Source organism: Neovison vison, chromosome 9, assembly GCF_020171115.1.
Source record: "Neovison vison isolate M4711 chromosome 9, ASM_NN_V1, whole genome shotgun sequence".
In the NCBI taxonomy this organism is placed as follows: Eukaryota; Metazoa; Chordata; class Mammalia; order Carnivora; family Mustelidae; genus Neogale; species Neogale vison.
Window position 1 is genome coordinate 69231357 of NC_058099.1, and position 70634 is coordinate 69301990.

The window sequence follows — 70634 nt, forward strand, 5'->3', positions numbered from 1 at the left end:
ATAGTCTCCACAGTCTGGAGGGTGAAACCCGCATACAGCGAAACCCTCTTTACCCAGACTTTCCTTCTGCTCGAGAGATAAGCATGGTTGTGCTTATGGAAAGAGCAATAAGGAGAGGGACTCACCCGTTCACACGCTCCCAAGGAGAAGGTATGGGGAAGGCGCAATACCCGCTTCGGGAGTAGAGAGAGACGGTGGCTTTGGTGTTGGCAAACAGAAGTGATGCTGGAACGTATGCGCTCTGAGGAACACCCCTTCTGGAAGACTAGTGTCAACGACTCACTCTGAGGTGACACAGAACCCTGGCTTCTAAAGGGTACAGGAGGGGACAACTAGGACAAGGGAGCTGCTCCACTCTGAGAAAGGTGTCTTGGCACAAGGCTCTTGTGTTCTGTGTACACCTGAACGCCAGAGCAAAAGGACAGACCCTGGTTATGCCAGGTGTTGGTAGTCTACACAGAGAGCATTCTTGTGCGACGCATGCTGCTACAGGGTCGTGGCTGTGTCTGCTGTCATTTGAAAGGCACTGTGAACCCAGGACGCGAGTCTTGTGCCCCGGAATGCAAGGCCCAAGAGGCAGCAACTCTCTTGCAAGTCTTCTTCCCTCATGCAGGAGAGCAAACTTCTAAAGCTTTGCTGTGGATGCAGCAGCAAAGTGCTGTTCGCCCCAAGCAGAAAACCTCTGGAAAAGCTCAGCATTCACTGGGAAATCAATGTCAGTTCTGTGGCCAAGCCAGGCTTGTCTCAGCATAGTCTCCACAGTCTGGAGGGTGAAACTCGCATACAGCGAAACCCTCTTTACCCAGACTTTCCTTCTGCTCGAGAGATAAGCATGGTTGTGCTTATGGAAAGAGCAATAAGGAGAGGGACTCACCCGTTCACACGCTCCCAAGGAGAAGGTATGGGGAAGGCGCAATACCCGCTTCGGAAGTAGAGAGAGACGGTGGCTTTGGTGTTGGCAAACAGAAGTGATGCTGGAAAGTATGCGCTCTGAGGAACACCCCTTGTGGAAGACTAGTGTCAACGACTCCCTCTGAGGTGACACAGAACCCTGGCTTCTAAAGGGTACAGGAGGGGACAACTAGGACAAGGGAGCTGCTCCACTCTGAGAAAGGTGTCTTGGCACAAGGCTCTTGTGTTCTGTGTACACCTGAAAGCCAGAGCAAAAGGACAGACCCTGGTTATGCCAGGTGTTGGTAGTCTACACAGAGAGCATTCTTGTGCGACGCACGCTGCTACAGGGTCGTGGCTGTGTCTGCTGTCATTTGAAAGGCACTGTGAACCCAGGACGCGAGTCTTGTGCCCCGGAATGCAAGGCCCAAGAGGCAGCAACTCTCTTGCAAGTCTTCTTCCCTCATGCAGGAGAGCAAACTTCTAAAGCATGCTGTGGATGCAGCAGCAAAGTGCTGTTCGCCCCAAGCAGAAAACCTCTGGAAAAGCTCAGCATTCACTGGGAAATCAATGTCAGTTCTGTGGCCAAGCCAGGCTTGTCTCAGCATAGTCTCCACAGTCTGGAGGGTAAAACCCGCATACAGCGAAACCCTCTTTACCCAGACTTTCCTTCTGCTCGAGAGATAAGCATGGTTGTGATTATGGAAAGAGCAATAAGGAGAGGGACTCACCCGTTCACACGCTCCCAAGGAGAAGGTATGGGGAAGGCACAATACACGCTTCGGGAGTAGAGAGGAGACTTTGGCTTTGGTGTTGGCAAACAGAAGTGATGCTGGAAAGTATGCGCTCTGAGGAACACCCCTTGTGGAAGACTAGTGTCAACGACTCCCTCTGAGGTGACACAGAACCCTGGCTTCTAAAGGGTACAGGAGGGGACAACTAGGACAAGGGTGCTGCTCCACTCTGAGAAAGGAGTCTTGGCAGAAGGCTCTTGTGTTCTGTGTACACCTGAACGCCAGAGCAAAAGGACAGACCCTGGTTATGCCAGGTGTTGGTAGTCTACACAGAGTGCATTCCTGTTCGACGCATGCTGCTACAGGGTGGTGGCTGTGTCTGCTGTCATTTGAAAGGCACTGTGAGCCCAGGACGCGAGTCTTGTGCCCCGGAATGCAAGGCCCAAGAGGCAGCAACTCTCTTGCAAGTCTTCTTCCCTCATGCAGGAGAGCAAACTTCTAAAGCTTTGCTGTGGATGCAGCAGCAAAGTGCTGTTCGCCCCAAGCAGAAAACCTCTGGAAAAGCTCAGCATTCACTTTGAAATCAATGTCAGTTCTGTGGCCAAGCCAGGCTTGTCTCAGCATAGTCTCCACAGTCTGGAGGGTGAAACCCGCATACAGCGAAACCCTCTTTACCCAGACTTTCCTTCTGCTCGAGAGATAAGCATGGTTGTGCTTATGGAAAGAGCAATAAGGAGAGGGACTCACCCGTTCACACGCTCCCAAGGAGAAGGTATGGGGAAGGCGCAATACCCGCTTCGGGAGTAGAGAGAAACGGTAGCTTTGGTGTTGGCAAACAAGTGATGCTGGAAAGTATGCGCTCTGAGGAAGACCCCTTGTGGAAGACTAGTGTCAACGACTCCCTCTGAGGTGACACAGAACCCTGGCTTCTAAAGGGTACAGGAGGGGACAACTAGGACAAGGGAGCTGCTCCACTCTGAGAAAGGTGTCTTGGCACATGGCTCTTGTGTTCTGTGTACACCTGAACGCCAGAGCAAAAGGACAGACCCTGGTTATGCCAGGTGTTGTTATTCTACACAGAGAGCATTCTTGTGCGACGCACGCTGCTACAGGGTCGTGGCTGTGTCTGCTGTCATTTGAAAGGCACTGTGAACCCAGGACGCGAGTCTTGTGCCCCGGAATGCAAGGCCCAAGAGGCAGCAACTCTCTTGCAAGTCTTCTTCCCTCATGCAGGAGAGCAAACTTCTAAAGCATGCTGTGGATGCAGCAGCAAAGTGCTGTTCGCCCCAAGCAGAAAACCTCTGGAAAAGCTCAGCATTCACTGGGAAATCAATGTCAGTTCTGTGGCCAAGCCAGGCTTGTCTCAGCATAGTCTCCACAGTCTTGAGGGTAAAACCCGCATACAGCGAAACCCTCTTTACCCAGACTTTCCTTCTGCTCGAGAGATAAGCATCGTTGTGCTTATGGAAAGAGCAATAAGGAGAGGGACTCACCCGTTCACACGCTCCCAAGGAGAAGGTATGGGGAAGGCGCAATACCCGCTTCGGGAGTAGAGAGGAGACTTTGGCTTTGGTGTTGGCAAACAGAAGTGATGCTGGAAAGTATGCGCTCTGAGGAACACCCCTTGTGGAAGACTAGTGTCAACGACTCCCTCTGAGGTGACACAGAACCCTGGCTTCTAAAGGGTACAGGAGGGGACAACTAGGACAAGGGTGCTGCTCCACTCTGAGAAAGGAGTCTTGGCAGAAGGCTCTTGTGTTCTGTGTACACCTGAACGCCAGAGCAAAAGGACAGACCCTGGTTATGCCAGGTGTTGGTAGTCTACACAGAATGCATTCCTGTGCGACGCATGCTGCTACAGGGTGGTGGCTGTGTCTGCTGTCATTTGAAAGGCACTGTGAACCCAGGACGCGAGTCTTGTGCCCCGGAATGCAAGGCCCAAGAGGCAGCAACTCTCTTGCAAGTCTTCTTCCCTCATGCAGGAGAGCAAACTTCTAAAGCTTTGCTGTGGATGCAGCAGCAAAGGGCTGTTCGCCCCAAGCAGAAAACCTCTGGAAAAGCTCAGCATTCACAGGGAAATCAATGTCAGTTCTGTGACCAAGCCAGGCTTGTCTCAGCATAGTCTCCACAGTCTGGAGGGTGACACCCGCATACAGCGAAACCCTCTTTACCCAGACTTTCCTTCTGCTCGAGAGATAAGCATGGTTGTGCTTATTGAAAGAGCAATAAGGAGAGGGACACACCCGTACACACGCTCCCAAGGAGAAGGTATCAGGAAGGCGCAATACCCGCTTCGGGATTAGAGAGGAGACGTTGGCTTTGGTGTTGGCAAACAGAAGTAATGCTGGAAAGTATGCGCTCTGAGGAACATCCCTTGTGGAAGACTAGTGTCATCGACTCCCTCTGAGGTGACACAGAACCCTGGCTTCTAAAGGGTACAGGAGGGGACAACTAGGACAAGGGTGCTGCTCCACTCTGAGAAAGGAGACTTGGCACAAGGCTCGTGTTCTGTGTACACCTGAACGCCAGAGCAAAAGGACAGATCCTGGTTATGCCAGGTGTTGGTAGTCTACACAGAGTGCATTCCTGTGCGACGCACGCTGCTACAGGGTCGTGGCTGTGTCTGCTGTCATTTGAAAGGCACTGTGAACCCAGGACGCGAGTCTTGTGCCCCGGAATGCAAGGCCCAAGAGGCAGCAACTCTCTTGCAAGTCTTCTTCCCTCATGCAGGAGAGCAAACTTCTAAAGCTTTGCTGTGGATGCAGCAGCAAAGTGCTCTTCGCCCCAAGCAGAAAACCTCTGGAAAAGCTCAGCATTCACAGGGAAATCAATGTCAGTTCTGTGACCAAGCCAGGCTTGTCTCAGCATAGTCTCCACAGTCTAGAGGGTGAAACCCGCATACAGCGAAACCCTCTTTACCCAGAATTTCCTTCTGCTCGAGAGATAAGCATGGTTGTGCTTATGGAAAGAGCAATAAGGAGAGGGACTCACCCGTTCACACGCTCCCAAGGAGAAGGTATGGGGAAGGCGCAATACCCGCTTCGGGAGTAGAGAGGAGACTTTGGCTTTGGTGTTGGCAAACAGAAGTGATGCTGGAAAATATGCGCTCTGAGGAACACCCCTTGTGGAAGACTAGTGTCAAGGACTCCCTCTGAGGTGACACAGAACCCTGGCTTCTAAAGGGTACAGGAGGGGACAACTAGGACAAGGGTGCTGCTCCACTCTGAGAAAGGAGTCTTGGCAGAAGGCTCTTGTGTTCTGTGTACACCTGAACGCCAGAGCAAAAGGACAGACCCTGGTTATGCCAGGTGTTGGTAGTCTACACAGAGTGCATTCTTGTGCGACGCACGCTGCTACAGGGTCGTGGCTGTGTCTGCTGTCATTTGAAAGGCACTGTGAACCCAGGACGCGAGTCTTGTGCCCCGGAATGCAAGGCCCAAGAGGCAGCAACTCTCTTGCAAGTCTTCTTCCCTCATGCAGGAGAGCAAACTTCTAAAGCATGCTGTGGATGCAGCAGCAAAGTGCTGTTCGCCCCAAGCAGAAAACCTCTGGAAAAGCTCAGCATTCACTGGGAAATCAATGTCAGTTCTGTGGCCAAGCCAGGCTTGTCTCAGCATAGTCTCCACAGTCTGGAGGGTAAAACCCGCATACAGCGAAACCTTCTTTACCCAGACTTTCCTTCTGCTCGAGAGATAAGCATGGTTGTGCTTATGGAAAGAGCAATAAGGAGAGGGACTCACCCGTACACACGCTCCCAAGGAGAAGGTATGGGGAAGGCACAATACACGCTTCGGGAGTAGAGAGGAGACTTTGGCTTTGGTGTTGGCAAACAGAAGTGATGCTGGAAAGTATGCGCTCTGAGGAACACCCCTTGTGGAAGACTAGTGTCAACGACTCCCTCTGAGGTGACACAGAACCCTGGCTTCTAAAGGGTACAGGAGGGGACAACTAGGACAAGGGTGCTGCTCCACTCTGAGAAAGGAGTCTTGGCAGAAGGCTCTTGTGTTCTGTGTACACCTGAACGCCAGAGCAAAAGGACAGACCCTGGTTATGCCAGGTGTTGGTAGTCTACACAGAGTGCATTCCTGTTCGACGCATGCTGCTACAGGGTGGTGGCTGTGTCTGCTGTCATTTGAAAGGCACTGTGAACCCAGGACGCGAGTCTTGTGCCCCGGAATGCAAGGCCCAAGAGGCAGCAACTCTCTTGCAAGTCTTCTTCCCTCATGCAGGAGAGCAAACTTCTAAAGCTTTGCTGTGGATGCAGCAGCAAAGTGCTGTTCGCCCGAAGCAGAAAACCTCTGGAAAAGCTCAGCATTCACTGGGAAATCAATGTCAGTTCTGTGACCAAGCCAGGCTTGTCTCAGCATAGTCTCCACAGTCTGGAGGGTGAAACCCGCATACAGCGAAACCCTCTTTACCCAGACTTTCCTTCTGCTCGAGAGATAAGCATGGTTGTGCTTATGGAAAGAGCAATAAGGAGAGGGACTCACCCGTTCACACGCTCCCAAGGAGAAGGTATGGGGAAGGCGCAATACCCGCTTCAGGAGTAGAGAGAGACGGTGGCTTTGGTGTTGGCAAACAGAAGTGATGCTGGAAAGTATGCGCTCTGAGGAACACCCTTTGTGGAAGACTAGTGTCAACGACTCCCTCTGAGGTGACACAGAACCCTGGCTTCTAAAGGGTACAGGAGGGGACAACTAGGACAAGGGAGCTGCTCCACTCTGAGAAAGGTGTCTTGGCACAAGGCTCTTGTGTTCAGTGTACACCTGAACGCCAGAGCACAAGGACAGACCCTGGTTATGTCAGGTGTTGTTAGTCTACACAGAGAGCATTCTTGTGCGACGCACGCTGCTACAGGGTCGTGGCTGTGTCTGCTGTCATTTGAAAGGCACTGTGAACCCAGGACGCGAGTCTTGTGCCCCGGAATGCAAGGCCCAAGAGGCAGCAACTCTCTTGCAAGTCTTCTTCCCTCATGCAGGAGAGCAAACTTCTAAAGCTTTGCTGTGGATGCAGCAGCAAAGTGCTGTTCGCCCCAAGCAGAAAACCTCTGGAAAAGCTCAGCATTCACTTTGAAATCAATGTCAGTTCTGTGGCCAAGCCAGGCTTGTCTCAGCATAGTCTCCACAGTCTGGAGGGTGAAACCCGCATACAGCGAAACCCTCTTTACCCAGACTTTCCTTCTGCTCGAGAGATAAGCATGGTTGTGCTTATGGAAAGAGCAATAAGGAGAGGGACTCACCCGTTCACACGCTCCCAAGGAGAAGGTATGGGGAAGGCGCAATACCCGCTTCGGGAGTAGAGAGATACGGTAGCTTTGGTGTTGGCAAACAAGTGATGCTGGAAAGTATGCGCTCTGAGGAAGACCCCTTGTGGAAGACTAGTGTCAACGACTCCCTCTGAGGTGACACAGAACCCTGGCTTCTAAAGGGTACAGGAGGGGACAACTAGGACAAGGGAGCTGCTCCACTCTGAGAAAGGTGTCTTGGCACATGGCTCTTGTGTTCTGTGTACACCTGAACGCCAGAGCAAAAGGACAGACCCTGGTTATGCCAGGTGTTGTTATTCTACACAGAGAGCATTCTTGTGCGACGCACGCTGCTACAGGGTCGTGGCTGTGTCTGCTGTCATTTGAAAGGCACTGTGATCCCAGGACGCGAGTCTTGTGCCCCGGAATGCAAGGCCCAAGAGGCAGCAACTCTCTTGCAAGTCTTCTTCCCTCATGCAGGAGAGCAAACTTCTAAAGCATGCTGTGGATGCAGCAGCAAAGTGCTGTTCGCCCCAAGCAGGAAACCTCTGGAAAAGCTCAGCATTCACTGGGAAATCAATGTCAGTTCTGTGGCCAAGCCAGGCTTGTCTCAGCATAGTCTCCACAGTCTTGAGGGTAAAACCCGCATACAGCGAAACCCTCTTTACCCAGACTTTCCTTCTGCTCGAGAGATAAGCATGGTTGTGCTTATGGAAAGAGCAATAAGGAGAGGGACTCACCCGTTCACACGCTCCCAAGGAGAAGGTATGGGGAAGGCGCAATACCCGCTTCGGGAGTAGAGAGGAGACTTTGGCTTTGGTGTTGGCAAACAGAAGTGATGCTGGAAAGTATGCTCTCTGAGGAACACCCCTTGTGGAAGACTAGTGTCAACGACTCCCTCTGAGGTGACACAGAACCCTGGCTTCTAAAGGGTACAGGAGGGGACAACTAGGACAAGGGAGCTGCTCCACTCTGAGAAAGGAGTCTTGGCAGAAGGCTCTTGTGTTCTGTGTACACCTGAACGCCAGAGCAAAAGGACAGACCCTGGTTATGCCAGGTGTTGGTAGTCTACACAGAATGCATTCCTGTGCGACGCATGCTGCTACAGGGTGGTGGCTGTGTCTGCTGTCATTTGAAAGGCACTGTGAACCCAGGACGCGAGTCTTGTGCCCCGGAATGCAAGGCCCAAGAGGCAGCAACTCTCTTGCAAGTCTTCTTCCCTCATGCAGGAGAGCAAACTTCTAAAGCTTTGCTGTGGATGCAGCAGCAAAGGGCTGTTCGCCCCAAGCAGAAAACCTCTGGAAAAGCTCAGCATTCACAGGGAAATCAATGTCAGTTCTGTGACCAAGCCAGGCTTGTCTCAGCATAGTCTCCACAGTCTGGAGGGTGACACCCGCATACAGCGAAACCCTCTTTACCCAGACTTTCCTTCTGCTCGAGAGATAAGCATGGTTTTGCTTATTGAAAGAGCAATAAGGAGAGGGACTCACCCGTACACACGCTCCCAAGGAGAAGGTATCAGGAAGGCGCAATACCCGCTTCGGGATTAGAGAGGAGACGGTGGCTTTGGTGTTGGCAAACAGAAGTAATGCTGGAAAGTATGCGCTCTGAGGAACATCCCTTGTGGAAGACTAGTGTCATCGACTCCCTCTGAGGTGACACAGAACCCTGGCTTCTAAAGGGTACAGGAGGGGACAACTAGGACAAGGGTGCTGCTCCACTCTGAGAAAGGAGACTTGGCACAAGGCTCGTGTTCTGTGTACACCTGAACGCCAGAGCAAAAGGACAGATCCTGGTTATGCCAGGTGTTGGTAGTCTACACAGAGTGCATTCCTGTGCGACGCACGCTGCTACAGGGTCGTGGCTGTGTCTGCTGTCATTTGAAAGGCACTGTGAACCCAGGACGCGAGTCTTGTGCCCCGGAATGCAAGGCCCAAGAGGCAGCAACTCTCTTGCAAGTCTTCTTCCCTCATGCATGAGAGCAAACTTCTAAAGCTTTGCTGTGGATGCAGCAGCAAAGTGCTCTTCGCCCCAAGCAGAAAACCTCTGGAAAAGCTCAGCATTCACAGGGAAATCAATGTCAGTTCTGTGACCAAGCCAGGCTTGTCTCAGCATAGTCTCCACAGTCTAGAGGGTGAAACCCGCATACAGCGAAACCCTCTTTACCCAGACTTTCCTTCTGCTCGAGAGATAAGCATGGTTGTGCTTATGGAAAGAGCAATAAGGAGAGGGACTCACCCGTTCACACGCTCCCAAGGAGAAGGTATGGGGAAGGCGCAATACCCGCTTCGGTAGTAGAGAGGAGACGGTGGCTTTGGTGTTGGCAAACAGAAGTGAAGCTGGAAAGTATGCGCTCTGAGGAACACCCCTTGTGGAAGACTAGTGTCATCGACTCCCTCTGAGGTGACACAGAACCCTGGCTTCTAAAGGGTACAGGAGGGGACAACTAGGACAAGGGTGCTGCTCCACTCTGAGAAAGGAGTCTTGGCAGAAGGCTCTTGTGTTCTGTGTACACCTGAACGCCAGAGCAAAAGGACAGACCCTGGTTATGCCAGGTGTTGGTAGTCTACACAGAGTGCATTCTTGTGCGACGCACGCTGCTACAGGGTCGTGGCTGTGTCTGCTGTCATTTGAAAGGCACTGTGAACCCAGGACGCGAGTCTTGTGCCCCGGAATGCAAGGCCCAAGAGGCAGCAACTCTCTTGCAAGTCTTCTTCCCTCATGCAGGAGAGCAAACTTCTAAAGCTTTGCTGTGGATGCATCAGCAAAGTGCTGTTCGCCCCAAGCAGAAAACCTCTGGAAAAGCTCAGCATTCACTGGGAAATCAATGTCAGTTCTGTGGCCAAGCCAGGCTTGTCTCAGCATAGTCTCCACAGTCTGGAGGGTAAAACCCGCATACAGCGAAACCTTCTTTACCCAGACTTTCCTTCTGCTCGAGAGATAAGCATGGTTGTGCTTATGGAAAGAGCAATAAGGAGAGGGACTCACCCGTACACACGCTCCCAAGGAGAAGGTATGGGGAAGGCGCAATACACGCTTCGGGAGTAGAGAGGAGACTTTGGCTTTGGTGTTGGCAAACAGAAGTGATGCTGGAAAGTATGCGCTCTGAGGAACACCCCTTGTGGAAGACTAGTGTCAACGACTCCCTCTGAGGTGACACAGAACCCTGGCTTCTAAAGGGTACAGGAGGGCACAACTAGGACAAGGGTGCTGCTCCACTCTGAGAAAGGAGTCTTGGCAGAAGGCTCTTGTGTTCTGTGTACACCTGAACGCCAGAGCAAAAGGACAGACCCTGGTTATGCCAGGTGTTGGTAGTCTACACAAAATGCATTCCTGTGCGACGCATGCTGCTACAGGGTGGTGGCTGTGTCTGCTGTCATTTGAAAGGCACTGTGAACCCAGGACGCGAGTCTTGTGCCCCGGAATGCAAGGCCCAAGAGGCAGCAACTCTCTTGCAAGTCTTCTTCCCTCATGCAGGAGAGCAAACTTCTAAAGCTTTGCTGTGGATGCAGCAGCAAAGGGCTGTTCGCCCCAAGCAGAAAACCTCTGGAAAAGCTCAGCATTCACAGGGAAATCAATGTCAGTTCTGTGACCAAGCCAGGCTTGTCTCAGCATAGTCTCCACAGTCTGGAGGGTGAAACCCGCATACAGCGAAACCCTCTTTACCCAGACTTTCCTTCTGCTCGAGAGATAAGCATGGTTGTGCTTATTGAAAGAGCAATAAGGAGAGGGACTCACCCGTACACACGCTCCCAAGGAGAAGGTATCAGGAAGGCGCAATACCCGCTTCGGGATTAGAGAGGAGACGGTGGCTTTGGTGTTGGCAAACAGAAGTAATGCTGGAAAGTATGCGCTCTGAGGAACATCCCTTGTGGAAGACTAGTGTCATCGACTCCCTCTGAGGTGACACAGAACCCTGGCTTCTAAAGGGTACAGGAGGGGACAACTAGGACAAGGGTGCTGCTCCACTCTGAGAAAGGAGACTTGGCACAAGGCTCTTGTGTTCTGTGTACACCTGAACGCCAGAGCAAAAGGACAGATCCTGGTTATGCCAGGTGTTGGTAGTCTACACAGAGTGCATTCCTGTGCGACGCACGCTGCTACAGGGTGGTGGCTGTGTCTGCTGTCATTTGAAAGGCACTGTGAACCCAGGACGCGAGTCCTGTGCCCCGGAATGCAAGGCCCAAGAGGCAGCAACTCTCTTGCAAGTCTTCTTCCCTCATGCAGGAGAGCAAACTTCTAAAGCTTTGCTGTGGATGCAGCAGCAAAGTGCTGTTCGCCCCAAGCAGAAAACCTCTGGAAAAGCTCAGCATTCACTTTGAAATCAATGTCAGTTCTGTGGCCAAGCCAGGCTTGTCTCAGCATAGTCTCCACAGTCTGGAGGGTGAAACCCGCATACAGCGAAACCCTCTTTACCCAGACTTTCCTTCTGCTCGAGAGATAAGCATGTTTGTGCTTATGGAAAGAGCAATAAGGAGAGGGACTCACCCGTTCACACGCTCCCAAGGAGAAGGTATGGGGAAGGCACAATACCCGCTTCGGGAGTAGAGAGGAGACTTTGGCTTTGGTGTTGGCAAACAGAAGTATGCTGGAAAGTATGCGCTCTGAGGAACACCCCTTGTGGAAGACTAGTGTCAACGACTCCCTCTGAGGTGACACAGAACCCTGGCTTCTAAAGGGTACAGGAGGGGACAACTAGGACATGGGTGCTGCTCCACTCTGAGAAAGGAGTCTTGGCAGAAGGCTCTTGTGTTCTGTGTACACCTGAACGCCAGAGCAAAAGGACAGACCCTGGTTATGCCAGGTGTTGGTAGTCTACACAGAGTGCATTCTTGTGCGACGCACGCTGCTACAGGGTGGTGGCTGTGTCTGCTGTCATTTGAAAGGCACTGTGAACCCAGGACGCGAGTCTTGTGCCCCGGAATGCAAGGCCCAAGAGGCAGCAACTCTCTTGCAAGTCTTCTTCCCTCATGCAGGAGAGCAAACTTCTAAAGCATGCTGTGGATGCAGCAGCAAAGTGCTGTTCGCCCCAAGCAGAAAACCTCTGGAAAAGCTCAGCATTCACTGGGAAATCAATGTCAGTTCTGTGGCCAAGCCAGGCTTGTCTCAGCATAGTCTCCACAGTCTGGAGGGTAAAACCCGCATACAGCGAAACCCTCTTTACCCAGACTTTCCTTCTGCTCGAGAGATAAGCATGGTTGTGCTTATGGAAAGAGCAATAAGGAGAGGGACTCACCCGTTCACACGCTCCCAAGGAGAAGGTATGGGGAAGGCACAATACACGCTTCGGGAGTAGAGAGGAGACTTTGGCTTTGGTGTTGGCAAACAGAAGTGATGCTGGAAAGTATGCGCTCTGAGGAACACCCCTTGTGGAAGACTAGTGTCAACGACTCCCTCTGAGGTGACACAGAACCCTGGCTTCTAAAGGGTACAGGAGGGGACAACTAGGACAAGGGTGCTGCTCCACTCTGAGAAAGGAGTCTTGGCAGAAGGCTCTTGTGTTCTGTGTACACCTGAACGCCAGAGCAAAAGGATAGACCCTGGTTATGCCAGGTGTTGGTAGTCTACACAGAGTGCATTCCTGTTCGACGCATGCTGCTACAGGGTGGTGGCTGTGTCTGCTGTCATTTGAAAGGCACTGTGAACCCAGGACGCGAGTCTTGTGCCCCGGAATGCAAGGCCCAAGAGGCAGCAACTCTCTTGCAAGTCTTCTTCCCTCATGCAGGAGAGCAAACTTCTAAAGCTTTGCTGTGGATGCAGCAGCAAAGTGCTGTTCGCCCCAAGCAGAAAACCTCTGGAAAAGCTCAGCATTCACTGGGAAATCAATGTCAGTTCTGTGACCAAGCCAGGCTTGTCTCAGCATAGTCTCCACAGTCTGGAGGGTGAAACCCGCATACAGCGAAACCCTCTTTACCCAGACTTTCCTTCTGCTCGAGAGATAAGCATGGTTGTGCTTATGGAAAGAGCAATAAGGAGAGGGACTCACCCGTTCACACGCTCCCAAGGAGAAGGTATGGGGAAGGCGCAATACCCGCTTCAGGAGTAGAGAGAGACGGTGGCTTTGGTGTTGGCAAACAGAAGTGATGCTGAAAAGTATGCGCTCTGAGGAACACCCTTTGTGGAAGACTAGTGTCAACGACTCCCTCTGAGGTGACACAGAACCCTGGATTCTAAAGGGTACAGGGGGGACAACTAGGACAAGGGAGCTGCTCCACTCTGAGAAAGGTGTCTTGGCACAAGGCTCTTGTGTTCTGTGTACACCTGGACGCCAGAGCAAAAGGACAGACCCTGGTTATGCTAGGTGTTGGTAGTCTACACAGAGAGCATTCTTGTGCGACGCACGCTGCTACAGGGTCGTGGCTGTGTCTGCTGTCATTTGAAAGGCACTGTGAACCCAGTACGCGAGTCTTGTGCCCCGGAATGCAAGGCCCAAGAGGCAACAACTCTCTTGCAAGTCTTCTTCCCTCATGCAGGAGAGCAAACTTCTAAAGCATGCTGTGGATGCAGCAGCAAAGTGCTGTTCGCCCCAAGCAGAAAACCTCTGGAAAAGCTCAGCATTCACTGGGAAATCAAAGTCAGGTCGGTGGCCAAGCCAGGATTGTCTCAACATAGTCTCCACAGTCTGGAGGGTGAAACCCGCATACAGCGAAACCCTCTTTACCCAGACTTTCCTTCTACTCCTGAGATAAGCATGATTGTGCTTATGGAAAGAGCAATAAGGAGAGGGACTCACCCGTTCACATGCTCCCAAGGAGAAGGTACGGGGAAGGCGCAATACCCGCTTCGGGAGTAGAGAGGAGACGGTGGCTTTGGTGTTGGCAAACAGAAGTGATGCTGGAAAGTATGCGCTCTGAGGAACACCCCTTGTGGAAGACTAGTGTCAACGACTCCCTCTGAGGTGACACAGAACCCTGGCTTCTAAAGGGTACAGGAGGGGACAACTAGGACAAGGGAGCTGCTCCACTCTGAGAAAGGTGTCTTGGCACAAGGCTCTTGTGTTCTGTGTACACCTGAACGCCGGAGCAAAAGGACAGACCCTGGTTATGCCAGGTGTTGTTAGTCTACACAGAGAGCATTCTTGTGCGACGCACGCTGCTACAGGGTCGTGGCTGTGTCTGCTGTCATTTGAAAGGCACTGTGAACCCAGGACGCGAGTCTTGTGCCCCGGAATGCAAGGCCCAAGAGGCAACAACTCTCTTGCAAGTCTTCTTCCCTCAAGCAGGAGAGCAAACTTCTAAAGCTTTGCTGTGGATGCAGCAGCAAAGTGCTGTTCGCCCCAAGCAGAAAACCTCTGGAAAAGCTCAGCATTCACTGGGAAATCAATGTCAGTTCTGTGGCCAAGCCAGGCTTGTCTCAGCATAGTCTCCACAGTCTGGAGGGTGAAACCCGCATACAGCGAAACCCTCTTTACCCAGACTTTCCTTCTGCTCGAGAGATAAGCATGGTTGTGCTTATGGAAAGAGCAATAAGGAGAGGGACTCACCCGTTCACACGCTCCCAAGGAGAAGGTATGGGGAAGGCGCAATACCCGCTTCGGGAGTAGAGAGAGACGGTGGCTTTGGTGTTGGCAACCAGAAGTGATGCTGGAAAGTATGCGCTCTGAGGAACACCCCTTGTGGAAGACTAGTGTCAACGACTCCCTCTGAGGTGACACAGAACCCTGGCTTCTAAAGGGTACAGGAGGGGACAACTAGGACAAGGGAGCTGCTCCACTCTGAGAAAGGTGTCTTGGCACAAGGCTCTTGTGTTCTGTGTACACCTGAACGCCAGAGCACAAGGACAGACCCTGGTTATGCCAGGTGTTGTTAGTCTACACAGAGAGCATTCTTGTGCGACGCACGCTGCTACAGGGTCGTGGCTGTGTCGGCTGTCATTTGAAAGGCACTGTGAACCCAGGACGCGAGTCTTGTGCCCCGGAATGCAAGGCCCAAGAGGCAGCAACTCTCTTGCAAGTCTTCTTCCCTCATGCAGGAGAGCAAACTTCTAAAGCATGCTGTGGATGCAGCAGCAAAGTGCTGTTCGCCCCAAGCAGAAAACCTCTGGAAAAGCTCAGCATTCACTGGGAAATCAATGTCAGTTCTGTGGCCAAGCCAGGCTTGTCTCAGCATAGTCTCCACAGTCTTGAGGGTAAAACCCGCATACAGCGAAACCCTCTTTACCCAGACTTTCCTTCTGCTCGAGAGATAAGCATCGTTGTGCTTATGGAAAGAGCAATAAGGAGAGGGACTCACCCGTTCACACGCTCCCAAGGAGAAGGTATGGGGAAGGCGCAATACCCGCTTCGGGAGTAGAGAGGAGACTTTGGCTTTGGTGTTGGCAAACAGAAGTGATGCTGGAAAGTATGCGCTCTGAGGAACACCCCTTGTGGAAGACTAGTGTCAACGACTCCCTCTGAGGTGACACAGAACCCTGGCTTCTAAAGGGTACAGGAGGGGACAACTAGGACAAGGGTGCTGCTCCACTCTGAGAAAGGAGTCTTGGCAGAAGGCTCTTGTGTTCTGTGTACACCTGAACGCCAGAGCAAAAGGACAGACCCTGGTTATGCCAGGTGTTGGTAGTCTACACAAAATGCATTCCTGTGTGACGCATGCTGCTACAGGGTGGTGGCTGTGTCTGCTGTCATTTGAAAGGCACTGTGAACACAGGACGCGAGTCTTGTGCCCCGGAATGCAAGGCCCGAGAGGCAGCAACTCTCTTGCAAGTCTTCTTCCCTCATGCAGGAGAGCAAACTTCTAAAGCTTTGCTGTGGATGCAGCAGCAAAGGGCTGTTCGCCCCAAGCAGAAAACCTCTGGAAAAGCTCAGCATTCACAGGGAAATCAATGTCAGTTCTGTGACCAAGCCAGGCTTGTCTCAGCATAGTCTCCACAGTCTGGAGGGTGAAACCCGCATACAGCGAAACCCTCTTTACCCAGACTTTCCTTCTGCTCGAGAGATAAGCATGGTTGTGCTTATTGAAAGAGCAATAAGGAGAGGGACTCACCCGTACACACGCTCCCAAGGAGAAGGTATCAGGAAGGCGCAATACCCGCTTCGGGATTAGAGAGGAGACGGTGGCTTTGGTGTTGGCAAACAGAAGTAATGCTGGAAAGTATGCGCTCTGAGGAACATCCCTTGTGGAAGACTAGTGTCATCGACTCCCTCTGAGGTGACACAGAACCCTGGCTTCTAAAGGGTACAGGAGGGGACAACTAGGACAAGGGTGCTGCTCCACTCTGAGAAAGGAGACTTGGCACAAGGCTCTTGTGTTCTGTGTACACCTGAACGCCAGAGCAAAAGGACAGATCCTGGTTATGCCAGGTGTTGGTAGTCTACACAGAGTGCATTCCTGTGCGACGCACGCTGCTACAGGGTGGTGGCTGTGTCTGCTGTCATTTGAAAGGCACTGTGAACCCAGGACGCGAGTCCTGTGCCCCGGAATGCAAGGCCCAAGAGGCAGCAACTCTCTTGCAAGTCTTCTTCCCTCATGCAGGAGAGCAAACTTCTAAAGCTTTGCTGTGGATGCAGCAGCAAAGTGCTGTTCGCCCCAAGCAGAAAACCTCTGGAAAAGCTCAGCATTCACTTTGAAATCAATGTCAGTTCTGTGGCCAAGCCAGGCTTGTCTCAGCATAGTCTCCACAGTCTGGAGGGTGAAACCCGCATACAGCGAAACCCTCTTTACCCAGACTTTCCTTCTGCTCGAGAGATAAGCATGGTTGTGCTTATGGAAAGAGCAATAAGGAGAGGGACTCACCCGTTCACACGCTCCCAAGGAGAAGGTATGGGGAAGGCGCAATACCCGCTTCGGGAGTAGAGAGGAGACTTTGGCTTTGGTGTTGGCAAACAGAAGTATGCTGGAAAGTATGCGCTCTGAGGAACACCCCTTGTGGAAGACTAGTGTCAACGACTCCCTCTGAGGTGACACAGAACCCTGGCTTCTAAAGGGTACAGGAGGGGACAACTAGGACAAGGGTGCTGCTCCACTCTGAGAAAGGAGTCTTGGCAGAAGGCTCTTGTGTTCTGTGTACACCTGAACGCCAGAGCAAAAGGACAGACCCTGGTTATGCCAGGTGTTGGTAGTCTACACAGAGTGCATTCTTGTGCGACGCACGCTGCTACAGGGTGGTGGCTGTGTCTGCTGTCATTTGAAAGGCACTGTGAACCCAGGACGCGAGTCTTGTGCCCCGGAATGCAAGGCCCAAGAGGCAGCAACTCTCTTGCAAGTCTTCTTCCCTCATGCAGGAGAGCAAACTTCTAAAGCATGCTGTGGATGCAGCAGCAAAGTGCTGTTCGCCCCAAGCAGAAAACCTCTGGAAAAGCTCAGCATTCACTGGGAAATCAATGTCAGTTCTGTGGCCAAGCCAGGCTTGTCTCAGCATAGTCTCCACAGTCTGGAGGGTAAAACCCGCATACAGCGAAACCCTCTTTACCCAGACTTTCCTTCTGCTCGAGAGATAAGCATGGTTGTGCTTATGGAAAGAGCAATAAGGAGAGGGACTCACCCGTTCACACGCTCCCAAGGAGAAGGTATGGGGAAGCACAATACACGCTTCGGGAGTAGAGAGGAGACTTTGGCTTTGGTGTTGGCAAACAGAAGTGATGCTGGAAAGTATGCGCTCTGAGGAACACCCCTTGTGGAAGACTAGTGTCAACGACTCCCTCTGAGGTGACACAGAACCCTGGCTTCTAAAGGGTACAGGAGGGGACAACTAGGACAAGGGTGCTGCTCCACTCTGAGAAAGGAGTCTTGGCAGAAGGCTCTTGTGTTCTGTGTACACCTGAACGCCAGAGCAAAAGGACAGACCCTGGTTATGCCAGGTGTTGGTAGTCTACACAGAGTGCATTCCTGTTCGACGCATGCTGCTACAGGGTGGTGGCTGTGTCTGCTGTCATTTGAAAGGCACTGTGAACCCAGGACGCGAGTCTTGTGCCCCGGAATGCAAGGCCCAAGAGGCAGCAACTCTCTTGCAAGTCTTCTTCCCTCATGCAGGAGAGCAAACTTCTAAAGCTTTGCTGTGGATGCAGCAGCAAAGTGCTGTTCGCCCCAAGCAGAAAACCTCTGGAAAAGCTCAGCATTCACTGGGAAATCAATGTCAGTTCTGTGACCAAGCCAGGCTTGTCTCAGCATAGTCTCCACAGTCTGGAGGGTGAAACCCGCATACAGCGAAACCCTCTTTACCCAGACTTTCCTTCTGCTCGAGAGATAAGCATGTTTGTGCTTATGGAAAGAGCAATAAGGAGAGGGACTCACCCGTTCACACGCTCCCAAGGAGAAGGTATGGGGAAGGCGCAATACCCGCTTCAGGAGTAGAGAGAGACGGTGGCTTTGGTGTTGGCAAACAGAAGTGATGCTGGAAAGTATGCGCTCTGAGGAACACCCTTTGTGGAAGACTAGTGTCAACGACTCCCTCTGAGGTGACACAGAACCCTGGATTCTAAAGGGTACAGGGGGGACAACTAGGACAAGGGAGCTGCTCCACTCTGAGAAAGGTGTCTTGGCACAAGGCTCTTGTGTTCTGTGTACACCTGGACGCCAGAGCAAAAGGACAGACCCTGGTTATGCCAGGTGTTGGTAGTCTACACAGAGAGTATTCTTGTGCGACGCACGCTGCTACAGGGTCGTGGCTGTGTCTGCTGTCATTTGAAAGGCACTGTGAACCCAGTACGCGAGTCTTGTGCCCCGGAATGCAAGGCCCAAGAGGCAACAACTCTCTTGCAAGTCTTCTTCCCTCATGCAGGAGAGCAAACTTCTAAAGCATGCTGTGGATGCAGCAGCAAAGTGCTGTTCGCCCCAAGCAGAAAACCTCTGGAAAAGCTCAGCATTCACTGGGAAATCAAAGTCAGGTCGGTGGCCAAGCCAGGATTGTCTCAACATAGTCTCCACAGTCTGGAGGGTGAAACCCGCATACAGCGAAACCCTCTTTACCCAGACTTTCCTTCTACTCCTGAGATAAGCATGATTGTGCTTATGGAAAGAGCAATAAGGAGAGGGACTCACCCGTTCACATGCTCCCAAGGAGAAGGTACGGGGAAGGCGCAATACCCGCTTCGGGAGTAGAGAGAGACGGTAGCTTTGGTGTTGGCAAACAAGTGATGCTGGAAAGTATTCGCTCTGAGGAACACCCCTTGTGGAAGACTAGTGTCAACGACTCCCTCTGAGGTGACACAGAACCCTGGCTTCTAAAGGGTACAGGAGGGGACAACTAGGACAAGGGAGCTGCTCCACTCTGAGAAAGGTGTCTTGGCACATGGCTCTTGTGTTCTGTGCACACCTGAACGCCAGAGCAAAAGGACAGACCCTGGTTATGCCAGGTGTTGGTAGTCTACACAGAGTGCATTCCTGTGCGACGCATGCTGCTACAGGGTGGTGGCTGTGTCTGCTGTCATTTGAAAGGCACTGTGAACCCAGGACGCGAGTCTTGTGCCCCGGAATACAAGGCCCAAGAGGCAGCAACTCTCTTGCAAGTCTTCTTCCCTCATGCAGGAGAGCAAACTTCTAAAGCTTTGCTGTGGATGCAGCAGCAAAGTGCTGTTCGCCCCAAGCAGAAAACCTCTGGAAAAGCTCAGCATTCACAGGGAAATCAATGTCAGTTCTGTGACCAAGCCAGGCTTGTCTCAGCATAGTCTCCACAGTCTGGAGGGTGAAACCCGCATACAGCGAAACCCTCTTTACCCAGACTTTCCTTCTGCTCGAGAGATAAGCATGGTTGTGCTTATTGAAAGAGCAATAAGGAGAGGGACACACCCGTACACACGCTCCCAAGGAGAAGGTATCAGGAAGGCGCAATACCCGCTTCGGGATTAGAGAGGAGACGGTGGCTTTGGTGTTGGCAAACAGAAGTAATGCTGGAAAGTATGCGCTCTGAGGAACATCCCTTGTGGAACTAGTGTCATCGACTCCCTCTGAGGTGACACAGAACCCTGGCTTCTAAAGGGTACAGGAGGGGACAACTAGGACAAGGGTGCTGCTCCACTCTGAGAAAGGAGACTTGGCACAAGGCTCTTGTGTTCTGTGTACACCTGAACGCCAGAGCAAAAGGACAGACCCTGGTTATGCCAGGTGTTGGTAGTCTACACAGAGTGCATTCCTGTGCGACGCACGCTGCTACAGGGTCGTGGCTGTGTCTGCTGTCATTTGAAAGGCACTGTGAACCCAGGACGCGAGTCTTGTGCCCCGGAATGCAAGGCCCAAGAGGCAGCAACTCTCTTGCAAGTCTTCTTCCCTCATGCAGGAGAGCAAACTTCTAAAGCTTTGCTGTGGATGCAGCAGCAAAGTGCTCTTCGCCCCAAGCAGAAAACCTCTGGAAAAGCTCAGCATTCACAGGGAAATCAATGTCAGTTCTGTGACCAAGCCAGGCTTGTCTCAGCATAGTCTCCACAGTCTGGAGGGTGAAACCCGCATACAGCGAAACCCTCTTTACCCAGACTTTCCTTCTGCTCGAGAGATAAGCATGGTTGTGCTTATGGAAAGAGCAATAAGGAGAGGGACTCACCCGTTCACACGCTCCCAAGGAGAAGGTATGGGGAAGGCGCAATACCCGCTTCGGGAGTAGAGAGGAGACTTTGGCTTTGGTGTTGGCAAACAGAAGTATGCTGGAAAGTATGCGCTCTGAGGAACACCCCTTGTGGAAGACTAGTGTCAACGACTCCCTCTGATGTGACACAGAACCCAAGATTCTAAAGGGTACAGGAGGGGACAACTAGGACAAGGGTGCTGCTCCACTCTGAGAAAGGAGTCTTGGCAGAAGGCTCTTGTGTTCTGTGTACACCTGAACGCCAGAGCAAAAGGACAGACCCTGGTTATGCCAGGTGTTGGTAGTCTACACAGAGTGCATTCCTGTGCGACGCACGCTGCTACAGGGTCGTGGCTGTATCTGCTGTCATTTGAAAGGCACTGTGAACCCAGGACGCGAGTCTTGTGCCCCGGAATGCAAGGCCCAAGAGGCAGCAACTCTCTTGCAAGTCTTCTTCCCTCATGCAGGAGAGCAAACTTCTAAAGCTTTGCTGTGGATGCAGCAGCAAAGGGCTGTTCGCCCCAAGCAGAAAACCTCTGGAAAAGCTCAGCATTCACTGGGAAATCAATGTCAGTTCTGTGGCCAAGCCAGGCTTGTCTCAGCATAGTCTCCACAGTCTGGAGGGTGAAACCCGCATACAGCGAAACCCTCTTTAACCAGACTTTCCTTCTGCTCGAGAGATAAGCATGGTTGTGCTTATGGAAAGAGCAATAAGGAGAGGGACTCACCCGTTCACACGCTCCCAAGGAGAAGGTATGGGGAAGGCGCAATACCCGCTTCGGGAGTAGAGAGGAGACGGTGGCTTTGATGTTGGCAAACAGAAGTGATGCTGGAAAGTATGCGCTCTGTGGAACACCACTTGTGGAAGTCTTGTGTCAACGACTCCCTCTGAGGTGACACAGAACCCTGGCTTCTAAAGGGTACAGGAGGGGACTACTAGGACAAGGGTGCTGCTCCACTCTGAGAAAGGAGTCTTGGCACAAGGCTCTTGTGTTCTGTGTACACCTGAACGCCAGAGCAAAAGGACAGACCCTGGTTATGCCAGGTGTTGGTAGTCTACACAGAATGCATTCCTGTGCGACGCACGCTGCTGCAAGGTGGTGGCTGTGTCTGCTGTCATTTGAAAGGCACTGTGAACCCAGGACGCAAGTCTTGTGCCCCGGAATTCAAGGCCCAAAGGCAGCAACTCTCTTGCAAGTCTTCTTCCCTCATGCAGGAGAGCAAACTTCTAAAGCTTTGCTGTGGATGCAGCAGCAAAGTGCTGTTCGCCCCAAGCAGAAAACCTCTGGAAAAGCTCAGCATTCACTGGGAAATCAATGTCAGTTCTGTGGCCAAGCCAGGCTTGTCTCAGCATAGTCTCCACAGTCTGGAGGGTGAAACCCGCATACAGCGAAACCCTCTTTACCCAGACTTTCCTTCTGCTCGAGAGATAAGCATGGTTGTGCTTATTGAAAGAGCAATAAAGAGAGGGACTCACCCGTACACACGCTCCCAAGGAGAAGGTATCAGGAAGGCGCAATACCCGCTTCGGGAGTAGAGAGGAGACGGTGGCTTTGGTGTTGGCAAACAGAAGTAATGCTGGAAAGTATACGCTCTGAGGAACACCCCTTGTGGAAGACTAGTGTCATCGACTCCCTCTGAGGTGACACAGAACCCTGGCTTCTAAAGGGTACAGGAGGGGACAACTAGGAGAAGGGTGCTGCTCCACTCTGAGAAAGGTGTCTTGGCACAAGGCTCTTGTGTTCTGTGTACACCTGAACGCCAGAGCAAAAAGACAGACCCTGGTTATGCCAGGTGTTGGTAGTCTACACAGAGTGCATTCCTGTGCGACGCACGCTGCTACAGGGTCGTGGCTGTGTCTGCTGTCATTTGAAAGGCACTGTGAACCCAGGACACGAGTCTTGTGCCCCGGAATGCAAGGCCCAAGAGGCAGCAACTCTCTTGCAAGTCTTCTTCTCTCATGCAGGAGAGCAAACTTCTAAAGCTTTGCTGTGGATGCAGCAGCAAAGTGCTGTTCGCCCCAAGCAGAAAACCTCTGGAAAAGCTCAGCATTCTCTGGGAAATCAATGTCAGTTCTGTGACCAAGCCAGGCTTGTGTCAGCATAGTCTCCACAGTCTGGAGGGTGAAACCCGCATACAGCGAAACCCTCTTTAACCAGACTTTCCTTCTGCTCGAGAGATAAGCATGGTTGTGCTTATGGAAAGAGCAATAAGGAGAGGGACTCACCCGTTCACACGCTCCCAAGGAGAAGGTATGGGGAAGGCGCAATACCCGCTTCGGGAGTAGAGAGAGACGGTGGCTTTGGTGTTGGCAAACAGAAGTGATGCTGGAAAGTATACGCTCTGAGGAACACCCCTTGTGGAAGACTAGTGTCAACGACTCCCTCTGAGGTGACACAGAACCCTGGCTTCTAAAGGGTACAGGAGGGGACAACTAGGACAAGGGAGCTGCTCCACTCTGAGAAAGGTGTCTTGGCACAAGGCTCTTGTGTTCTGTGTACACCTGAACGCCAGAGCAAAGGACAGACCCTGGTTATGCCAGGTGTTGTTAGTCTACACAGAGAGCATTCTTGTGCGACGCACGCTGCTACAGGGTCGTGGCTGTGTCTGCTGTCATTTGAAAGGCACTGTGAACCCAGGACGCGAGTCTTGTGCCCCGGAATGCAAGTCCCAAGAGTCAGCAACTCTCTTGCAAGTCTTCTTCCCTCATGCAGGAGAGCAAACTTCTAAAGCTTTGCTGTGGATGCAGCAGCAAAGTGCTGTTCGCCCCAAGCAGAAAACCTCTGGAAAAGCTCAGCATTCACTGGGAAATCAATGTCAGTTCTGTGGCCAAGCCAGGCTTGTCTCAGCATAGTCTCCACAGTCTGGAGGGTGAAACCCGCATACAGCGAAACCCTCTTAACCCAGACTTTCCTTCTGCTCGAGAGATAAGCATGGTTGTGCTTATGGAAAGAGCAATAAGGAGAGGGACTCACCCGTTCACACGCTCCCAAGGAGAAGGTATGGGGAAGGCGCAATACCCGCTTCGGGAGTAGGGAGAGACGGTGGCTTTGGTGTTGGCAAACAGAAGTGATGCTGGAACGTATGCGCTCTGAGGAACACCCCTTGTGGAAGACTAGTGTCAACGACTCCCTCTGAGGTGACACAGAACCCTGGCTTCTAAAGGGTACAGGAGGGGACTACTAGGACAAAGGTGCTGCTCCACTCTGAGAAAGGAGTCTTGGCACAAGGCTCTTGTGTTCTGTGTACACCTGAACGCCAGAGCAAAAGGACAGACCCTGGTTATGCCAGGTGTTGGTAGTCTACACAGAATGCATTCCTGTGCGACGCACGCTGCTGCAAGGTGGTGGCTGTGTCTGCTGTCATTTGAAAGGCACTGTGAACCCAGGACGCAAGTCTTGTGCCCCGGAATTCAAGGCCCAAAGGCAGCAACTCTCTTGCAAGTCTTCTTCCCTCATGCAGGAGAGCAAACTTCTAAAGCTTTGCTGTGGATGCAGCAGCAAAGTGCTGTTCGCCCCAAGCAGAAAACCTCTGGAAAAGCTCAGCATTCACTGGGAAATCAATGTCAGTTCTGTGGCCAAGCCAGGCTTGTCTCAGCATAGTCTCCACAGTCTGGAGGGTGAAACCCGCATACAGCGAAACCCTCTTTACCCAGACTTTCCTTCTGCTCGAGAGATAGGCATGGTTGTGCTTATGGAAAGAGCAATAAGGAGAGGGACTCACCCGTTCACACGCTCCCAAGGAGAAGGTATGGGGAAGGCGCAATACCCGCTTCGGGAGTAGAGAGAGACGGTGGCTTTGGTGTTGGCAAACAGAAGTAATGCTGGAAAGTATGCGCTCTGAGGAACACCCCTTGTGGAAGACTAGTGTCATCGACTCCCTCTGAGGTGACACAGAACCCTGGCTTCTAAAGGGTACAGGAGGGGACAACTAGGACAAGGGTCCTGTCCACTCTGAGAAAGGAGACTTGGCACAAGGCTCTTGTGTTCTGTGTACACCTGAACGCCAGAGCAAAAGGACAGACCCTGGTTATGCCAGGTGTTGGTAGTCTACACAGAGTGCATTCCTGTGCGACGCACGCTGCTACAGGGTCGTGGCTGTGTCTGCTGTCATTTGAAAGGCACTGTGAACCCAGGACACGAGTCTTGTGCCCCGGAATGCAAGGCCCAAGAGGCAGCAACTCTCTTGCAAGTCTTCTTCCCTCATGCAGGAGAGCAAACTTCTAAAGCTTTGCTGTGGATGCAGCAGCAAAGTGCTGTTCGCCCCAAGCAGAAAACCTCTGGAAAAGCTCAGCAGTCACTGGGAAATCAATGTCAGTTCTGTGACCAAGCCAGGCTTGTCTCAGCATAGTCTCCACAGTCTGGAGGGTGAAACCCGCATACAGCGAAACCCTCTTTACCCAGACTTTCCTTCTGCTCGAGAGATAAGCATGGTTGTGCTTATGGAAAGAGCAATAAGGAGAGGGACTCACCCGTTCACACGCTCCCAAGGAGAAGGTATGGGGAAGGCGCAATACCCGCTTCAGGAGTAGAGAGAGACGGTGGCTTTGGTGTTGGCAAACAGAAGTGATGCTGGAAAGTATGCGCTCTGAGGAACACCCTTTGTGGAAGACTAGTGTCAACGACTCCCTCTGAGGTGACACAGAACCCTGGATTCTAAAGGGTACAGGGGGGACAACTAGGACAAGGGAGCTGCTCCACTCTGAGAAAGGTGTCTTGGCACAAGGCTCTTGTGTTCTGTGTACACCTGAACGCCAGAGCAAAAGGACAGACCCTGGTTATGCCAGGTGTTGGTAGTCTACACAGAGAGCATTCTTGTGCGACGCACGCTGCTACAGGGTCGTGGCTGTGTCTGCTGTCATTTGAAAGGCACTGTGAACCCAGGACGCGAGTCTTGTGCCCCGGAATGCAAGGCCCAAGAGGCAACAACTCTCTTGCAAGTCTTCTTCCCTCATGCAGGAGAGCAAACTTCTAAAGCTTTGCTGTGAATGCAGCAGCAAAGTGCTGTTCGCCCCAAGCAGAAAACCTCTGGAAAAGCTCAGCATTCACTGGGAAATCAAAGTCAGGTCGGTGGCCAAGCCAGGCTTGTCTCAACATAGTCTCCACAGTCTGGAGGGTGAAACCCGCATACAGCGAAACCCTCTTTGCCCAGACTTTCCTTCTACTCCTGAGATAAGCATGATTGTGCTTATGGAAAGAGCAATAAGGAGAGGGGCTTTGCTGTGGATGCAGCAGCAAAGTGCTGTTCGCCCCAAGCAGAAAACCTCTGGAAAAGCTCAGCATTCACTGGGATATTAATGTCAGTTCTGTGGCCAAGCCAGGCTTGTCTCTGCATAGTCTCCACAGTCTGGAGGGTGAAACCCGCATACAGCGAAACCCTCTTTACCCAGACTTTCCTTCTGCTCGAGAGATAAGCATGGTTGTGCTTATGGAAAGAGCAATAAGGAGAGGGACTCACCCGTTCACACGCTCCTTAGGAGAAGGTATGGGTAAGGCGCAATACCCGCTTCGGGAGTAGAGAGGAGACTTTGGCTTTGGTGTTGGCAAACAGAAGTATGCTGGAAAGTATGCGCTCTGAGGAACACCCCTTGTGGATTACTAGTGTAAACGACTCCCTCTGAGGTGACACAGAACCATGGCTTCTAAAGGGTACAGGAGGGGACACTAGGACAAGGGTGCTGCTCCACTCTGAGAACGGAGTCTTGGCACAAGGCTCTTGTGTTCTGTGTACACCTGAACGCCAGAGCAAAAGGACAGACCCTGGTTATGCCAGGTTTTGGTAGTCTACACAGAGAGCATTCTTGTGCGACGCACGCTGCTACAGGGTCGTGGCTGTGTCTGCTGTCATTTGAAAGGCACTGTGAACCCAGGACGCGAGTCTTGTGCCCCGGAATGCAAGGCCCAAGATGCAACAACTCTCTTGCAAGTCTTCTTCCCTCAAGCAGGAGAGCAAACTTCTAAAGCTTTGCTGTGGATGCAGCAGCAAAGTGCTGTTCGCCCCAAGCAGAAAACCTCTGGAAAAGCTCAGCATTCACTGGGAAATCAAGGTAAGTTCTGTGGCCAAGCCAGGCTTGTCTCAGCATAGTCTCCACAGTCTGGAGGGTGAAACCCGCATACAGCGAAACCCTCTTTACCCAGACTTTCCTTCTGCTCGAGAGATAAGCATGGTTGTGCTTATGGAAAGAGCAATAAGGAGAGGGACTCACCCGTTCACACGCTCCCAAGGAGAAGGTATGGGGAAGGCGCAATACCCGCTTCGGGAGTAGAGAGAGACGGTGGCTTTGGTGTTGGCAAACAGAAGTGATGCTGGAACGTATGCGCTCTGAGGAACACCCCTTCTGGAAGACTAGTGTCAACGACTCACTCTGAGGTGACACAGAACCCTGGCTTCTAAAGGGTACAGGAGGGGACAACTAGGACAAGGGAGCTGCTCCACTCTGAGAAAGGTGTCTTGGCACAAGGCTCTTGTGTTCTGTGTACACCTGAACGCCAGAGCAAAAGGACAGACCCTGGTTATGCCAGGTGTTGGTAGTCTACACAGAGAGCATTCTTGTGCGACGCATGCTGCTACAGGGTCGTGGCTGTGTCTGCTGTCATTTGAAAGGCACTGTGAACCCAGGACGCGAGTCTTGTGCCCCGGAATGCAAGGCCCAAGAGGCAGCAACTCTCTTGCAAGTCTTCTTCCCTCATGCAGGAGAGCAAACTTCTAAAGCTTTGCTGTGGATGCAGCAGCAAAGTGCTGTTCGCCCCAAGCAGAAAACCTCTGGAAAAGCTCAGCATTCACTGGGAAATCAATGTCAGTTCTGTGGCCAAGCCAGGCTTGTCTCAGCATAGTCTCCACAGTCTGGAGGGTGAAACTCGCATACAGCGAAACCCTCTTTACCCAGACTTTCCTTCTGCTCGAGAGATAAGCATGGTTGTGCTTATGGAAAGAGCAATAAGGAGAGGGACTCACCCGTTCACACGCTCCCAAGGAGAAGGTATGGGGAAGGCGCAATACCCGCTTCGGAAGTAGAGAGAGACGGTGGCTTTGGTGTTGGCAAACAGAAGTGATGCTGGAAAGTATGCGCTCTGAGGAACACCCCTTGTGGAAGACTAGTGTCAACGACTCCCTCTGAGGTGACACAGAACCCTGGCTTCTAAAGGGTACAGGAGGGGACAACTAGGACAAGGGAGCTGCTCCACTCTGAGAAAGGTGTCTTGGCACAAGGCTCTTGTGTTCTGTGTACACCTGAAAGCCAGAGCAAAAGGACAGACCCTGGTTATGCCAGGTGTTGGTAGTCTACACAGAGAGCATTCTTGTGCGACGCACGCTGCTACAGGGTCGTGGCTGTGTCTGCTGTCATTTGAAAGGCACTGTGAACCCAGGACGCGAGTCTTGTGCCCCGGAATGCAAGGCCCAAGAGGCAGCAACTCTCTTGCAAGTCTTCTTCCCTCATGCAGGAGAGCAAACTTCTAAAGCATGCTGTGGATGCAGCAGCAAAGTGCTGTTCGCCCCAAGCAGAAAACCTCTGGAAAAGCTCAGCATTCACTGGGAAATCAATGTCAGTTCTGTGGCCAAGCCAGGCTTGTCTCAGCATAGTCTCCACAGTCTGGAGGGTAAAACCCGCATACAGCGAAACCCTCTTTACCCAGACTTTCCTTCTGCTCGAGAGATAAGCATGGTTGTGATTATGGAAAGAGCAATAAGGAGAGGGACTCACCCGTTCACACGCTCCCAAGGAGAAGGTATGGGGAAGGCACAATACACGCTTCGGGAGTAGAGAGGAGACTTTGGCTTTGGTGTTGGCAAACAGAAGTGATGCTGGAAAGTATGCGCTCTGAGGAACACCCCTTGTGGAAGACTAGTGTCAACGACTCCCTCTGAGGTGACACAGAACCCTGGCTTCTAAAGGGTACAGGAGGGGACAACTAGGAGAAGGGTGCTGCTCCACTCTGAGAAAGGAGTCTTGGCAGAAGGCTCTTGTGTTCTGTGTACACCTGAACGCCAGAGCAAAAGGACAGACCCTGGTTATGCCAGGTGTTGGTAGTCTACACAGAGTGCATTCCTGTTCGACGCATGCTGCTACAGGGTGGTGGCTGTGTCTGCTGTCATTTGAAAGGCACTGTGAGCCCAGGACGCGAGTCTTGTGCCCCGGAATGCAAGGCCCAAGAGGCAGCAACTCTCTTGCAAGTCTTCTTCCCTCATGCAGGAGAGCAAACTTCTAAAGCTTTGCTGTGGATGCAGCAGCAAAGTGCTGTTCGCCCCAAGCAGAAAACCTCTGGAAAAGCTCAGCATTCACTTTGAAATCAATGTCAGTTCTGTGGCCAAGCCAGGCTTGTCTCAGCATAGTCTCCACAGTCTGGAGGGTGAAACCCGCATACAGCGAAACCCTCTTTACCCAGACTTTCCTTCTGCTCGAGAGATAAGCATGGTTGTGCTTATGGAAAGAGCAATAAGGAGAGGGACTCACCCGTTCACACGCTCCCAAGGAGAAGGTATGGGGAAGGCGCAATACCCGCTTCGGGAGTAGAGAGAAACGGTAGCTTTGGTGTTGGCAAACAAGTGATGCTGGAAAGTATGCGCTCTGAGGAAGACCCCTTGTGGAAGACTAGTGTCAACGACTCCCTCTGAGGTGACACAGAACCCTGGCTTCTAAAGGGTACAGGAGGGGACAACTAGGACAAGGGAGCTGCTCCACTCTGAGAAAGGTGTCTTGGCACATGGCTCTTGTGTTCTGTGTACACCTGAACGCCAGAGCAAAAGGACAGACCCTGGTTATGCCAGGTGTTGTTATTCTACACAGAGAGCATTCTTGTGCGACGCACGCTGCTACAGGGTCGTGGCTGTGTCTGCTGTCATTTGAAAGGCACTGTGAACCCAGGACGCGAGTCTTGTGCCCCGGAATGCAAGGCCCAAGAGGCAGCAACTCTCTTGCAAGTCTTCTTCCCTCATGCAGGAGAGCAAACTTCTAAAGCATGCTGTGGATGCAGCAGCAAAGTGCTGTTCGCCCCAAGCAGAAAACCTCTGGAAAAGCTCAGCATTCACTGGGAAATCAATGTCAGTTCTGTGGCCAAGCCAGGCTTGTCTCAGCATAGTCTCCACAGTCTTGAGGGTAAAACCCGCATACAGCGAAACCCTCTTTACCCAGACTTTCCTTCTGCTCGAGAGATAAGCATCGTTGTGCTTATGGAAAGAGCAATAAGGAGAGGGACTCACCCGTTCACACGCTCCCAAGGAGAAGGTATGGGGAAGGCGCAATACCCGCTTCGGGAGTAGAGAGGAGACTTTGGCTTTGGTGTTGGCAAACAGAAGTGATGCTGGAAAGTATGCGCTCTGAGGAACACCCCTTGTGGAAGACTAGTGTCAACGACTCCCTCTGAGGTGACACAGAACCCTGGCTTCTAAAGGGTACAGGAGGGGACAACTAGGACAAGGGTGCTGCTCCACTCTGAGAAAGGAGTCTTGGCAGAAGGCTCTTGTGTTCTGTGTACACCTGAACGCCAGAGCAAAAGGACAGACCCTGGTTATGCCAGGTGTTGGTAGTCTACACAGAATGCATTCCTGTGCGACGCATGCTGCTACAGGGTGGTGGCTGTGTCTGCTGTCATTTGAAAGGCACTGTGAACCCAGGACGCGAGTCTTGTGCCCCGGAATGCAAGGCCCAAGAGGCAGCAACTCTCTTGCAAGTCTTCTTCCCTCATGCAGGAGAGCAAACTTCTAAAGCTTTGCTGTGGATGCAGCAGCAAAGGGCTGTTCGCCCCAAGCAGAAAACCTCTGGAAAAGCTCAGCATTCACAGGGAAATCAATGTCAGTTCTGTGACCAAGCCAGGCTTGTCTCAGCATAGTCTCCACAGTCTGGAGGGTGACACCCGCATACAGCGAAACCCTCTTTACCCAGACTTTCCTTCTGCTCGAGAGATAAGCATGGTTGTGCTTATTGAAAGAGCAATAAGGAGAGGGACACACCCGTACACACGCTCCCAAGGAGAAGGTATCAGGAAGGCGCAATACCCGCTTCGGGATTAGAGAGGAGACGGTGGCTTTGGTGTTGGCAAACAGAAGTAATGCTGGAAAGTATGCGCTCTGAGGAACATCCCTTGTGGAAGACTAGTGTCTTCGACTCCCTCTGAGGTGACACAGAACCCTGGCTTCTAAAGGGTACAGGAGGGGACAACTAGGACAAGGGTGCTGCTCCACTCTGAGAAAGGAGACTTGGCACAAGGCTCGTGTTCTGTGTACACCTGAACGCCAGAGCAAAAGGACAGATCCTGGTTATGCCAGGTGTTGGTAGTCTACACAGAGTGCATTCCTGTGCGACGCACGCTGCTACAGGGTCGTGGCTGTGTCTGCTGTCATTTGAAAGGCACTGTGAACCCAGGACGCGAGTCTTGTGCCCCGGAATGCAAGGCCCAAGAGGCAGCAACTCTCTTGCAAGTCTTCTTCCCTCATGCAGGAGAGCAAACTTCTAAAGCTTTGCTGTGGATGCAGCAGCAAAGTGCTCTTCGCCCCAAGCAGAAAACCTCTGGAAAAGCTCAGCATTCACAGGGAAATCAATGTCAGTTCTGTGACCAAGCCAGGCTTGTCTCAGCATAGTCTCCACAGTCTAGAGGGTGAAACCCGCATACAGCGAAACCCTCTTTACCCAGACTTTCCTTCTGCTCGAGAGATAAGCATGGTTGTGCTTATGGAAAGAGCAATAAGGAGAGGGACTCACCCGTTCACACGCTCCCAAGGAGAAGGTATGGGGAAGGCGCAATACCCGCTTCGGGAGTAGAGAGGAGACTTTGGCTTTGGTGTTGGCAAACAGAAGTGATGCTGGAAAATATGCGCTCTGAGGAACACCCCTTGTGGAAGACTAGTGTCAAGGACTCCCTCTGAGGTGACACAGAACCCTGGCTTCTAAAGGGTACAGGAGGGGACAACTAGGACAAGGGTGCTGCTCCACTCTGAGAAAGGAGTCTTGGCAGAAGGCTCTTGTGTTCTGTGTACACCTGAACGCCAGAGCAAAAGGACAGACCCTGGTTATGCCAGGTGTTGGTAGTCTACACAGAGTGCATTCTTGTGCGACGCACGCTGCTACAGGGTCGTGGCTGTGTCTGCTGTCATTTGAAAGGCACTGTGAACCCAGGACGCGAGTCTTGTGCCCCGGAATGCAAGGCCCAAGAGGCAGCAACTCTCTTGCAAGTCTTCTTCCCTCATGCAGGAGAGCAAACTTCTAAAGCATGCTGTGGATGCAGCAGCAAAGTGCTGTTCGCCCCAAGCAGAAAACCTCTGGAAAAGCTCAGCATTCACTGGGAAATCAATGTCAGTTCTGTGGCCAAGCCAGGCTTGTCTCAGCATAGTCTCCACAGTCTGGAGGGTAAAACCCGCATACAGCGAAACCTTCTTTACCCAGACTTTCCTTCTGCTCGAGAGATAAGCATGGTTGTGCTTATGGAAAGAGCAATAAGGAGAGGGACTCACCCGTACACACGCTCCCAAGGAGAAGGTATGGGGAAGGCACAATACACGCTTCGGGAGTAGAGAGGAGACTTTGGCTTTGGTGTTGGCAAACAGAAGTGATGCTGGAAAGTATGCGCTCTGAGGAACACCCCTTGTGGAAGACTAGTGTCAACGACTCCCTCTGAGGTGACACAGAACCCTGGCTTCTAAAGGGTACAGGAGGGGACAACTAGGACAAGGGTGCTGCTCCACTCTGAGAAAGGAGTCTTGGCAGAAGGCTCTTGTGTTCTGTGTACACCTGAACGCCAGAGCAAAAGGACAGACCCTGGTTATGCCAGGTGTTGGTAGTCTACACAGAGTGCATTCCTGTTCGACGCATGCTGCTACAGGGTGGTGGCTGTGTCTGCTGTCATTTGAAAGGCACTGTGAACCCAGGACGCGAGTCTTGTGCCCCGGAATGCAAGGCCCAAGAGGCAGCAACTCTCTTGCAAGTCTTCTTCCCTCATGCAGGAGAGCAAACTTCTAAAGCTTTGCTGTGGATGCAGCAGCAAAGTGCTGTTCGCCCGAAGCAGAAAACCTCTGGAAAAGCTCAGCATTCACTGGGAAATCAATGTCAGTTCTGTGACCAAGCCAGGCTTGTCTCAGCATAGTCTCCACAGTCTGGAGGGTGAAACCCGCATACAGCGAAACCCTCTTTACCCAGACTTTCCTTCTGCTCGAGAGATAAGCATGGTTGTGCTTATGGAAAGAGCAATAAGGAGAGGGACTCACCCGTTCACACGCTCCCAAGGAGAAGGTATGGGGAAGGCTCAATACCCGCTTCAGGAGTAGAGAGAGACGGTGGCTTTGGTGTTGGCAAACAGAAGTGATGCTGAAAAGTATGCGCTCTGAGGAACACCCTTTGTGGAAGACTAGTGTCAACGACTCCCTCTGAGGTGACACAGAACCCTGGATTCTAAAGGGTACAGGGGGGACAACTAGGACAAGGGAGCTGCTCCACTCTGAGAAAGGTGTCTTGGCACAAGGCTCTTGTGTTCTGTGTACACCTGGACGCCAGAGCAAAAGGACAGACCCTGGTTATGCTAGGTGTTGGTAGTCTACACAGAGAGCATTCTTGTGCGACGCACGCTGCTACAGGGTCGTGGCTGTGTCTGCTGTCATTTGAAAGGCACTGTGAACCCAGGAAGCGAGTCTTGTGCCCCGGAATGCAAGGCCCAAGAGGCAACAACTCTCTTGCAAGTCTTCTTCCCTCATGCAGGAGAGCAAACTTCTAAAGCATGCTGTGGATGCAGCAGCAAAGTGCTGTTCGCCCCAAGCAGAAAACCTCTGGAAAAGCTCAGCATTCACTGGGAAATCAATGTCAGGTCGGTGGCCAAGCCAGGATTGTCTCAACATAGTCTCCACAGTCTGGAGGGTGAAACCCGCATACAGCGAAACCCTCTTTACCCAGACTTTCCTTCTACTCCTGAGATAAGCATGATTGTGCTTATGGAAAGAGCAATAAGGAGAGGGACTCACCCGTTCACATGCTCCCAAGGAGAAGGTACGGGGAAGGCGCAATACCCGCTTCGGGAGTAGAGAGGAGACGGTGGCTTTGGTGTTGGCAAACAGAAGTGATGCTGGAAAGTATGCGCTCTGAGGAACACCCCTTGTGGAAGACTAGTGTCAACGACTCCCTCTGAGGTGACACAGAACCCTGGCTTCTAAAGGGTACAGGAGGGGACAACTAGGACAAGGGAGCTGCTCCACTCTGAGAAAGGTGTCTTGGCACAAGGCTCTTGTGTTCTGTGTACACCTGAACGCCGGAGCAAAAGGACAGACCCTGGTTATGCCAGGTGTTGTTAGTCTACACAGAGAGCATTCTTGTGCGACGCACGCTGCTACAGGGTCGTGGCTGTGTCTGCTGTCATTTGAAAGGCACTGTGAACCCAGGACGCGAGTCTTGTGCCCCGGAATGCAAGGCCCAAGAGGCAACAACTCTCTTGCAAGTCTTCTTCCCTCAAGCAGGAGAGCAAACTTCTAAAGCTTTGCTGTGGATGCAGCAGCAAAGTGCTGTTCGCCCCAAGCAGAAAACCTCTGGAAAAGCTCAGCATTCACTGGGAAATCAATGTCAGTTCTGTGGCCAAGCCAGGCTTGTCTCAGCATAGTCTCCACAGTCTGGAGGGTGAAACCCGCATACAGCGAAACCCTCTTTACCCAGACTTTCCTTCTGCTCGAGAGATAAGCATGGTTGTGCTTATGGAAAGAGCAATAAGGAGAGGGACTCACCCGTTCACACGCTCCCAAGGAGAAGGTATGGGGAAGGCGCAATACCCGCTTCGGGAGTAGAGAGAGACGGTGGCTTTGGTGTTGGCAACCAGAAGTGATGCTGGAAAGTATGCGCTCTGAGGAACACCCCTTGTGGAAGACTAGTGTCAACGACTCCCTCTGAGGTGACACAGAACCCTGGCTTCTAAAGGGTACAGGAGGGGACAACTAGGACAAGGGAGCTGCTCCACTCTGAGAAAGGTGTCTTGGCACAAGGCTCTTGTGTTCTGTGTACACCTGAACGCCAGAGCACAAGGACAGACCCTGGTTATGCCAGGTGTTGTTAGTCTACACAGAGAGCATTCTTGTGCGACGCACGCTGCTACAGGGTCGTGGCTGTGTCGGCTGTCATTTGAAAGGCACTGTGAACCCAGGACGCGAGTCTTGTGCCCCGGAATGCAAGGCCCAAGAGGCAGCAACTCTCTTGCAAGTCTTCTTCCCTCATGCAGGAGAGCAAACTTCTAAAGCATGCTGTGGATGCAGCAGCAAAGTGCTGTTCGCCCCAAGCAGAAAACCTCTGGAAAAGCTCAGCATTCACTGGGAAATCAATGTCAGTTCTGTGGCCAAGCCAGGCTTGTCTCAGCATAGTCTCCACAGTCTTGAGGGTAAAACCCGCATACAGCGAAACCCTCTTTACCCAGACTTTCCTTCTGCTCGAGAGATAAGCATCGTTGTGCTTATGGAAAGAGCAATAAGGAGAGGGACTCACCCGTTCACACGCTCCCAAGGAGAAGGTATGGGGAAGGCGCAATACCCGCTTCGGGAGTAGAGAGGAGACTTTGGCTTTGGTGTTGGCAAACAGAAGTGATGCTGGAAAGTATGCGCTCTGAGGAACACCCCTTGTGGAAGACTAGTGTCAACGACTCCCTCTGAGGTGACACAGAACCCTGGCTTCTAAAGGGTACAGGAGGGGACAACTAGGACAAGGGTGCTGCTCCACTCTGAGAAAGGAGTCTTGGCAGAAGGCTCTTGTGTTCTGTGTACACCTGAACGCCAGAGCAAAAGGACAGACCCTGGTTATGCCAGGTGTTGGTAGTCTACACAAAATGCATTCCTGTGTGACGCATGCTGCTACAGGGTGGTGGCTGTGTCTGCTGTCATTTGAAAGGCACTGTGAACCCAGGACGCGAGTCTTGTGCCCCGGAATGCAAGGCCCAAGAGGCAGCAACTCTCTTGCAAGTCTTCTTCCCTCATGCAGGAGAGCAAACTTCTAAAGCTTTGCTGTGGATGCAGCAGCAAAGGGCTGTTCGCCCCAAGCAGAAAACCTCTGGAAAAGCTCAGCATTCACAGGGAAATCAATGTCAGTTCTGTGACCAAGCCAGGCTTGTCTCAGCATAGTCTCCACAGTCTGGAGGGTGAAACCCGCATACAGCGAAACCCTCTTTACCCAGACTTTCCTTCTGCTCGAGAGATAAGCATGGTTGTGCTTATTGAAAGAGCAATAAGGAGAGGGACTCACCCGTACACACGCTCCCAAGGAGAAGGTATCAGGAAGGCGCAATACCCGCTTCGGGATTAGAGAGGAGACGGTGGCTTTGGTGTTGGCAAACAGAAGTAATGCTGGAAAGTATGCGCTCTGAGGAACATCCCTTGTGGAAGACTAGTGTCATCGACTCCCTCTGAGGTGACACAGAACCCTGGCTTCTAAAGGGTACAGGAGGGGACAACTAGGACAAGGGTGCTGCTCCACTCTGAGAAAGGAGACTTGGCACAAGGCTCTTGTGTTCTGTGTACACCTGAACGCCAGAGCAAAAGGACAGATCCTGGTTATGCCAGGTGTTGGTAGTCTACACAGAGTGCATTCCTGTGCGACGCACGCTGCTACAGGGTGGTGGCTGTGTCTGCTGTCATTTGAAAGGCACTGTGAACCCAGGACGCGAGTCCTGTGCCCCGGAATGCAAGGCCCAAGAGGCAGCAACTCTCTTGCAAGTCTTCTTCCCTCATGCAGGAGAGCAAACTTCTAAAGCTTTGCTGTGGATGCAGCAGCAAAGTGCTGTTCGCCCCAAGCAGAAAACCTCTGGAAAAGCTCAGCATTCACTTTGAAATCAATGTCAGTTCTGTGGCCAAGCCAGGCTTGTCTCAGCATAGTCTCCACAGTCTGGAGGGTGAAACCCGCATACAGCGAAACCCTCTTTACCCAGACTTTCCTTCTGCTCGAGAGATAAGCATGGTTGTGCTTATGGAAAGAGCAATAAGGAGAGGGACTCACCCGTTCACACGCTCCCAAGGAGAAGGTATGGGGAAGGCGCAATACCCGCTTCGGGAGTAGAGAGGAGACTTTGGCTTTGGTGTTGGCAAACAGAAGTATGCTGGAAAGTATGCGCTCTGAGGAACACCCCTTGTGGAAGACTAGTGTCAACGACTCCCTCTGAGGTGACACAGAACCCTGGCTTCTAAAGGGTACAGGAGGGGACAACTAGGACAAGGGTGCTGCTCCACTCTGAGAAAGGAGTCTTGGCAGAAGGCTCTTGTGTTCTGTGTACACCTGAACGCCAGAGCAAAAGGACAGACCCTGGTTATGCCAGGTGTTGGTAGTCTACACAGAGTGCATTCTTGTGCGACGCACGCTGCTACAGGGTGGTGGCTGTGTCTGCTGTCATTTGAAAGGCACTGTGAACCCAGGACGCGAGTCTTGTGCCCCGGAATGCAAGGCCCAAGAGGCAGCAACTCTCTTGCAAGTCTTCTTCCCTCATGCAGGAGAGCAAACTTCTAAAGCATGCTGTGGATGCAGCAGCAAAGTGCTGTTCGCCCCAAGCAGAAAACCTCTGGAAAAGCTCAGCATTCACTGGGAAATCAATGTCAGTTCTGTGGCCAAGCCAGGCTTGTCTCAGCATAGTCTCCACAGTCTGGAGGGTAAAACCCGCATACAGCGAAACCCTCTTTACCCAGACTTTCCTTCTGCTCGAGAGATAAGCATGGTTGTGCTTATGGAAAGAGCAATAAGGAGAGGGACTCACCCGTTCACACGCTCCCAAGGAGAAGGTATGGGGAAGCACAATACACGCTTCGGGAGTAGAGAGGAGACTTTGGCTTTGGTGTTGGCAAACAGAAGTGATGCTGGAAAGTATGCGCTCTGAGGAACACCCCTTGTGGAAGACTAGTGTCAACGACTCCCTCTGAGGTGACACAGAACCCTGGCTTCTAAAGGGTACAGGAGGGGACAACTAGGACAAGGGTGCTGCTCCACTCTGAGAAACGAGTCTTGGCAGAAGGCTCTTGTGTTCTGTGTACACCTGAACGCCAGAGCAAAAGGACAGACCCTGGTTATGCCAGGTGTTGGTAGTCTACACAGAGTGCATTCCTGTTCGACGCATGCTGCTACAGGGTGGTGGCTGTGTCTGCTGTCATTTGAAAGGCACTGTGAACCCAGGACGCGAGTCTTGTGCCCCGGAATGCAAGGCCCAAGAGGCAGCAACTCTCTTGCAAGTCTTCTTCCCTCATGCAGGAGAGCAAACTTCTAAAGCTTTGCTGTGGATGCAGCAGCAAAGTGCTGTTCGCCCCAAGCAGAAAACCTCTGGAAAAGCTCAGCATTCACTGGGAAATCAATGTCAGTTCTGTGACCAAGCCAGGCTTGTCTCAGCATAGTCTCCACAGTCTGGAGGGTGAAACCCGCATACAGCGAAACCCTCTTTACCCAGACTTTCCTTCTGCTCGAGAGATAAGCATGTTTGTGCTTATGGAAAGAGCAATAAGGAGAGGGACTCACCCGTTCACACGCTCCCAAGGAGAAGGTATGGGGAAGGCGCAATACCCGCTTCAGGAGTAGAGAGAGACGGTGGCTTTGGTGTTGGCAAACAGAAGTGATGCTGGAAAGTATGCGCTCTGAGGAACACCCTTTGTGGAAGACTAGTGTCAACGACTCCCTCTGAGGTGACACAGAACCCTGGATTCTAAAGGGTACAGGGGGGACAACTAGGACAAGGGAGCTGCTCCACTCTGAGAAAGGTGTCTTGGCACAAGGCTCTTGTGTTCTGTGTACACCTGGACGCCAGAGCAAAAGGACAGACCCTGGTTATGCCAGGTGTTGGTAGTCTACACAGAGAGTATTCTTGTGCGACGCACGCTGCTACAGGGTCGTGGCTGTGTCTGCTGTCATTTGAAAGGCACTGTGAACCCAGTACGCGAGTCTTGTGCCCCGGAATGCAAGGCCCAAGAGGCAACAACTCTCTTGCAAGTCTTCTTCCCTCATGCAGGAGAGCAAACTTCTAAAGCATGCTGTGGATGCAGCAGCAAAGTGCTGTTCGCCCCAAGCAGAAAACCTCTGGAAAAGCTCAGCATTCACTGGGAAATCAAAGTCAGGTCGGTGGCCAAGCCAGGATTGTCTCAACATAGTCTCCACAGTCTGGAGGGTGAAACCCGCATACAGCGAAACCCTCTTTACCCAGACTTTCCTTCTACTCCTGAGATAAGCATGATTGTGCTTATGGAAAGAGCAATAAGGAGAGGGACTCACCCGTTCACATGCTCCCAAGGAGAAGGTACGGGGAAGGCGCAATACCCGCTTCGGGAGTAGAGAGGAGACGGTGGCTTTGGTGTTGGCAAACAGAAGTGATGCTGGAAAGTATGCGCTCTGAGGAACACCCCTTGTGGAAGACTAGTGTCAACGACTCCCTCTGAGGTGACACAGAACCCTGGCTTCTAAAGGGTACAGGAGGGGACAACTAGGACAAGGGAGCTGCTCCACTCTGAGAAAGGTGTCTTGGCACAAGGCTCTTGTGTTCTGTGTACACCTGAACGCCGGAGCAAAAGGACAGACCCTGGTTATGCCAGGTGTTGTTAGTCTACACAGAGAGCATTCTTGTGCGACGCACGCTGCTACAGGGTCGTGGCTGTGTCTGCTGTCATTTGAAAGGCACTGTGAACCCAGGACGCGAGTCTTGTGCCCCGGAATGCAAGGCCCAAGACGCAACAACTCTCTTGCAAGTCTTCTTCCCTCAAGCAGGAGAGCAATCTTCTAAAGCTTTGCTGTGGATGCAGCAGCAAAGTGCTGTTCGCCCCAAGCAGAAAACCTCTGGAAAAGCTCAGCATTCACTGGGAAATCAATGTCAGTTCTGTGGCCAAGCCAGGCTTGTCTCAGCATAGTCTCCACAGTCTGGAGGGTGAAACCCGCATACAGCGAAACCCTCTTTACCCAGACTTTCCTTCTGCTCGAGAGATAAGCATGGTTGTGCTTATGGAAAGAGCAATAAGGAGAGGGACTCACCCGTTCACACGCTCCCAAGGAGAAGGTATGGGGAAGGCGCAATACCCGCTTCGGGAGTAGAGAGAGACGGTGGCTTTGGTGTTGGCAAACAGAAGTGATGCTGGAAAGTATGCGCTCTGAGGAACACCCCTTGTGGAAGACTAGTGTCAACGACTCCCTCTGAGGTGACACAGAACCCTGGCTTCTAAAGGGTACAGGAGGGGACAACTAGGACAAGGGAGCTGCTCCACTCTGAGAAAGGTGTCTTGGCACAAGGCTCTTGTGTTCTGTGTACACCTGAACGCCAGAGCACAAGGACAGACCCTGGTTATGCCAGGTGTTGTTAGTCTACACAGAGAGCATTCTTGTGCGACGCACGCTGCTACAGGGTCGTGGCTGTGTCGGCTGTCATTTGAAAGGCACTGTGAACCCAGGACGCGAGTCTTGTGCCCCGGAATGCAAGGCCCAAAAGGCAGCAACTCTCTTGCAAGTCTTCTTCCCTCATGCAGGAGAGCAAACTTCTAAAGCTTTGCTGTGGATGCAGCAGCAAAGTGCTGTTCGCCCCAAGCAGAAAACCTCTGGAAAAGCTCAGCATTCACTGGGAAATCAATGTCAGTTCTGTGGCCAAGCCAGGCTTGTCTCAGCATAGTCTCCACAGTCTGGAGGGTGAAACCCGCATACAGCGAAACCCTCTTTACCCAGACTTTCCTTCTGCTCGAGAGATAAGCATGGTTGTGCTTATGGAAAGAGCAATAAGGAGAGGGACTCACCCGTTCACACGCTCCCAAAGAGAAGGTATGGGGAAGGCGCAATACCCGCTTCGGGAGTAGAGAGAGACGGTAGCTTTGGTGTTGGCAAACAAGTGATGCTGGAAAGTATTCGCTCTGAGGAACACCCCTTGTGGAAGACTAGTGTCAACGACTCCCTCTGAGGTGACACAGAACCCTGGCTTCTAAAGGGTACAGGAGGGGACAACTAGGACAAGGGAGCTGCTCCACTCTGAGAAAGGTGTCTTGGCACATGGCTCTTGTGTTCTGTGCACACCTGAACGCCAGAGCAAAAGGACAGACCCTGGTTATGCCAGGTGTTGGTAGTCTACACAGAGTGCATTCCTGTGCGACGCATGCTGCTACAGGGTGGTGGCTGTGTCTGCTGTCATTTGAAAGGCACTGTGAACCCAGGACGCGAGTCTTGTGCCCCGGAATACAAGGCCCAAGAGGCAGCAACTCTCTTGCAAGTCTTCTTCCCTCATGCAGGAGAGCAAACTTCTAAAGCTTTGCTGTGGATGCAGCAGCAAAGTGCTGTTCGCCCCAAGCAGAAAACCTCTGGAAAAGCTCAGCATTCACAGGGAAATCAATGTCAGTTCTGTGACCAAGCCAGGCTTGTCTCAGCATAGTCTCCACAGTCTGGAGGGTGAAACCCGCATACAGCGAAACCCTCTTTACCCAGACTTTCCTTCTGCTCGAGAGATAAGCATGGTTGTGCTTATTGAAAGAGCAATAAGGAGAGGGACACACCCGTACACACGCTCCCAAGGAGAAGGTATCAGGAAGGCGCAATACCCGCTTCGGGATTAGAGAGGAGACGGTGGCTTTGGTGTTGGCAAACAGAAGTAATGCTGGAAAGTATGCGCTCTGAGGAACATCCCTTGTGGAACTAGTGTCATCGACTCCCTCTGAGGTGACACAGAACCCTGGCTTCTAAAGGGTACAGGAGGGGACAACTAGGACAAGGGTGCTGCTCCACTCTGAGAAAGGAGACTTGGCACAAGGCTCTTGTGTTCTGTGTACACCTGAACGCCAGAGCAAAAGGACAGACCCTGGTTATGCCAGGTGTTGGTAGTCTACACAGAGTGCATTCCTGTGCGACGCACGCTGCTACAGGGTCGTGGCTGTGTCTGCTGTCATTTGAAAGGCACTGTGAACCCAGGACGCGAGTCTTGTGCCCCGGAATGCAAGGCCCAAGAGGCAGCAACTCTCTTGCAAGTCTTCTTCCCTCATGCAGGAGAGCAAACTTCTAAAGCTTTGCTGTGGATGCAGCAGCAAAGTGCTCTTCGCCCCAAGCAGAAAACCTCTGGAAAAGCTCAGCATTCACTGGGAAATCAATGTCAGTTCTGTGGCCAAGCCAGGCTTGTCTCAGCATAGTCTCCACAGTCTGGAGGGTGAAACCCGCATACAGCGAAACCCTCTTTACCCAGACTTTCCTTCTGCTCGAGAGATAAGCATGGTTGTGCTTATTGAAAGAGCAATAAAGAGAGGGACTCACCCGTACACACGCTCCCAAGGAGAAGGTATCAGGAAGGCGCAATACCCGCTTCGGGAGTAGAGAGGAGACGGTGGCTTTGGTGTTGGCAAACAGAAGTAATGCTGGAAAGTATACGCTCTGAGGAACACCCCTTGTGGAAGACTAGTGTCATCGACTCCCTCTGAGGTGACACAGAACCCTGGCTTCTAAAGGGTACAGGAGGGGACAACTAGGAGAAGGGTGCTGCTCCACTCTGAGAAAGGTGTCTTGGCACAAGGCTCTTGTGTTCTGTGTACACCTGAACGCCAGAGCAAAAAGACAGACCCTGGTTATGCCAGGTGTTGGTAGTCTACACAGAGTGCATTCCTGTGCGACGCACGCTGCTACAGGGTCGTGGCTGTGTCTGCTGTCATTTGAAAGGCACTGTGAACCCAGGACACGAGTCTTGTGCCCCGGAATGCAAGGCCCAAGAGGCAGCAACTCTCTTGCAAGTCTTCTTCTCTCATGCAGGAGAGCAAACTTCTAAAGCTTTGCTGTGGATGCAGCAGCAAAGTGCTGTTCGCCCCAAGCAGAAAACCTCTGGAAAAGCTCAGCATTCTCTGGGAAATCAATGTCAGTTCTGTGACCAAGCCAGGCTTGTGTCAGCATAGTCTCCACAGTCTGGAGGGTGAAACCCGCATACAGCGAAACCCTCTTTAACCAGACTTTCCTTCTGCTCGAGAGATAAGCATGGTTGTGCTTATGGAAAGAGCAATAAGGAGAGGGACTCACCCGTTCACACGCTCCCAAGGAGAAGGTATGGGGAAGGCGCAATACCCGCTTCGGGAGTAGAGAGAGACGGTGGCTTTGGTGTTGGCAAACAGAAGTGATGCTGGAAAGTATACGCTCTGAGGAACACCCCTTGTGGAAGACTAGTGTCAACGACTCCCTCTGAGGTGACACAGAACCCTGGCTTCTAAAGGGTACAGGAGGGGACAACTAGGACAAGGGAGCTGCTCCACTCTGAGAAAGGTGTCTTGGCACAAGGCTCTTGTGTTCTGTGTACACCTGAACGCCAGAGCAAAGGACAGACCCTGGTTATGCCAGGTGTTGTTAGTCTACACAGAGAGCATTCTTGTGCGACGCACGCTGCTACAGGGTCGTGGCTGTGTCTGCTGTCATTTGAAAGGCACTGTGAACCCAGGACGCGAGTCTTGTGCCCCGGAATGCAAGTCCCAAGAGTCAGCAACTCTCTTGCAAGTCTTCTTCCCTCATGCAGGAGAGCAAACTTCTAAAGCTTTGCTGTGGATGCAGCAGCAAAGTGCTGTTCGCCCCAAGCAGAAAACCTCTGGAAAAGCTCAGCATTCACTGGGAAATCAATGTCAGTTCTGTGGCCAAGCCAGGCTTGTCTCAGCATAGTCTCCTCAGTCTGGAGGGTGAAACCCGCATACAGCGAAACCCTCTTAACCCAGACTTTCCTTCTGCTCGAGAGATAAGCATGGTTGTGCTTATGGAAAGAGCAATAAGGAGAGGGACTCACCCGTTCACACGCTCCCAAGGAGAAGGTATGGGGAAGGCGCAATACCCGCTTCGGGAGTAGGGAGAGACGGTGGCTTTGGTGTTGGCAAACAGAAGTGATGCTGGAACGTATGCGCTCTGAGGAACACCCCTTGTGGAAGACTAGTGTCAACGACTCCCTCTGAGGTGACACAGAACCCTGGCTTCTAAAGGGTACAGGAGGGGACTACTAGGACAAAGGTGCTGCTCCACTCTGAGAAAGGAGTCTTGGCACAAGGCTCTTGTGTTCTGTGTACACCTGAACGCCAGAGCAAAAGGACAGACCCTGGTTATGCCAGGTGTTGGTAGTCTACACAGAATGCATTCCTGTGCGACGCACGCTGCTGCAAGGTGGTGGCTGTGTCTGCTGTCATTTGAAAGGCACTGTGAACCCAGGACGCAAGTCTTGTGCCCCGGAATTCAAGGCCCAAAGGCAGCAACTCTCTTGCAAGTCTTCTTCCCTCATGCAGGAGAGCAAACTTCTAAAGCTTTGCTGTGGATGCAGCAGCAAAGTGCTGTTCGCCCCAAGCAGAAAACCTCTGGAAAAGCTCAGCATTCACTGGGAAATCAATGTCAGTTCTGTGGCCAAGCCAGGCTTGTCTCAGCATAGTCTCCACAGTCTGGAGGGTGAAACCCGCATACAGCGAAACCCTCTTTACCCAGACTTTCCTTCTGCTCGAGAGATAGGCATGGTTGTGCTTATGGAAAGAGCAATAAGGAGAGGGACTCACCCGTTCACACGCTCCCAAGGAGAAGGTATGGGGAAGGCGCAATACCCGCTTCGGGAGTAGAGAGAGACGGTGGCTTTGGTGTTGGCAAACAGAAGTAATGCTGGAAAGTATGCGCTCTGAGGAACACCCCTTGTGGAAGACTAGTGTCATCGACTCCCTCTGAGGTGACACAGAACCCTGGCTTCTAAAGGGTACAGGAGGGGACAACTAGGACAAGGGTCCTGTCCACTCTGAGAAAGGAGACTTGGCACAAGGCTCTTGTGTTCTGTGTACACCTGAACGCCAGAGCAAAAGGACAGACCCTGGTTATGCCAGGTGTTGGTAGTCTACACAGAGTGCATTCCTGTGCGACGCACGCTGCTACAGGGTCGTGGCTGTGTCTGCTGTCATTTGAAAGGCACTGTGAACCCAGGACACGAGTCTTGTGCCCCGGAATGCAAGGCCCAAGAGGCAGCAACTCTCTTGCAAGTCTTCTTCCCTCATGCAGGAGAGCAAACTTCTAAAGCTTTGCTGTGGATGCAGCAGCAAAGTGCTGTTCGCCCCAAGCAGAAAACCTCTGGAAAAGCTCAGCAGTCACTGGGAAATCAATGTCAGTTCTGTGACCAAGCCAGGCTTGTCTCAGCATAGTCTCCACAGTCTGGAGGGTGAAACCCGCATACAGCGAAACCCTCTTTACCCAGACTTTCCTTCTGCTCGAGAGATAAGCATGGTTGTGCTTATGGAAAGAGCAATAAGGAGAGGGACTCACCCGTTCACACGCTCCCAAGGAGAAGGTATGGGGAAGGCGCAATACCCGCTTCAGGAGTAGAGAGAGACGGTGGCTTTGGTGTTGGCAAACAGAAGTGATGCTGGAAAGTATGCGCTCTGAGGAACACCCTTTGTGGAAGACTAGTGTCAACGACTCCCTCTGAGGTGACACAGAACCCTGGATTCTAAAGGGTACAGGGGGGACAACTAGGACAAGGGAGCTGCTCCACTCTGAGAAAGGTGTCTTGGCACAAGGCTCTTGTGTTCTGTGTACACCTGAACGCCAGAGCAAAAGGACAGACCCTGGTTATGCCAGGTGTTGGTAGTCTACACAGAGAGCATTCTTGTGCGACGCACGCTGCTACAGGGTCGTGGCTGTGTCTGCTGTCATTTGAAAGGCACTGTGAACCCAGGACGCGAGTCTTGTGCCCCGGAATGCAAGGCCCAAGAGGCAACAACTCTCTTGCAAGTCTTCTTCCCTCATGCAGGAGAGCAAACTTCTAAAGCTTTGCTGTGAATGCAGCAGCAAAGTGCTGTTCGCCCCAAGCAGAAAACCTCTGGAAAAGCTCAGCATTCACTGGGAAATCAAAGTCAGGTCGGTGGCCAAGCCAGGCTTGTCTCAACATAGTCTCCACAGTCTGGAGGGTGAAACCCGCATACAGCGAAACCCTCTTTGCCCAGACTTTCCTTCTACTCCTGAGATAAGCATGATTGTGCTTATGGAAAGAGCAATAAGGAGAGGGGCTTTGCTGTGGATGCAGCAGCAAAGTGCTGTTCGCCCCAAGCAGAAAACCTCTGGAAAAGCTCAGCATTCACTGGGATATTAATGTCAGTTCTGTGGCCAAGCCAGACTTGTCTCTGCATAGTCTCCACAGTCTGGAGGGTGAAACCCGCATACAGCGAAACCCTCTTTACCCAGACTTTCCTTCTGCTCGAGAGATAAGCATGGTTGTGCTTATGGAAAGAGCAATAAGGAGAGGGACTCACCCGTTCACACGCTCCTTAGGAGAAGGTATGGGTAAGGCGCAATACCCGCTTCGGGAGTAGAGAGGAGACTTTGGCTTTGGTGTTGGCAAACAGAAGTATGCTGGAAAGTATGCGCTCTGAGGAACACCCCTTGTGGATTACTAGTGTAAACGACTCCCTCTGAGGTGACACAGAACCATGGCTTCTAAAGGGTACAGGAGGGGACACTAGGACAAGGGTGCTGCTCCACTCTGAGAACGGAGTCTTGGCACAAGGCTCTTGTGTTCTGTGTACACCTGAACGCCAGAGCAAAAGGACAGACCCTGGTTATGCCAGGTTTTGGTAGTCTACACAGAGAGCATTCTTGTGCGACGCACGCTGCTACAGGGTCGTGGCTGTGTCTGCTGTCATTTGAAAGGCACTGTGAACCCAGGACGCGAGTCTTGTGCCCCGGAATGCAAGGCCCAAGATGCAACAACTCTCTTGCAAGTCTTCTTCCCTCAAGCAGGAGAGCAAACTTCTAAAGCTTTGCTGTGGATGCAGCAGCAAAGTGCTGTTCGCCCCAAGCAGAAAACCTCTGGAAAAGCTCAGCATTCACTGGGAAATCAAGGTAAGTTCTGTGGCCAAGCCAGGCTTGTCTCAGCATAGTCTCCACAGTCTGGAGGGTGAAACCCGCATACAGCGAAACCCTCTTTACCCAGACTTTCCTTCTGCTCGAGAGATAAGCATGGTTGTGCTTATGGAAAGAGCAATAAGGAGAGGGACTCACCCGTTCACACGCTCCCAAGGAGAAGGTATGGGGAAGGCGCAATACCCGCTTCGGGAGTAGAGAGAGACGGTGGCTTTGGTGTTGGCAAACAGAAGTGATGCTGGAACGTATGCGCTCTGAGGAACACCCCTTCTGGAAGACTAGTGTCAACGACTCACTCTGAGGTGACACAGAACCCTGGCTTCTAAAGGGTACAGGAGGGGACAACTAGGACAAGGGAGCTGCTCCACTCTGAGAAAGGTGTCTTGGCACAAGGCTCTTGTGTTCTGTGTACACCTGAACGCCAGAGCAAAAGGACAGACCCTGGTTATGCCAGGTGTTGGTAGTCTACACAGAGAGCATTCTTGTGCGACGCATGCTGCTACAGGGTCGTGGCTGTGTCTGCTGTCATTTGAAAGGCACTGTGAACCCAGGACGCGAGTCTTGTGCCCCGGAATGCAAGGCCCAAGAGGCAGCAACTCTCTTGCAAGTCTTCTTCCCTCATGCAGGAGAGCAAACTTCTAAAGCTTTGCTGTGGATGCAGCAGCAAAGTGCTGTTCGCCCCAAGCAGAAAACCTCTGGAAAAGCTCAGCATTCACTGGGAAATCAATGTCAGTTCTGTGGCCAAGCCAGGCTTGTCTCAGCATAGTCTCCACAGTCTGGAGGGTGAAACTCGCATACAGCGAAACCCTCTTTACCCAGACTTTCTTTCTGCTCGAGAGATAAGCATGGTTGTGCTTATGGAAAGAGCAATAAGGAGAGGGACTCACCCGTTCACACGCTCCCAAGGAGAAGGTATGGGGAAGGCGCAATACCCGCTTCGGAAGTAGAGAGAGACGGTGGCTTTGGTGTTGGCAAACAGAAGTGATGCTGGAAAGTATGCGCTCTGAGGAACACCCCTTGTGGAAGACTAGTGTCAACGACTCCCTCTGAGGTGACACAGAACCCTGGCTTCTAAAGGGTACAGGAGGGGACAACTAGGACAAGGGAGCTGCTCCACTCTGAGAAAGGTGTCTTGGCACAAGGCTCTTGTGTTCTGTGTACACCTGAAAGCCAGAGCAAAAGGACAGACCCTGGTTATGCCAGGTGTTGGTAGTCTACACAGAGAGCATTCTTGTGCGACGCACGCTGCTACAGGGTCGTGGCTGTGTCTGCTGTCATTTGAAAGGCACTGTGAACCCAGGACGCGAGTCTTGTGCCCCGGAATGCAAGGCCCAAGAGGCAGCAACTCTCTTGCAAGTCTTCTTCCCTCATGCAGGAGAGCAAACTTCTAAAGCATGCTGTGGATGCAGCAGCAAAGTGCTGTTCGCCCCAAGCAGAAAACCTCTGGAAAAGCTCAGCATTCACTGGGAAATCAATGTCAGTTCTGTGGCCAAGCCAGGCTTGTCTCAGCATAGTCTCCACAGTCTGGAGGGTAAAACCCGCATACAGCGAAACCCTCTTTACCCAGACTTTCCTTCTGCTCGAGAGATAAGCATGGTTGTGATTATGGAAAGAGCAATAAGGAGAGGGACTCACCCGTTCACACGCTCCCAAGGAGAAGGTATGGGGAAGGCACAATACACGCTTCGGGAGTAGAGAGGAGACTTTGGCTTTGGTGTTGGCAAACAGAAGTGATGCTGGAAAGTATGCGCTCTGAGGAACACCCCTTGTGGAAGACTAGTGTCAACGACTCCCTCTGAGGTGACACAGAACCCTGGCTTCTAAAGGGTACAGGAGGGGACAACTAGGACAAGGGTGCTGCTCCACTCTGAGAAAGGAGTCTTGGCAGAAGGCTCTTGTGTTCTGTGTACACCTGAACGCCAGAGCAAAAGGACAGACCCTGGTTATGCCAGGTGTTGGTAGTCTACACAGAGTGCATTCCTGTTCGACGCATGCTGCTACAGGGTGGTGGCTGTGTCTGCTGTCATTTGAAAGGCACTGTGAGCCCAGGACGCGAGTCTTGTGCCCCGGAATGCAAGGCCCAAGAGGCAGCAACTCTCTTGCAAGTCTTCTTCCCTCATGCAGGAGAGCAAACTTCTAAAGCTTTGCTGTGGATGCAGCAGCAAAGTGCTGTTCGCCCCAAGCAGAAAACCTCTGGAAAAGCTCAGCATTCACTTTGAAATCAATGTCAGTTCTGTGGCCAAGCCAGGCTTGTCTCAGCATAGTCTCCACAGTCTGGAGGGTGAAACCCGCATACAGCGAAACCCTCTTTACCCAGACTTTCCTTCTGCTCGAGAGATAAGCATGGTTGTGCTTATGGAAAGAGCAATAAGGAGAGGGACTCACCCGTTCACACGCTCCCAAGGAGAAGGTATGGGGAAGGCGCAATACCCGCTTCGGGAGTAGAGAGAAACGGTAGCTTTGGTGTTGGCAAACAAGTGATGCTGGAAAGTATGCGCTCTGAGGAAGACCCCTTGTGGAAGACTAGTGTCAACGACTCCCTCTGAGGTGACACAGAACCCTGGCTTCTAAAGGGTACAGGAGGGGACAACTAGGACAAGGGAGCTGCTCCACTCTGAGAAAGGTGTCTTGGCACATGGCTCTTGTGTTCTGTGTACACCTGAACGCCAGAGCAAAAGGACAGACCCTGGTTATGCCAGGTGTTGTTATTCTACACAGAGAGCATTCTTGTGCGACGCACGCTGCTACAGGGTCGTGGCTGTGTCTGCTGTCATTTGAAAGGCACTGTGAACCCAGGACGCGAGTCTTGTGCCCCGGAATGCAAGGCCCAAGAGGCAGCAACTCTCTTGCAAGTCTTCTTCCCTCATGCAGGAGAGCAAACTTCTAAAGCATGCTGTGGATGCAGCAGCAAAGTGCTGTTCGCCCCAAGCAGAAAACCTCTGGAAAAGCTCAGCATTCACTGGGAAATCAATGTCAGTTCTGTGGCCAAGCCAGGCTTGTCTCAGCATAGTCTCCACAGTCTTGAGGGTAAAACCCGCATACAGCGAAACCCTCTTTACCCAGACTTTCCTTCTGCTCGAGAGATAAGCATCGTTGTGCTTATGGAAAGAGCAATAAGGAGAGGGACTCACCCGTTCACACGCTCCCAAGGAGAAGGTATGGGGAAGGCGCAATACCCGCTTCGGGAGTAGAGAGGAGACTTTGGCTTTGGTGTTGGCAAACAGAAGTGATGCTGGAAAGTATGCGCTCTGAGGAACACCCCTTGTGGAAGACTAGTGTCAACGACTCCCTCTGAGGTGACACAGAACCCTGGCTTCTAAAGGGTACAGGAGGGGACAACTAGGACAAGGGTGCTGCTCCACTCTGAGAAAGGAGTCTTGGCAGAAGGCTCTTGTGTTCTGTGTACACCTGAACGCCAGAGCAAAAGGACAGACCCTGGTTATGCCAGGTGTTGGTAGTCTACACAGAATGCATTCCTGTGCGACGCATGCTGCTACAGGGTGGTGGCTGTGTCTGCTGTCATTTGAAAGGCACTGTGAACCCAGGACGCGAGTCTTGTGCCCCGGAATGCAAGGCCCAAGAGGCAGCAACTCTCTTGCAAGTCTTCTTCCCTCATGCAGGAGAGCAAACTTCTAAAGCTTTGCTGTGGATGCAGCAGCAAAGGGCTGTTCGCCCCAAGCAGAAAACCTCTGGAAAAGCTCAGCATTCACAGGGAAATCAATGTCAGTTCTGTGACCAAGCCAGGCTTGTCTCAGCATAGTCTCCACAGTCTGGAGGGTGACACCCGCATACAGCGAAACCCTCTTTACCCAGACTTTCCTTCTGCTCGAGAGATAAGCATGGTTGTGCTTATGGAAAGAGCAATAAGGAGAGGGACTCACCCGTTCACACGCTCCCAAGGAGAAGGTATGGGGAAGGCGCAATACCCGCTTCGGGAGTAGAGAGGAGACTTTGGCTTTGGTGTTGGCAAACAGAAGTGATGCTGGAAAGTATGCGCTCTGAGGAACACCCCTTGTGGAAGACTAATGTCAACGACTCCCTCTGAGGTGACACAGAACCCTGGCTTCTAAAGGGTACAGGATGGGACAACTAGGACAAGGGTGCTGCTCCACTCTGAGAAAAGAGTCTTGGCAGAAGGCTCTTGTGTTTTGTGTACACATGAACACCAGAGCAAAAGGACAGACCCTGGTTATGCCAGGTGTTGGGAGTCTACACAGAATGCATTCCTGTGCGACGCATGCTGCTACAGGGTGGTGGCTGTGTCTGCTGTCATTTGAAAGGCACTGTGAACCCAGGACGCGAGTCTTGTGCCCCGGAATGCAAGGCCCAAGAGGCAGCAACTCTCTTGCAAGTCTTCTTCCCTCATGCAGGAGAGCAAACTTCTAAAGCTTTGATGTGGATGCAGCAGCAAAGTGCTGTTCGCCCCAAGCAGAAAACCTCTGGAAAAGCTCAGCATTCACTGGGAAATCAAGGTCAGTTCTGTGGCCAAGCCAGGCTTGTCTCAGCATAGTCTCCACAGTCTGGAGGGTGAAACCCGCATACAGCGAAACCCTCTTTACCCAGACTTTCCTTCTGCTCGAGAGATAAGCATGGTTGTGCTTATTGAAAGAGCAATAAGGAGAGGGACTCACCCGTACACACGCTCCCAAGGAGAAGGTATCAGGAAGGCGCAATACACGCTTCGGGAGTAGAGAGGAGACGGTGGCTTTGGTGTTGGCAAACAGAAGTAATGCTGGAAAGTATGCGCTCTGAGGAACATCCCTTGTGGAAGACTAGTGTCATCGACTCCCTCTGAGGTGACACAGAACCCTGGCTTCTAAAGGGTACAGGAGGGGACAACTAGGACAAGGGTGCTGCTCCACTCTGAGAAAGGAGACTTGGCACAAGGCTCTTGTGTTCTGTGTACACCTGAACGCCAGAGCAAAAGGACAGACCCTGGTTATGCCAGGTGTTGGTAGTCTACACAGAGTGCATTCCTGTGCGACGCACGCTGCTACAGGGTCGTGGCTGTGTCTGCTGTCATTTGAAAGGCACTGTGAACCCAGGACGCGAGTCTTGTGCCCCGGAATGCAAGGCCCAAGAGGCAGCAACTCTCTTGCAAGTCTTCTTCCCTCATGCAGGAGAGCAAACTTCTAAAGCTTTGCTGTGGATGCAGCAGCAAAGTGCTCTTCGCCCCAAGCAGAAAACCTCTGGAAAAGCTCAGCATTCACAAGGAAATCAATGTCAGTTCTGTGACCAAGCCAGGCTTGTCTCAGCATAGTCTCCACAGTCTGGAGGGTGAAACCCGCATACAGCGAAACCCTCTTTACCCAGACTTTCCTTCTGCTCCAGAGATAAGCATGGTTGTGCTTATTGAAAGAGCAATAAGGAGAGGGACTCACCCGTACACACGCTCCCAAGGAGAATGTATCGGGAAGGCGCAATACACGCTTCGGGAGTAGAGAGGCGACGGTGGCTTTGGTGTTGGCAAACAGAAGTAATGCTGGAAAGTATGCGCTCTGAGGAACATCCCTTGTGGAAGACTAGTGTCATCGACTCCCTCTGAGGTGACACAGAACCCTGGCTTCTAAAGGGTACAGGAGGGGACAACTAGGACAAGGGTGCTGCTCCACTCTGAGAAAGGAGACTTGGCACAAGGCTCTTGTGTTCTGTGTACACCTGAACGCCAGAGCAAAAGGACAGACCCTGGTTATGCCAGGTGTTGGTAGTCTACACAGAGTGCATTCCTGTGCGACGCACGCTGCTACAGGGTCGTGGCTGTGTCTGCTGTCATTTGAAAGGCACTGTGAACCCAGGACGCGAGTCTTGTGCCCCGGAATGCAAGGCCCAAGAGGCAGCAACTCTCTTGCAAGTCTTCTTCCCTCATGCAGGAGAGCAAACTTCTAAAGCTTTGCTGTGGATGCAGCAGCAAAGTGCTGTTCGCCCCAAGCAGAAAACCTCTGGAAAAGCTCAGCATTCACAGGGAAATCAATGTCAGTTCTGTGACCAAGCCAGGCTTGTCTCAGCATAGTCTCCACAGTCTGGAGGGTGAAACCCGCATACAGCGAAACCCTCTTTACCCAGACTTTCCTTCTGCTCGAGAGATAAGCATGGTTGTGCTTATGGAAAGAGCAATAAGGAGAGGGACTCACCCATTCACACGCTCCCAAGGAGAAGGTATGGGGAAGGCGCAATACCCGCTTCGGGAGTAGAGAGGAGACGGTGGCTTTGGTGTTGGCAAACAGAAGTGATGCTGGAAAGTATGCGCTCTGTGGAACACCCCTTGTGGAAGACTAGTGTCAACGACTCCCTCTGAGGTGACACAGAACCCTGGCTTCTAAAGGGTACAGGAGGGGACAACTGGACAAGGTTGCTGCTCCACTCTGAGAAAGGAGTCTTGGCACAAGGCTCTTGTGTTCTGTGTACACCTGAACGCCAGAGCAAAAGGACAGACCCTGGTTATGCCAGGTGTTGTTATTCTACACAGAGAGCATTCTTGTGCGACGCACGCTGCTACAGGGTCGTGGCTGTGTCTGCTGTCATTTGAAAGGCACTGTGAACCCAGGACGCGAGTCTTGTGCCCCGGAATGCAAGGCCCAAGAGGCAGCAACTCTCTTGCAAGTCTTCTTCCCTCATGCAGGAGAGCAAACTTCTAAAGCATGCTGTGGATGCAGCAGCAAAGTGCTGTTCGCCCCAAGCAGAAAACCTCTGGAAAAGCTCAGCATTCACTGGGAAATCAATGTCAGTTCTGTGGCCAAGCCAGGCTTGTCTCAGCATAGTCTCCACAGTCTGGAGGGTAAAACCCGCATACAGCGAAACCCTCTTTACCCAGACTTTCCTTCTGCTCGAGAGATAAGCATGGTTGTGCTTATGGAAAGAGCAATAAGGAGAGGGACTCACCCGTTCACACGCTCCCAAGGAGAAGGTATGGGGAAGGCGCAATACCCGCTTCGGGAGTAGAGAGGAGACTTTGGCTTTGGTGTTGGCAAACAGAAGTGATGCTGGAAAGTATGCGCTCTGAGGAACACCCCTTGTGGAAGACTAGTGTCATCGACTCCCTCTGAGGTGACACAGAACCCTGGCTTCTAAAGGGTACAGGAGGGACAACTAGGACAAGGGTGCTGCTCCACTCTGAGAAAGGAGTCTTGGCAGAAGGCTCTTGTGTTCTGTGTACACATGAACGCCAGAGCAAAAGGACAGACCCTGCTTATGCCAGGTGTTGTTAGTCTACACAGAATGCATTCCTGTGCGACGCATGCTGCTACAGGGTGGTGGCTGTGTCTGCTGTCATTTGAAAGGCACTGTGAACCCAGGACGCGAGTCTTGTGCCCCGGAATGCAAGGCCCAAGAGGCAGCAACTCTCTTGCAAGTCTTCTTCCCTCATGCAGGAGAGCAAACTTCTAAAGCTTTGCTGTGGATGCAGCAGCAAAGTGCTGTTCGCCCCAAGCAGAAAACCTCTGGAAAAGCTCAGCATTCACTGGGAAATCAAGGTCAGTTCTGTGGCCAAGCCAGGCTTGTCTCAGCATAGTCTCCACAGTCTGGAGGGTGAAACCCGCATACAGCGAAACCCTCTTTACCCAGACTTTCCTTCTGCTCGAGAGATAAGCATGGTTGTGCTTATTGAAAGAGCAATAAGGAGAGGGACTCACCCGTACACACGCTCCCAAGGAGAAGGTATCAGGAAGGCGCAATACACGCTTCGGGAGTAGAGAGGAGACGGTGGCTTTGGTGTTGGCAAACAGAAGTGATGCTGGAAAGTATGCGCTCTGAGGAACATCCCTTGTGGAAGACTAGTGTCATCGACTCCCTCTGAGGTGACACAGAACCCTGGCTTCTAAAGGGTACAGGAGGGGACAACTAGGACAAGGGTGCTGCTCCACTCTGAGAAAGGAGACTTGGCACAAGGCTCTTGTGTTCTGTGTACACCTGAACGCCAGAGCAAAAGGACAGACCCTGGTTATGCCAGGTGTTGGTAGTCTACACAGAGTGCATTCCTGTGCGACGCACGCTGCTACAGGGTCGTGGCTGTGTCTGCTGTCATTTGAAAGGCACTGTGAACCCAGGACGCGAGTCTTGTGCCCCGGAATGCAAGGCCCAAGAGGCAGCAACTCTCTTGCAAGTCTTCTTCCCTCATGCAGGAGAGCAAACTTCTAAAGCTTTGCTGTGGATGCAGCAGCAAAGTGCTGTTCGCCCCAAGCAGAAAACCTCTGGAAGGCTCAGCATTCACAGGGAAATCAATGTCAGTTCTGTGACCAAGCCAGGCTTGTCTCAGCATAGTCTCCACAGTCCGGAGGGTGAAACCCGCATACAGCGAAACCCTCTTTACCCAGACTTTCCTTCTGCTCGAGAGATAAGCATGGTTGTGCTTATGGAAAGAGCAATAAGGAGAGGGACTCACCCGTTCACACGCTCCCAAGGAGAAGGTATGGGGAAGGCGCAATACCCGCTTCGGGAGTAGAGAGGAGACTTTGGCTTTGGTGTTGGCAAACAGAAGTGATGCTGGAAAGTATGCGCTCTGAGGAACACCCCTTGTGGAAGACTAATGTCAACGACTCCCTCTGAGGTGACACAGAACCCTGGCTTCTAAAGGGTACAGGATGGGACAACTAGGACAAGGGTGCTGCTCCACTCTGAGAAAAGAGTCTTGGCAGAAGGCTCTTGTGTTTTGTGTACACATGAACACCAGAGCAAAAGGACAGACCCTGGTTATGCCAGGTGTTGGGAGTCTACACAGAATGCATTCCTGTGCGACGCATGCTGCTACAGGGTGGTGGCTGTGTCTGCTGTCATTTGAAAGGCACTGTGAACCCAGGACGCGAGTCTTGTGCCCCGGAATGCAAGGCCCAAGAGGCAGCAACTCTCTTGCAAGTCTTCTTCCCTCATGCAGGAGAGCAAACTTCTAAAGCTTTGATGTGGATGCAGCAGCAAAGTGCTGTTCGCCCCAAGCAGAAAACCTCTGGAAAAGCTCAGCATTCACTGGGAAATCAAGGTCAGTTCTGTGGCCAAGCCAGGCTTGTCTCAGCATAGTCTCCACAGTCTGGAGGGTGAAACCCGCATACAGCGAAACCCTCTTTACCCAGACTTTCCTTCTGCTCGAGAGATAAGCATGGTTGTGCTTATTGAAAGAGCAATAAGGAGAGGGACTCACCCGTACACACGCTCCCAAGGAGAAGGTATCAGGAAGGCGCAATACACGCTTCGGGAGTAGAGAGGAGACGGTGGCTTTGGTGTTGGCAAACAGAAGTAATGCTGGAAAGTATGCGCTCTGAGGAACATCCCTTGTGGAAGACTAGTGTCATCGACTCCCTCTGAGGTGACACAGAACCCTGGCTTCTAAAGGGTACAGGAGGGGACAACTAGGACAAGGGTGCTGCTCCACTCTGAGAAAGGAGACTTGGCACAAGGCTCTTGTGTTCTGTGTACACCTGAACGCCAGAGCAAAAGGACAGACCCTGGTTATGCCAGGTGTTGGTAGTCTACACAGAGTGCATTCCTGTGCGACGCACGCTGCTACAGGGTCGTGGCTGTGTCTGCTGTCATTTGAAAGGCACTGTGAACCCAGGACGCGAGTCTTGTGCCCCGGAATGCAAGGCCCAAGAGGCAGCAACTCTCTTGCAAGTCTTCTTCCCTCATGCAGGAGAGCAAACTTCTAAAGCTTTGCTGTGGATGCAGCAGCAAAGTGCTCTTCGCCCCAAGCAGAAAACCTCTGGAAAAGCTCAGCATTCACAAGGAAATCAATGTCAGTTCTGTGACCAAGCCAGGCTTGTCTCAGCATAGTCTCCACAGTCTGGAGGGTGAAACCCGCATACAGCGAAACCCTCTTTACCCAGACTTTCCTTCTGCTCCAGAGATAAGCATGGTTGTGCTTATTGAAAGAGCAATAAGGAGAGGGACTCACCCGTACACACGCTCCCAAGGAGAATGTATCGGGAAGGCGCAATACACGCTTCGGGAGTAGAGAGGCGACGGTGGCTTTGGTGTTGGCAAACAGAAGTAATGCTGGAAAGTATGCGCTCTGAGGAACATCCCTTGTGGAAGACTAGTGTCATCGACTCCCTCTGAGGTGACACAGAACCCTGGCTTTAAAGGGTACAGGAGGGGACAACTAGGACAAGGGTGCTGCTCCACTCTGAGAAAGGAGACTTGGCACAAGGCTCTTGTGTTCTGTGTACACCTGAACGCCAGAGCAAAAGGACAGACCCTGGTTATGCCAGGTGTTGGTAGTCTACACAGAGTGCATTCCTGTGCGACGCACGCTGCTACAGGGTCGTGGCTGTGTCTGCTGTCATTTGAAAGGCACTGTGAACCCAGGACGCGAGTCTTGTGCCCCGGAATGCAAGGCCCAAGAGGCAGCAACTCTCTTGCAAGTCTTCTTCCCTCATGCAGGAGAGCAAACTTCTAAAGCTTTGCTGTGGATGCAGCAGCAAAGTGCTGTTCGCCCCAAGCAGAAAACCTCTGGAAAAGCTCAGCATTCACAGGGAAATCAATGTCAGTTCTGTGACCAAGCCAGGCTTGTCTCAGCATAGTCTCCACAGTCTGGAGGGTGAAACCCGCATACAGCGAAACCCTCTTTACACAGACTTTCCTTCTGCTCGAGAGATAAGCATGGTTGTGCTTATGGAAAGAGCAATAAGGAGAGGGACTCACCCATTCACACGCTCCCAAGGAGAAGGTATGGGGAAGGCGCAATACCCGCTTCGGGAGTAGAGAGGAGACGGTGGCTTTGGTGTTGGCAAACAGAAGTGATGCTGGAAAGTATGCGCTCTGTGGAACACCCCTTGTGGAAGACTAGTGTCAACGACTCCCTCTGAGGTGACACAGAACCCTGGCTTCTAAAGGGTACAGGAGGGGACAACTGGACAAGGTTGCTGCTCCACTCTGAGAAAGGAGTCTTGGCACAAGGCTCTTGTGTTCTGTGTACACCTGAACGCCAGAGCAAAAGGACAGACCCTGGTTATGCCAGGTGTTGTTATTCTACACAGAGAGCATTCTTGTGCGACGCACGCTGCTACAGGGTCGTGGCTGTGTCTGCTGTCATTTGAAAGGCACTGTGAACCCAGGACGCGAGTCTTGTGCCCCGGAATGCAAGGCCCAAGAGGCAGCAACTCTCTTGCAAGTCTTCTTCCCTCATGCAGGAGAGCAAACTTCTAAAGCATGCTGTGGATGCAGCAGCAAAGTGCTGTTCGCCCCAAGCAGAAAACCTCTGGAAAAGCTCAGCATTCACTGGGAAATCAATGTCAGTTCTGTGGCCAAGCCAGGCTTGTCTCAGCATAGTCTCCACAGTCTGGAGGGTAAAACCCGCATACAGCGAAACCCTCTTTACCCAGACTTTCCTTCTGCTCGAGAGATAAGCATGGTTGTGCTTATGGAAAGAGCAATAAGGAGAGGGACTCACCCGTTCACACGCTCCCAAGGAGAAGGTATGGGGAAGGCGCAATACCCGCTTCGGGAGTAGAGAGGAGACTTTGGCTTTGGTGTTGGCAAACAGAAGTGATGCTGGAAAGTATGCGCTCTGAGGAACACCCCTTGTGGAAGACTAGTGTCATCGACTCCCTCTGAGGTGACACAGAACCCTGGCTTCTAAAGGGTACAGGAGGGACAACTAGGACAAGGGTGCTGCTCCACTCTGAGAAAGGAGTCTTGGCAGAAGGCTCTTGTGTTCTGTGTACACATGAACGCCAGAGCAAAAGGACAGACCCTGCTTATGCCAGGTGTTGTTAGTCTACACAGAATGCATTCCTGTGCGACGCATGCTGCTACAGGGTGGTGGCTGTGTCTGCTGTCATTTGAAAGGCACTGTGAACCCAGGACGCGAGTCTTGTGCCCCGGAATGCAAGGCCCAAGAGGCAGCAACTCTCTTGCAAGTCTTCTTCCCTCATGCAGGAGAGCAAACTTCTAAAGCTTTGCTGTGGATGCAGCAGCAAAGTGCTGTTCGCCCCAAGCAGAAAACCTCTGGAAAAGCTCAGCATTCACTGGGAAATCAAGGTCAGTTCTGTGGCCAAGCCAGGCTTGTCTCAGCATAGTCTCCACAGTCTGGAGGGTGAAACCCGCATACAGCGAAACCCTCTTTACCCAGACTTTCCTTCTGCTCGAGAGATAAGCATGGTTGTGCTTATTGAAAGAGCAATAAGGAGAGGGACTCACCCGTACACACGCTCCCAAGGAGAAGGTATCAGGAAGGCGCAATACACGCTTCGGGAGTAGAGAGGAGACGGTGGCTTTGGTGTTGGCAAACAGAAGTAATGCTGGAAAGTATGCGCTCTGAGGAACATCCCTTGTGGAAGACTAGTGTCATCGACTCCCTCTGAGGTGACACAGAACCCTGGCTTCTAAAGGGTACAGGAGGGGACAACTAGGACAAGGGTGCTGCTCCACTCTGAGAAAGGAGACTTGGCACAAGGCTCTTGTGTTCTGTGTACACCTGAACGCCAGAGCAAAAGGACAGACCCTGGTTATGCCAGGTGTTGGTAGTCTACACAGAGTGCATTCCTGTGCGACGCACGCTGCTACAGGGTCGTGGCTGTGTCTGCTGTCATTTGAAAGGCACTGTGAACCCAGGACGCGAGTCTTGTGCCCCGGAATGCAAGGCCCAAGAGGCAGCAACTCTCTTGCAAGTCTTCTTCCCTCATGCAGGAGAGCAAACTTCTAAAGCTTTGCTGTGGATGCAGCAGCAAAGTGCTGTTCGCCCCAAGCAGAAAACCTCTGGAAGGCTCAGCATTCACAGGGAAATCAATGTCAGTTCTGTGACCAAGCCAGGCTTGTCTCAGCATAGTCTCCACAGTCCGGAGGGTGAAACCCGCATACAGCGAAACCCTCTTTACCCAGACTTTCCTTCTGCTCGAGAGATAAGCATGGTTGTGCTTATGGAAAGAGCAATAAGGAGAGGGACTCACCCGTTCACACGCTCCCAAGGAGAAGGTATGGGGAAGGCGCAATACCCGCTTCGGGAGTAGAGAGGAGACTTTGGCTTTGGTGTTGGCAAACAGAAGTGATGCTGGAAAGTATGCGCTCTGAGGAACACCCCTTGTGGAAGACTAGTGTCAACGACTCCCTCTGAGGTGACACAGAACCCTGGCTTCTAAAGGGTGCAGGATGGGACAACTAGGACAAGGGTGCTGCTCCACTCTGAGAAACGAGTCTTGGCAGAAGGCTCTTGTGTTCTGTGTACACCTGAACGCCAGAGCAAAAGGACAGACCCTGGTTATGCCAGGTGTTGGTAGTCTACACAGAATGCATTCCTGTGCGACGCATGCTGCTACAGGGTGGTGGCTGTGTCTGCTGTCATTTGAAAGGCACTGTGAACCCAGGACGCGAGTCTTGTGCCCCGGAATGCAAGGCCCAAGAGGCAGCAACTCTCTTGCAAGTCTTCTTCCCTCATGCAGGAGAGCAAACTTCTAAAGCTTTGCTGTGGATGCAGCAGCAAAGTGCTCTTCGCCCCAAGCAGAAAACCTCTGGAAAAGCTCAGCATTCACTGGGAAATCAAGGTCAGTTCTGTGGCCAAGCCAGGCTTGTCTCAGCATAGTCTCCACAGTCTGGAGGGTGAAACCCGCATACAGCGAAACCCTCTTTACCCAGACTTTCCTTCTGCTCGAGAGATAAGCATGGTTGTGCTTATTGAAAGAGCAATAAGGAGAGGGACTCACCCGTACACACGCTCCCAAGGAGAAGGTATCAGGAAGGCGCAATACACGCTTCGGGAGTAGAGAGGCGACGGTGGCTTTGGTGTTGGCAAACAGAAGTAATGCTGGATAGTATGCGCTCTGAGGAACATCCCTTGTGGAAGACTAGTGTCATCGACTCCCTCTGAGGTGACACAGAACCCTGGCTTCTAAAGGGTACAGGAGGGAACAACTAGGACAAGGGTGCTGCTCCACTCTGAGAAAGGAGACTTGGCACAAGGCTCTTGTGTTCTGTGTACACCTGAACGCCAGAGCAAAAGGACAGACCCTGGTTATGCCAGGTGTTGGTAGTCTACACAGAGTGCATTCCTGTGCGACGCACGCTGCTACAGGGTCGTGGCTGTGTCTGCTGTCATTTGAAAGGCACTGTGAACCCAGGACGCGAGTCTTGTGCCCCGGAATGCAAGGCCCAAGAGGCAGCAACTCTCTTGCAAGTCTTCTTCCCTCATGCAGGAGAGCAAACTTCTAAAGCTTTGCTGTGGATGCAGCAGCAAAGTGCTGTTCGCCCCAAGCAGAAAACCTCTGGAAAAGCTCAGCATTCACAGGGAAATCAATGTCAGTTCTGTGACCAAGCCAGGCTTGTCTCAGCATAGTCTCCACAGTCTGGAGGGTGAAACCCGCATACAGCGAAACCCTCTTTACCCAGACTTTCCTTCTGCTCGAGAGATAAGCATGGTTGTGTTTATGGAAAGAGCAATAAGGAGAGGGACTCACCCGTTCACACGCTCCCAAGGAGAAGGTATGCGGAAGGCGCAATATCCGCTTCGGGAGTATAGAGGAGACTTTGGCTTTGGTGTTGGCAAACAGAAGTGATGCTGGAAAGTATGCGCTCTGAGGAACACCCCTTGTGGAAGACTAGTGTCAACGACTCCCTCTGAGGTGACACAGAACCCTGGCTTCTAAAGGGTACAGGACGGGACAACTAGGACAAGGGTGCTGCTCCACTCTGAGAAAGGAGACTTGGCACAAGGCTCTTGTCTTCTGTGTACACCTGAACGCCAGAGCAAAAGGACAGACCCTGGTTATGCCAGGTGTTGGTAGTCTACACAGAGTGCATTCCTGTGCGACGCACGCTGCTACAGGGTCGTGGCTGTGTCTGCTGTCATTTGAAAGGCACTGTGAACCCAGGGCGCGAGTCTTGTGCCCCGGAATGCAAGGCCCAAGAGGCAGCAACTCTCTTGCAAGTCTTCTTCCCTCATGCAGGAGAGCAAACTTCTAAAGCTTTGCTGTGGATGCAGCAGCAAAGGGCTTTTCGCCCCAAGCAGAAAACCTCTGGAAAAGCTCAGCATTCACTGGGAAATCAAGGTCAGTTCTGTGGCCAAGCCAGGCTTGTCTCAGCATAGTCTCCACAGTCTGGAGGCTGAAACCCGCATACAGCGAAAACCTCTTTACCCAGACTTTCCTTCTGCTCGAGAGATAAGCATGGTTGTGCTTATGGAAAGAGCAATAAGGAGAGGGACTCACCCGTTCACACGCTCCCAAGGAGAAGGTATGGGGAAGGCGCAATACCCGCTTCGGGAGTAGAGAGGAGACGGTGGCTTTGGTGTTGGCAAACAGAAGTGATGCTGGAAAGTATGCGCTCTGTGGAACACCACTTGTGGAAGACTAGTGTCAACGACTCCCTCTGAGGTGACACAGAACCCTGGCTTCTAAAGGGTACAGGAGGGGACAACTGGACAAGGGTGCTGCTCCACTCTGAGAAAGGAGTCTTGGCACAAGGCTCTTGTGTTCTGTGTACACCTGAACGCCAGAGCAAAAGGACAGACCCTGGTTATGCCAGGTGTTGGTAGTCTACACAGAGTGCATTCCTGTGCGACGCACGCTGCTGCAAGGTGGTGGCTGTGTCTGCTGTTATTTGAAAGGCACTGTGAACCCAGGACGCAAGTCTTGTGCCCCGGAATGCAAGGCCCAAGAGGCAGCAACTCTCTTGCAAGTCTTCTTCCCTCATGCAAGAGAGCAAACTTCTAAAGCTTTGCTGTGGATGCAGCAGCAAAGTGCTGTTCGCCCCAAGCAGAAAACCTCTGGAAAAGCTCAGCATTCACTGGGAAATCAATGTCAGTTCTGTGGCCAAGCCAGGCTTGTCTCAGCATAGTCTCCACAGTCTGGAGGGTGAAACCCGCATACAGCGAAACCCTCTTTACCCAGACTTTCCTTCTGCTCGAGAGATAAGCATGGTTGTGCTTATGGAAAGAGCAATAAGGAGAGGGACTCACCCGTACACACGCTCCCAAGGAGAAGGTATCAGGAAGGCGCAATACCCGCTTCGGGAGTAGAGAGGAGACGGTGGCTTTGGTGTTGGCAAACAGAAGTAATGCTGGAAAGTATGCGCTCTGAGGAACACCCCTTGTGGAAGACTAGTGTCAACGACTCCCTCTGAGGTGACACAGAACCCTGGCTTCTAAAGGGTACAGGAGGGGACAACTAGGACAAGGGTGCTGCTCCACTCTGAGAAAGGAGACTTGGCACAAGGCTCTTGTGTTCTGTGTACACCTGAACGCCAGAGCAAAAGGACAGACCCTGGTTATGCCAGGTGTTGGTAGTCTACACAGAGAGCATTCATTGTGCGACGCACGCTGCTACAGGGTCGTGGCTGTGTCTGCTGTCATTTGAAAGGCACTGTGAACCCAGGACGCGAGTCTTGTGCCCGGAATGCAAGGCCCAAGAGGCAGCAACTCTCTTGCAAGTCTTCTTCCCTCATGCAGGAGAGCAAACTTCTAAAGCTTTGCTGTGGATGCAGCAGCAAAGTGCTGTTCGCCCCAAGCAGAAATCCTCTGGAAAAGCTCAGCATTCACTGGGAAATCAATGTCAGTTCTGTGGCCAAGCCAGGCTTGTCTCAGCATAGTCTCCACAGTCTGGAGGGTAAAACCCGCATACAGCGAAACCCTCTTTACCCAGACTTTCCTTCTGCTCGAGAGATAAGCATGGTTGTGCTTATGGAAAGAGCAATAAGGAGAGGGACTCACCCGTTCACACGCTCCCAAGGAGAAGGTATGGGGAAGGCGCAATACCCGCTTCGGGAGTAGAGAGGAGACTTTGGCTTTGGTGTTGGCAAACAGAAGTGATGCTGGAAAATATGCGCTCTGAGGAACACCCCTTGTGGAAGACTAGTGTCATCGACTCCCTCTGAGGTGACACAGAACCCTGGCTTCTAAAGGGTACAGGAGGGGACAACTAGGACAAGGGTGCTGCTCCACTCTGAGAAAGGAGTCTTGGCAGAAGGCTCTTGTGTTCTGTGTACACATGAACGCCAGAGCAAAAGGACAGACCCTGGTTATGCCAGGTGTTGGGAGTCTACACAGAATGCATTCCTGTGCGACGCATGCTGCTACAGGGTGGTGGCTGTGTCTGCTGTCATTTGAAAGGCACTGTGAACCCAGGACGCGAGTCTTGTGCCCCGGAATGCAAGGCCCAAGAGGCAGCAACTCTCTTGCAAGTCTTCTTCCCTCATGCAGGAGAGCAAACTTCTAAAGCTTTGCTGTGGATGCAGCAGCAAAGTGCTGTTCGCCCCAAGCAGAAAACCTCTGGAAAAGCTCAGCATTCACTGGGAAATCAAGGTCAGTTCTGTGGCCAAGCCAGGCTTGTCTCAGCATAGTCTCCACAGTCTGGAGGGTGACACCCGCATACAGCGAAACCCTCTTTACCCAGACTTTCCTTCTGCTCGAGAGATAAGCATGGTTGTGCTTATTGAAAGAGCAATAAGGAGAGGGACTCACCCGTACACACGCTCCCAAGAGAAGGTATCAGGAAGGCGCAATACACGCTTCGGGAGTAGAGAGGAGACGGTGGCTTTGGTGTTGGCAAACAGAAGTAATGCTGGAAAGTATGCGCTCTGAGGAACATCCCTTGTGGAAGACTAGTGTCATCGACTCCCTCTGAGGTGACACAGAACCCTGGCTTCTAAAGGGTACAAGAGGGGACAACTAGGACAAGGGTGCTGCTCCACTCTGAGAAAGGAGACTTGGCACAAGGCTCTTGTGTTCTGTGTACACCTGAACGCCAGAGCAAAAGGACAGACCCTGGTTATGCCAGGTGTTGGTAGTCTACACAGAGTGCATTCCTGTGCGACGCACGCTGCTACAGGGTCGTGGCTGTGTCTGCTGTCATTTGAAAGGCACTGTGAACCCAGGACGCGAGTCTTGTGCCCCGGAATGCAAGGCCCAAGAGGCAGCAACTCTCTTGCAAGTCTTCTTCCCTCATGCAGGAGAGCAAACTTCTAAAGCTTTGCTGTGGATGCAGCAGCAAAGTGCTGTTCGCCCCAAGCAGAAAACCTCTGGAAGGCTCAGCATTCACAGGGAAATCAATGTCAGTTCTGTGACCAATCCAGGCTTGTCTCAGCATAGTCTCCACAGTCTGGAGGGTGAAACCCGCATACAGCGAAACCCTCTTTATCTAGACTTTCCTTCTGCTCGAGAGATAAGCATGGTTGTGCTTATGGAAAGAGCAATAAGGAGAGGGACTCACCCGTTCACACGCTCCCAAGGAGAAGGTATGGGGAAGGCGCTATACCCGCTTCGGGAGTAGAGAGGAGACGGTGGCTTTGGTGTTGGCAAACAGAAGTGATGCTGGAAAGTATGCGCTCTGAGGAACACCCCTTGTGGAAGACTAATGTCAACGACTCCCTCTGAGGTGACACAGAACCCTGGCTTCTAAAGGGTACAGGAGGGGACAACTGGACAAGGGTGCTGCTCCACTCTGAGAAAGGAGTCTTGGCACAAGGCTCTTGTGTTCTGTGTACACCTGAACGCCAGAGCAAAAGGACAGACCCTGGTTATGCCAGGTGTTGGTAGTCTACACAGAGTGCATTCCTGTGCGACGCACGCTGCTGCAAGGTGGTGGCTGTGTCTGCTGTTATTTGAAAGGCACTGTGAACCCAGGACGCAAGTCTTGTGCCCCAGAATTCAAGGCCCAAGAGGCAGCAACTCTCTTGCAAGTCTTCTTCCCTCATGCAAGAGAGCAAACTTCTAAAGCTTTGCTGTGGATGCAGCAGCAAAGTGCTGTTCGCCCCAAGCAGAAAACCTCTGGAAAAGCTCAGCATTCACTGGGAAATCAATGTCAGTTCTGTGGCCAAGCCAGGCTTGTCTCAGCATAGTCTCCACAGTCTGGAGGGTGAAACCCGCATACAGCGAAACCCTCTTTACCCAGACTTTCCTTCTGCTCGAGAGATAAGCATGGTTTGCTTATGGAAAGAGCAATAAGGAGAGGGACTCACCCGTACAAACGCTCCCAAGGAGAAGGTATCAGGAAGGCGCAATACCCGCTTCGGGAGTAGAGAGGAGACGGTGGCTTTGGTGTTGGCAAACAGAAGTAATGCTGGAAAGTATGCGCTCTGAGGAACACCCCTTGTGGAAGACTAGTGTCAACGACTCCCTCTGAGGTGACACAGAACCCTGGCTTCTAAAGGGTACAGGAGGGGACAACTAGGACAAGGGTGCTGCTCCACTCTGAGAAAGGAGACTTGGCACAAGGCTCTTGTGTTCTGTGTACACCTGAACGCCAGAGCAAAAGGACAGACCCTGGTTATGCCAGGTGTTGGTAGTCTACACAGAGAGCATTCATTGTGCGACGCACGCTGCTACAGGGTCGTGGCTGTGTCTGCTGTCATTTGAAAGGCACTGTGAACCCAGGACGCGAGTCTTGTGCCCGGAATGCAAGGCCCAAGAGGCAGCAACTCTCTTGCAAGTCTTCTTCCCTCATGCAGGAGAGCAAACTTCTAAAGCTTTGCTGTGGATGCAGCAGCAAAGTGCTGTTCGCCCCAAGCAGAAAACCTCTGGAAAAGCTCAGCATTCACTGGGAAATCAATGTCAGTTCTGTGGCCAAGCCAGGCTTGTCTCAGCATAGTCTCCACAGTCTGGAGGGTAAAACACGCATACAGCGAAACCCTCTTTACCCAGACTTTCCTTCTGCTCGAGAGATAAGCATGGTTGTGCTTATGGAAAGAGCAATAAGGAGAGGGACTCACCCGTTCACACGCTCCCAAGGAGAAGGTATGGGGAAGGCGCAATACCCGCTTCGGGAGTAGAGAGGAGACTTTGGCTTTGGTGTTGGCAAACAGAAGTGATGCTGGAAAATATGCGCTCTGAGGAACACCCCTTGTGGAAGACTAGTGTCATCGACTCCCTCTGAGGTGACACAGAACCCTGGCTTCTAAAGGGTACAGGAGGGGACAACTAGGACAAGGGTGCTGCTCCACTCTGAGAAAGGAGTCTTGGCAGAAGGCTCTTGTGTTCTGTGTACACATGAACGCCAGAGCAAAAGGACAGACCCTGGTTATGCCAGGTGTTGGGAGTCTACACAGAATGCATTCCTGTGCGACGCATGCTGCTACAGGGTGGTGGCTGTGTCTGCTGTCATTTGAAAGGCACTGTGAACCCAGGACGCGAGTCTTGTGCCCCGGAATGCAAGGCCCAAGAGGCAGCAACTCTCTTGCAAGTCTTCTTCCCTCATGCAGGAGAGCAAACTTCTAAAGCTTTGCTGTGGATGCAGCAGCAAAGTGCTGTTCGCCCCAAGCAGAAAACCTCTGGAAAAGCTCAGCATTCACTGGGAAATCAAGGTCAGTTCTGTGGCCAAGCCAGGCTTGTCTCAGCATAGTCTCCACAGTCTGGAGGGTGACACCCGCATACAGCGAAACCCTCTTTACCCAGACTTTCCTTCTGCTCGAGAGATAAGCATGGTTGTGCTTATTGAAAGAGCAATAAGGAGAGGGACTCACCCGTACACACGCTCCCAAGGAGAAGGTATCAGGAAGGCGCAATACACGCTTCGGGAGTAGAGAGGAGACGGTGGCTTTGGTGTTGGCAAACAGAAGTAATGCTGGAAAGTATGCGCTCTGAGGAACATCCCTTGTGGAAGACTAGTGTCATCGACTCCCTCTGAGGTGACACAGAACCCTGGCTTCTAAAGGGTACAAGAGGGGACAACTAGGACAAGGGTGCTGCTCCACTCTGAGAAAGGAGACTTGGCACAAGGCTCTTGTGTTCTGTGTACACCTGAACGCCAGAGCAAAAGGACAGACCCTGGTTATGCCAGGTGTTGGTAGTCTACACAGAGTGCATTCCTGTGCGACGCACGCTGCACCAGGGTCGTGGCTGTGTCTGCTGTCATTTGAAAGGCACTGTGAACCCAGGACGCGAGTCTTGTGCCCCGGAATGCAAGGCCCAAGAGGCAGCAACTCTCTTGCAAGTCTTCTTCCCTCATGCAGGAGAGCAAACTTCTAAAGCTTTGCTGTGGATGCAGCAGCAAAGTGCTGTTCGCCCTAAGCAGAAAACCTCTGGAAAAGCTCAGCATTCACTGGGAAATCAAGGTCAGTTCTGTGGCAAAGCCAGGCTTGTCTCAGCATAGTCTCCACAGTCTGGAGGGTGAAACTCGCATACAGCGAAACCCTCTTTAACCAGACTTTCCTTCTGCTCGAGAGATAAGCATGGTTGTGCTTATGGAAAGAGCAATAAGGAGAGGGACTCACCCGTTCACACGCTCCCAAGGAGAAGGTATGGGGAAGGCGCAATACCCGCTTCGGGAGTAGAGAGAGACGGTGGCTTTGGTGTTGGCAAACAGAAGTGATGCTGGAAAGTATGCACTCTGAGGAACACCCCTTGTGGAAGACTAGTGTCAACGACTCCCTCTGAGGTGACACAGAACCCTGGCTTCTAAAGGGTACAGGAGGGAACAACTAGGACAAGGGAGCTGCTCCACTCTGAGAAAGGTGTCTTGGCACAAGGCTCTTGTGTTCAGTGTACACCTGAACGCCAGAGCACAAGGACAGACCCTGGTTATGCCAGGTGTTGTTAGTCTACACAGAGAGCATTCTTGTGCGACGCACGCTGCTACAGGGTGGTGGCCGTGTCTTCTGTCATTTGAAAGGCACTGTGAACCCAGGACGCGAGTCTTGTGCCCCGGAATGCAAGGCCCAAGAGGCAGCAACTCTCTTGCAAGTCTTCTTCCCTCATGCAGGAGAGCAAACTTCTAAAGCTTTGCTGTGGATGCAGCAGCAAAGTGCTGTTCGCCCCAAGCAGAAAACCTCTGGAAAAGCTCAGCATTCACTGGGAAATCAAGGTCAGTTCTGTGGCCAAGCCAGGCTTGTCTCAGCATAGTCTCCACAGTCTGGAGGGTGAAACCCGCATACAGAGAAACCCTCATTACCCAGACTTTCCTTCTGCTCGATAGATAAGCATGGTTGTGCTTATGGAAAGAGCAATAAGGAGAGGGACTCACCCGTTCACACGCTCCCAAGGAGAAGGTATGGGGAAGGCGCAATACCCGCTTCGGGAGTAGAGAGAGACGGTGGCTTTGGTGTTGGCAAACAGAAGTGATGCTGGAAAGTATGCGCTCTGTGGAACACCCCTTGTGGAAGACTAGTGTCAACGACTCCCTCTGAGGTGACACAGAACCCTGGCTTCTAAAGGGTACAGGAGGGGCCAACTAGGACAAGGGTGCTGCTCCACTCTGAGAAAGGAGTCTTGGCAGAAGGCTCTTGTGTTCTGTGTACACCTGAACGCCAGAGCAAAAGGACAGACCCTGGTTATGCCAGGTGTTGGTAGTCTACACAGAGTGCATTCCTGTGCGACGCATGCTGCTACAGGGTGGTGGCTGTGTCTGCTGTCATTTGAAAGGCACTGTGAACCCAGGACGCGAGTCTTGTGCCCCGGAATGCAAGGCCCAAGAGGCAGCAACTCTCTTGCAAGTCTTCTTCCCTCATGCAGGAGAGCAAACTTCTAAAGCTTTGCTGTGGATGCAGCAGCAAATGCTGTTCGCCCCAAGCAGAAAACCTCTGGAAAAGCTCAGCATTCACTGGGAAATCAAAGTCAGTTCTGTGGCCAAGCCAAGCTTGTCGCATCATAGTCTCCACAGTCTGGAGGGTGAAACCCGCATACAGCGAAACCCTCTTTCCCCAGACTTTCTTTCTACTCCTGAGATAAGCATGATTGTGCTTATGGAAAGAGCAATAAGGAGAAGGTCTTTGCTGTGGATGCAGCAGCAAAGTGCTGTTCGCCCCAAGCAGAAAACCTCTGAAAAGCTCAGCATTCACTGGGAAATCAATGTCAGTTCTGTGGCCAAGCCAGGCTTTTCTCAGCATAGTCTCCACAGTCTGGAGGGTGAAACCCGCATACAGCGAAACCCTCTTTACCCAGACTTTCCTTCTGCTCGAGAGATAAGCATGGTTGTGCTTATGGAAAGAGCAATAAGGAGAGGGACTCACCCGTTCACACGCTCCCAAGGAGAAGGTATGGGGAAGGCACAATACACGCTTCGGGAGTAGAGAGGAGACTTTGGCTTTGGTGTTGGCAAACAGAAGTGATGCTGGAACGTATGCGCTCTGAGGAACACCCCTTGTGGAAGACTAGTGTCAACGACTCCCTCTGAGGTGACACAGAACCCAGGCTTCTAAAGGGTACAGGAGGGGACAACTAGGACAAGGGTGCTGCTCCACTCTGAGAAAGGAGTCTTGGCAGAAGGCTCTTGTGTTCTGTGTACACCTGAACGCCAGAGCAAAAGGACAGACCCTGGTTATGCCAGGTGTTGGTAGTCTACACAGAGTGCATTCCTGTTCGATGCATGCTGCTACAGGGTGGTGGTTGTGTCTGCTGTCATTTGAAAGGCACTGTGAACCCAGGACGCGAGTCTTGTGCCCCGGAATACAAGGCCCAAGAGGCAGCAACTCTCTTGCAAGTCTTCTTCCCTAATGCAGGAGAGCAAACGTCTAAAGCTTTGCTGTGGATGCAGCAGCAAAGTGCTGTTCGCCCCAAGCAGAAAACCTCTGGAAAAGCTCAGCATTCACTGGGAAATCAATGTCAGTTCTGTGACCAAGCCAGGCTTGTCTCAGCATAGTCTCCACAGTCTGGAGGGTGAAACCCGCATACAGCGAAACCCTCTTTACCCAGACTTTCCTTCTGCTCGAGAGATAAGCATGGTTGTGCTTATGGAAAGAGCAATAAGGAGAGGGACTCACCCGTTCACACGCTCCCAAGGAGAAGGTATGGGGAAGGCGCAATACCCTCTTCGGGAGTAGAGAGAGACGGTGGCTTTGGTGTTGGCAAACAGAAGTGATGCTGGAAAGTATGCGCTCTGTGGAACACCCCTTGTGGAAGACTAGTGTCAACGACTCCCTCTGAGGTGACACAGAACCCTGGCTTCTAAAGGGTACAGGAGGGGACAACTAGGACAAGGGAGCTGCTCCACTCTGAGAAAGGAGTCTTGGCAGAAGGCTCTTGTGTTCTGTGTACACCTGAACGCCAGAGCAAAAGGACAGACCCTGGTTATGCCAGGTGTTGGTAGTCTACACAGAGTGCATTCCTGTGCGACGCATGCTGCTACAGGGTGGTGGCTGTGTCTGCTGTCATTTGAAAGGCACTGTGAACCCAGGACGCAAGTCTTGTGCCCCGGAATGCAAGGCCCAAGAGGCAGCAACTCTCTTGCAAGTCTTCTTCCCTCATGCAGGAGAGCAAACTTCTAAAGCTTTGCTGTGGATGCAGCAGCAAATGCTGTTCACCCCAAGTAGAAAACCTCTGGAAAAGCTCAGCATTCACTGGGAAATCAAAGTCAGTTCTGTGGCCAAGCCAAGCTTGTCGCATCATAGTCTCCACAGTCTGGAGGGTGAAACCCGCATACAGTGAAACCCTCTTTCCCCAGACTTTCCTTCTACTCCTGAGATAAGCATGATTGTGCTTATGGAAAGAGCAATAAGGAGAAGGGCTTTGCTGTGGATGCAGCAGCAAAGTGCTGTTCGCCCCAAGCAGAAAACCTCTGAAAAGCTCAGCATTCACTGGGAAATCAATGTCAGTTCTGTGGCCAAGCCAGGCTTGTCTCAGCATAGTCTCCACAGTCTGGAGGGTGAAAGCCGCATACAGCGAAAC